The sequence below is a fragment of the Silurus meridionalis genome, chromosome 22 (genome assembly GCF_014805685.1).
Source record: "Silurus meridionalis isolate SWU-2019-XX chromosome 22, ASM1480568v1, whole genome shotgun sequence".
NCBI classification, from domain to species: Eukaryota; Metazoa; Chordata; class Actinopteri; order Siluriformes; family Siluridae; genus Silurus; species Silurus meridionalis.
In genome coordinates, this window is record NC_060905.1 from 19833548 (window position 1) to 19893547 (window position 60000).

At 36.3% G+C, this 60000-nt stretch overlaps 4 protein-coding genes across 5 annotated transcripts; 3 read left to right on the plus strand and 1 right to left on the minus strand.

Annotated features, from left to right (window-relative positions):
* Positions 1–17966: 17966 nt before the first annotated feature.
* On the minus strand, positions 17967–20737 carry evx1 (even-skipped homeobox 1). 2 transcript variants are annotated; one of them, XM_046835184.1, is made up of 3 exons: positions 20275–20737; positions 19305–19534; positions 17967–19146 (listed from the first exon to the last, which is right to left on the minus strand). In XM_046835184.1, the coding sequence occupies exons 1-3, from the start codon at positions 20621–20623 to the stop codon at positions 18661–18663; spliced, it is 1065 nt and encodes a 354-aa protein (XP_046691140.1). In that variant the 5' UTR covers positions 20624–20737; the 3' UTR covers positions 17967–18660. The 2 variants fall into 2 exon arrangements, with proteins under 2 accessions (XP_046691140.1, XP_046691141.1); XM_046835185.1 differs by lacking the exon at positions 20275–20737 and adding an exon at positions 19797–19809.
* A 6365-nt stretch (positions 20738–27102) lies between these two features.
* On the plus strand, positions 27103–28453 carry hoxa13a (homeobox A13a). Its single transcript, XM_046835053.1, has 2 exons — positions 27103–27971; positions 28123–28453. Exons 1-2 carry the CDS (start codon positions 27320–27322, stop codon positions 28365–28367), a joined length of 897 nt encoding a protein of 298 aa, XP_046691009.1. The 5' UTR covers positions 27103–27319; the 3' UTR covers positions 28368–28453.
* Positions 28454–35690: 7237 nt separating this feature from the next.
* Positions 35691–57897, plus strand: hoxa9a (homeobox A9a). The gene is made up of 3 exons (XM_046835246.1): positions 35691–36315; positions 36448–36574; positions 57659–57897. The coding sequence occupies exons 1-3, from the start codon at positions 35826–35828 to the stop codon at positions 57768–57770; spliced, it is 729 nt and encodes a 242-aa protein (XP_046691202.1). The 5' UTR covers positions 35691–35825; the 3' UTR covers positions 57771–57897.
* Positions 47889–53716, plus strand: hoxa4a (homeobox A4a). Its single transcript, XM_046835245.1, has 2 exons — positions 47889–52506; positions 52874–53716. Exons 1-2 carry the CDS (start codon positions 52104–52106, stop codon positions 53197–53199), a joined length of 729 nt encoding a protein of 242 aa, XP_046691201.1. The 5' UTR covers positions 47889–52103; the 3' UTR covers positions 53200–53716.
* Positions 57898–60000: the final 2103 nt, after the last annotated feature.

Below are 60000 nucleotides of genomic sequence, written 5' to 3' on the forward strand. Positions count from 1 at the left end.
CACACACTATATAAAACACACTACAAAACACAGACACTATACAAAACACAGACACTATACAAAACACACTCTACAAAACACACACTATACAAAATACACTCTCTACAAAACACACACTATACAAAACACTCTACAAAACACAGACACTATACAAAACACTACAAAACACAGACACTATACAAAACACAGACACTATACAACACACACTACAAAACACAGACACTATACAAAACACACTCTCTACAAAACACAGACACTATACAAAACACACTCTACAAAACACAGACACTATACAAAACACACTCTATAAAACACACACACTATACAAAATACACTCTCTACAAAACACAGACACTATATAAAACACACTACAAAACACAGACACTATACAAAACACAGACACTATACAACACACACTACAAAACACAGACACTCTACAAAACACAGACACTATACAAAACACACTACAAAACACAGACACTATACAAAACACACTCTCTACAAAACACACACACTATACAAAACACACTACAAAACACAGACACTATACAAAATACACTCTCTACAAAACACACACTATACAAAATACACTCTCTACAAAACACATACACTATACAAAACACACTACAAAACACGACACTATACAAAACACAGACACTATACAACACACACTACAAAACACAGACACTATACAAAACACACTCTCTACAAAACACACACACTATACAAAACACACTCTACAAAACACACACACTATACAAAACACACTACAAAACACAGACACTATACAAAACACAGACACTATACAAAACACACACTATACAACACACTATACAACACACACTATACAAAACACACTCTACAAAACACACACACTATACAAAACACACTACAAAACACAGACACTATACAAAACACAGACACTATACAAAACACAGACACTATACAACACACTATACAAAACACACACACTACAAAACACAGACACTATACAAAACACACTACAAAACACAGACACTATATACAAAACACACTACAAAACACAGACACTATACAAAACACACTTCTACAAAACACACACACTATACAAAACACACTCTACAAAACACACACACACTATACAAAACACACACTATACAAAACACACTTCTACAAAACACAGACACTATACAAAACACACTCTCTACAAAACACAGACACTATACAAAACACACTACAAAACACAGACACTATACAAAACACACTATACAAACACACTACAAAACACAGACACTATACAAAACACAGACGCTATACAAAACACACTATACAAAACACAGACACTATACAAAACACACTACAAAACACAGACACTATACAAAACACACACTATACAACACACTACAAAACACAGACACTATACAAAACACACTCTCTACAAAACACAGACACTATAAAACACACTACAAAACACAGACACTATACAAAACACACTCTACAAAACACAGACACTATACAAAACACACTACAAAACACAGACACTATACAAAACACACTCTACAAAACACAGACACTATACAAAACACACTACAAAACACAGACACTATACAAAACACACTATACAAAACACTATATAAAACACACTCTACAAAACACACACACTATACAAAACACACTACAAAACACAGACACTATACAAAACACACTCTACAAAACACAGACACTACAAAACACAGACACTATACAAAACACACTCTCTACAAAACACACACACACTATACAAAACACACTCTACAAAACACACACACTATACAAAACACTACAAAACACAGGACACTATACAAAACACACTTCTACAAAACACAGACACTATACAAAACACATACACTATACAAAACACACTATACAAAACACAGACACACTATACAAAACACACTCTACAAAACACAGACACTATACAAAACACTATACAAAACACACTTCTACAAAACACACTACAAAACATAGACACTATATAAAACACACTACAAAACACAGACACACTATACAAAACACAGACACTCTACAAAACACAGACACTATACAAAATACACTCTACAAAACACACAGACACTATACAAAACACACACTCTACAAAACACACTACAAAACACACACTATATACAAAACACAGACACTACAAAACATAGACACTATACAAAACACACTCTACAAAACACACACACACACACACTATACAAAACACTATACAAAACACAGACACTATAAAACACACTATAAAACACACTACAAAACACAGACACTATAAAACACACTACAAAACACAGACACTATATAAAACACACTATAAAACACAGACACTATATAAAACACACACTATAAAACACACACTATACAAAACACACACTACAAAACATAGACACTATACAAAATACACTCTCTACAAAACACAGACACTATATAAAACACACTATACAAAACACAGACACTATACAAAACACAGACACTATACAAAACACACTTACAAAACACAGACACTATACAAAACACACTCTCTACAAAACACACACACTATACAAAACACACTACAAAACACAGACACTATACAAAACACACACTATACAACACACACTATACAAAACACACAAAACACACACTATACAAAACACACTTCTACAAAACACAGACACACTATACAAAACACACTACAAAACACAGACACTATACAAAACACTCTACAAAACACACAGACACTATACAAAACACACTACAAAACACAGACACTATAAAACACAGACACACTATACAAGACAAAAACACACTATACAAAACAGACACTATACAAAACACACTACAAAACACAGACACTATACAAAACACACTCTACAAAACACACACACTATACAAAACACACTACAAAACACACACACTATATAAAACACACTATAAAACACAGACACTATACAAAACACACTACAAAACACACACACTATACAAAACACAGACACTATAAAACACACTCTATAAAACACACACACTATATACAAAACACACTTCTACAAAACACACACACTATACAAAACACACTATACAACACACTACAAAACACACACACTATACAAAACACACACTACAAAACACGGACACTATACAAAATACACTCTACAAAACACTCTCTACAAAACACACACACTATACAAAACACACTACAAAACACACACTATACAAAACACACTCTCTACAAAACACAGACACTATACAAAACACACTCTCTACAAAACACACACTATACAAAATACACTCTCTACAAAACACACTATACAAAACACACTCTCTACAAAACACATACACTATACAAAACACACTATAAAACACACACACACTATACAAAACACGGACACTATACAACACACACTACAAAACACGGACACTATACAAAACACACTCTCTACAAAACACACACACTATACAAAACACACTACAAAACACAGACACTATACAAAACACACTCTCTACAAAACACACACACTATACAAAACACACTCTCTACAAAACACACACACTATACAAAACACACACTACAAAACACGGACACTATACAAAACACGGACACTATACAAAACACGACACTATACAAAACACAGACACTATACAACACACTACAAAACACAGACACTATACAAAACACAGACACTATACAAAACACTCTCTACAAAACACAGACACTATACAAAACACACTCTCTACAAAACACAGACACTATACAACACACACTACAAAACACAGACACTATACAACACACACTCTCTACAAAACACAGACACTATACAAAACACACACTATACAAAACACACTCTCTACAAAACACACACACTATAAAACACACTACAAAACACAGACACTATACAAAACACACTCTACAAAACACACACACTATACAAAACACACTACAAAACACAGACACTATACAAAACACACTACAAAACACACACTATACAAAACACTCTCTACAAAACACACACACTATACAAAATACACTCTCTACAAAACACACACACTATACAAAACACACTCTACAAAACACATACACTATACAAAACACACTACAAAACACAGGACACTATACAAAACACAGACACTATACAACACACACTACAAAACACAGGACACTATACAAAACACACTCTCTACAAAACACACACTATAAAACACACTCTCTACAAAACACACACACACTATATAAAACACACTCTACAAAACACACACACTATATAAAACACACTCTACAAAACACACACTATACAAAATACACTCTACAAAACACATACACTATACAAAACACAGACACTATACAAAACACACTCTCTACAAAACACACACACTATACAAAATACACTCTCTACAAAACACACACTATACAAAACACACTCTACAAAACACATACACTATACAAAACACACTACAAAACACAGACACTATACAAAACACAGACACTATACAACACACACACTACAAAACACAGACACTATATACAAAACACACTTCTACAAAACACACACACTATACAAAACACACTATACAAAACACAGACACTATACAAAACACGGACACTATACAAAACACTACAAAACACAGACACTATACAAAACACTATACAAAACACACTTCTACAAAACACACACACTATACAAAACACACTATAAAACACACACACTATATAAAACACACTCTATAAAACACACACACTATATAAAACACACTACAAAACACAGACACTATACAAAACACACTCTCTACAAAACACACTATACAAAACACACACTATACAAAACACACTCTATAAAACACACACTATACAAAACACACTTCTACAAAACACACACACACTATACAAAACACACACTACAAAACACAGACACTATACAAAACACACTCTCTACAAAACACACACTATACAAAACACACTACAAAACACAGACACTATACAAAACACACTCTCTACAAAACACACACACTATACAAAACACACTCTACAAAACACACACACTATACAAAACACACTCTCTACAAAACACACACACTATACAAAACACACTCTCTACAAAACACACACACTATACAAAACACACTACAAAACACACACTACAAAACACAGACACTATACAACACACACACTACAAAACACAGACACTATACAAAACACACTTCTACAAAACACAGACACTATACAAAACACACTCTCTACAAAACACACACACTATACAAAACACTCTCTACAAAACACACACACTATACAAAACACACTCTCTACAAAACACACACTATACAAAACACACTACAAAACACACACACTATACAAAACACACTCTACAAAACACACACACTATACAAAACACACTACAAAACACAGACACTATACAAAACACACTTCTACAAAACACAGGACACTATACAACACACTACAAAACACACTATACAAAACACTATACAAAACACTATACAAAATATACTCTACAAAACACGGACACTATACAAAACACACTATACAAAACACATACACTATACAAAACACACTATAAAACACACACTATACAAAACACTATACAAAACACACTATAAAACACAGACACTATATACAAAACACTATACAAAACACACTTCTACAAAACACACACTATATACAAAACACACTTCTACAAAACACACACACTATACAAAACACATACACTATACAAAACACACTATAAAACACACTCTATAAAACACACACACTATACAAAACACAGACACTATACAACACACACACTACAAAACACAGACACTATACAAACACACTCTCTACAAAACACACACTATAAAACACAGACACTATACAAAACACACTACAAAACACAGACACTATACAAAACACACTCTACAAAACACAGACACTATACAAAACACACTCTACAAAACACAGACACTATACAAAACACTCTCTACAAAACACAGACACTATACAAAACACACTACAAAACACACACTATACAAAACACACTCTACAAAACACAGACACTATACAAAACACACTATACAAAACACACAGACACTATACAAAACACACTACAAAACACAGACACTATACAAAACACACTACAAAACACAGACACTATACAACACACTACAAAACACAGACACTATACAAAACACACTCTCTACAAAACACACTCTATACAAAACACTACAAAACACACTCACTACAAAACACACTCTACAAAACACGGACACTATACAAAACACACTACAAAACACGGACACTATACAAACACACTCTCTACAAAACACACACTATACAAAACACTCTCTACAAAACACACACTATACAAAACACACTCTCTACAAAACACACACACACTATACAAAACACACTCTATACAAAACACTACAAAACACACTCTATAAAACACACTCTACAAAACAGACACTATACAAACACACTCTCTACAAAACACACACACTATACAAAACACACTCACTACAAAACACACACACTATACAAAACACACTATACAAAACACAGACACTATATAAAACACACACTACAAAACACAGACACTATACAAAACACAGACACTATACAAAACACGGACACTATACAACACACTACAAAACACACACACTATAAAACACACACACACTATACAAAACACTACAAAACACAGACACTATTCAAAACACACTACAAAACACAGACACTATACAAAACACACTCTATACAAAACACACACACTATACAAAACACACTCTCTACAAAACACACACACTATACAAAACACACACACTATACAAAACACACTCTACAAAACACAGACACTATACAAAACACACTTCTACAAAACACAGACACTATACAAAACACACTACAAAACACAGACACTATACAAAACACACTCTCTACAAAACACACACACTATATACAAAACACAGACACTATACAAAACACAGACACTATACAAAACACACACACTATACAAAACACAGACACTATACAAAACACACACTACAAAACACACACTATACAAAACACTCTCTACAAAACACGGACACTATACAACACACACTACAAAACACAGACACTATACAAAACACACTCTACAAAACACAGACACTATACAAAACACACTCTCTACAAAACACACACACTATATAAAACACACTACAAAACACAGACACTATACAAAATATACTCTACAAAACACACACTATACAAAACACACTCTACAAAACACACACACTATACAAAACACACTACAAAACACAGACACTATACAAAACACTCTCTACAAAACACACACACTATACAAAACACACTACAAAACAGAGACACTATACAAAATACACTCTCTACAAAACACAGACACTATATAAAACACACTACAAAACACACACACTATACAAAACACACTACAAAACACAGACACTATACAAAACACACTCTCTACAAAACACACACACTATACAAAACACACTACAAAACAGAGACACTATACAAAACACACTATAAAACACACACTATACAAAACACACTCTCTACAAAACACACACACTATACAAAACACACTCTACAAAACACACACACTATACAAAACACACTTCTACAAAACACAGACACTATACAAAACACACTACAAAACACAGACACTATACAAAACACAGACACTATACAAAACACACTACAAAACACAGACACTATACAAAATACACTCTCTACAAAACACACACACTATACAAAACACACTACAAAACACAGACACTATACAAAACACAGACACTATACAAAACACACTACAAAACACAGACACTATACAAAATACACTCTCTACAAAACACACACTATACAAAACACACTACAAAACACACTCTCTACAAAACACATACACTATACAAAACACACACTATAAAACACAGACACTATACAAAACACACACACTATACAACACACTCTCTACAAAACACAGACACTATACAAAACACACTCTCTACAAAACACACACACACTATACAAAACACACTACAAAACACAGACACTATACAAAACACTACAAAACACGGACACTATACAAAACACACTCTCTACAAAACACACACTATACAAAATACACTCTACAAAACACAGACACTATACAAAACACTCTCTACAAAACACACACACTATACAAAACACTCTACAAAACACACACACTATACAAAACACTACAAAACACGGACACTATACAAAACACTCTCTACAAAACACACACACTATACAAAACACACTACAAAACACACACACTATACAAAAACACACTCTATACAAAACACGGACACTATACAAAACACACTCTCTACAAAACACACACTATACAAAACACACTACAAAACACGGACACTATACAAAACACACTCTCTAAAACACACACACTATACAAAACACACTCTACAAAACACACACTATACAAAACACACTACAAAACACGGACACTATACAAAACACACACTCTACAAAACACACACACTATACAAAACACACTATACAAAAACACACTCTATACAAAACACACACTATACAACACACTACAAAACACGGACACTATACAAAACACACTCTCTACAAAACACACACTATACAAAACACACTACAAAACACGGACACTATACAAAACACACTCTCTAAAACACACACACTATACAAAACACACTCTACAAAACACACACTATACAAAACACACTACAAAACACGGACACTATACAAAATACACTCTCTACAAAACACAGACACTATACAAAACACACTCTCTACAAAACACACACTACAAAACACACTACAAAACACGGACACTATACAAAACACACTCTCTACAAAACACACACTATACAAAACACACTACAAAACACAGGACACTATACAAAATACACTCTCTACAAAACAGACACTATACAAAACACACACACTATACACACACACTACAAAACACGACACTATACAAAACACTCTCTACAAAACACACACACTATACAAAACACACTCTCTAAAACACACACACACTATACAAAACACACTACAAAACACGGACACTATACAAAACACACTCTCTACAAAACACACTACAAAACACGGACACTATACAAAACACTCTCTACAAAACACACACACTATACAAAACACACTACAAAACACGGACACTATACAAAATACACTCTCTACAAAACACACACACTATACAAAACACACTACAAAACACGGACACTATACAAAATACACTCTCTACAAAACACGGACACTATACAAAACACACTCTCTAAAACACACACACTATACAAAACACACACACTATACAAAACACACTACAAAACACGGACACTATACAAAATACACTCTCTACAAAACACACACTATACAAAACACACTCTCTACAAAACACGGACACTATACAAAACACACTCTATAAAACACACACTATACAAAACACACAAAAACACACACTGTACAAAACACAAAAACACACTCTATACAAAACACTCTCTACAAAACACACACACTATACAAAACACTCTCTACAAAACACACACACTATACAAAACACACTCTACAAAACACACACTATACAACACACTCTCTACAAAACACACACTATACAAAACACACTCTCTACAAAACACACACACTATACAAAGCAAACTCTATAAAACACACACTATACAAAACACACACTATACAACACACTCTACAAAACACACTATAAAAACAAACACACTAAAATCCACACTCTACAAAACACACTCTATACAAAACACACTGTCTATAAAACACACACTATACAAAACAAACACACTAAAAACACACTCACTATACAAAACACACTCTTTACTAAGCACACACAATGTACAAAACACACTTACAAAACACACTCTACAAAACACACACACTATACAAAACACACTAAAAACACACTCTACAAAACACACTCACTATACATAACACACGCTACAAAACACACACTATACAAAACACAAAAACACACAAAAACACACTCTATACAAAACACAAAAACACACTCTATACAAAACACACACTACAAAACACACACTATACAAAACACACACTATACAAAACACAAAAACACACTCTCTACAAATCACACTCACTACACATAACACACGCTACAAAACACACACTATACAAAACACACACTATACAAAACACACAAAAACACACTCTCTACAAAACACACTCACTATACAAAACACACACTATACAAAACACACACTATACAAAACACACAAAAACACACTCTCTACAAATCACACTCACTACACATAACACACGCTACAAAACACACACTATACAAAACACACACTATACAAAACACAATGCGACTGCTCTATAACAGAACACACACTCGGCTCCACACAGCTCTTTCACTTTTCTAAGTGCAGAATTGTGAACCTGTGTGTGTGTGTGTGTGTGTGTGTGTGTGTGTGTGTGTGTGTGAGACACACATTAACACTCATTTACAGCATATCGACCCAAAACATTCATATTTCTATTTAATCTGATTTACTGCACTGAAGATTTCTGCTGAAAAATGAAATAAAATGAAATAGTCCTGTGTTCATTCTGCTTGTTGTTTGACTCTGTATTCTAATTGGACTCTTTTGATTCTGTTTTTTGTCAAGGTTTCTTCCTCATACCATCTCAGGGAGTCTTTTCCCTGCCACTGCTTTCTCTGGCTCACTCATTAGGTATAAACTTATAAGGACTCATTTGTTAGAGGGTCCACAAACAGTCAAAGATGAACTAAAATAGTGTGGGAGATTCTGTAAATATTCGGTCGTTTTTGATTGTTTTTCGGTGCTTTGAAAATATTTCGATGCATTTTCGTGTCTATCTTTGTGTGATGTTCTGTAAGTCATGGTTTTAAAATGTTATGAGGAATCAAAACCTCTTAAAGATATAAAGGCATCGTCACTTACATGCAGTTTACTGTTCAATGTGTTAATATTCTGTATTCTCTGTATTTTTAGCAGGTACTGCCGTAATGTTTACTGGGTGAATGGTTTAGCATCTTTGTTTTTCTCCTGCAGTGAGAGTCTATCCCATCACACTTTCTCAGACTGGAGATAAGTTGCTGGACAAGTGTGTTTTATCCACACAGGCAAATCTTCACCTATAATCATGATGTAAATGCAGGTAGTGTTCTGATTGGAGTTCTGATTCTTTCATTTTTTTGTCCTCAGAAACACAATTTCTTGTGACCTCATGAAAGTTTTCCTTTGACCTGACAAATCTATAAATGTCCAGATGAAGCACAGCTTTTCACACTTCTCATCCGGACACTTCGTTTCTCCAAACGTTTCACTGAAACACTTCTCACCATCTTCACTAGTTGGAGATTTTTTGTTCATCCCAGAGCAGTTCAATAGGATTCAGGTGTGGTGAATGGGCAAGCGGCTCTATTATGGACGACTGTTTACTCTGGGACGTTCGGACGTACGCTTCGGCTCATCGTCAGTGTGGAATGGGAGTCATGTTGGTTCAGGATTTGTTTCACTTCCCTGCTCCAAAACAACCAAACTATTAAGCTTTCATCTCCATGTGTGAGTGTGGGATTGAGGGAGTCTCATCACATCTTCTCTCCTGTTCTTGTCTTACACAAGTCCTTCTGGTAGAGACAGAAATTTCCCACTCACACTCGAATTCTTGTGTGTTTTTGTCTTGTACCCAAACAACAGGAACATGAATGTGTCTCAAACACTCTTTTCATAGACTCTATAAAACAAGTATTACAAGAACTCTTTGAAGGATCTGCAGTAGGTCCGATGCTTACTGTATATAACGGCGATTCTTCACTCTGAGACCAGAGCTTTATATATTATCCACAAAATCAATGAAACCATGGTGATGCCCCATCATTCTCTGTAGATCAGAGGGAAACGTCTCCTGGGTTCGATTTCACACTGATGTAGAGTTTGTAATCGTATTGTATCAATGGCCGAACCTGTTTATCTCAAACTATTACGTTATTATATTTACACAATTGTCACAATTACATGGGTCTGGACACAACACACACATGGGTTAGGAGTTAACATCCCAATTACATTTCTTTCACACACACACACACACACACACACACACACACACACACACACACAGCAATGTAACCAATACACACTCCTTGTGTACTGCTGCATCCTGAGAATCCATCCTCTGTGTTTCTCTATCGATTCTGTCAAACCTCAAATAGAGGAGAAGTCAGAGTATGTCCATTCTTCTATTCTCTTTCTCACTCGTTTGATCTTTTTCTCTCACACACACACACACACACACACACACACACACACACACACACACACACACACCATATCTCTCTTTCATTAGCTTCCTCTCATTTTTCACTTCACTCAGGATCAATATTGATTATTATCTTTGAGGGACAGGGATGAGGAGAAGCTGCGCATCACATCACGAGATTTTACTCCACATCATTTCTGAGTCGAAGTTATGATGCTTGAACAAGGGAATAAAAATAAAAGAAATATGGGAAAGGGGAAGTAGGGAAATGGACAGCGATGGAGAAAAAGATAGTATTGATTAGTCTTTATGAAGTGGGAAAAGGTGTGTGTGTGTGTGTGTGTGTGTGTGTGTGTGTGTGTGTGTGCGCAATTCGGGCCAATCGAGTGATTAGTGTAGAATTCCATGATGTTCAGATGGGAGAAAGGTTTCAGTGACATCTCCGTGTGACAGACAGACGACTGCGCTGCATCATACTGGACCTGACGGCTACATGATTACTATTGACGGTGCGATGATGGAAGTGAATAAAAGTGATTATGATGAGTTAAGACCATCTCTTACCTAGACACCTAGTGTGTGTGTGTGTGTGTGTGTGTGTGTGTGTGTGTGTGTGTGTGCTTGGAGCAGTGATAGATGAGTGGAGCAGTGATAGAGGATGGAGGATGAGTAGAGCAGTGATAGAGGATGGAGGATGAGTAGAGCAGTGATAGAGGATAGAGGATGAGTGGAGCAGTGATAGAGGATGGAGGATGAGTAGAGCAGTGATAGAGGATGGAGGATGAGTAGAGCAGTGATAGAGGATGGAGGATGAGTGGACCAGTGATAGAGGATGGAGGATGAGTAGAGCAGTGATAGAGGATGGAGGATGAGTAGCAGTGATAGAGGATGGAGGATGAGTGGAGCAGTGATAGAGGATGAGGATGAGTAGAGCAGTGATAGAGGATGGAGGATGAGTAGAGCAGTGATAGAGGATGGAGGATGAGTAGAGCAGTGATAGAGGATAGAGGATGAGTGGAGCAGTGATAGAGGATGGAGGATGAGTAGAGCAGTGATAGAGGATGGAGGATGAGTGAGCAGTGATAGAGGATGGAGGATGAGTGGACCAGTGATAGAGGATGGAGGATGAGTGGACCAGTGATAGAGGATGGAGGATGAGTAGAGCAGTGATAGAGGATGGAGGATGAGTAGAGCAGTGATAGAGGATAGAGGATGAGTGGAGCAGTGATAGAGGATGGAGGATGAGTGGACCAGTGATAGAGGATGGAGGATGAGTAGCAGTGATAGAGGATGGAGGATGAGTAGCAGTGATAGAGGATGGAGGATGAGTGAGCAGTGATAGAGGATGGAGGATGAGTGGAGCAGTGATAGAGGATGGAGGATGAGTGGAGCAGTGATAGAGGATGGAGGATGAGTGGACCAGTGATAGAGGATGGAGGATGAGTGGAGCAGTGGATAGAGGATGGAGGATGAGTGGAGCAGTGATAGAGGATGGAGGATGAGTGGAGCAGTGATAGAGGATGGAGGATGAGTGGACCAGTGATAGAGGATGGAGGATGAGTGGCAGTGATAGAGGATGAGGATGAGTGGAGCAGTGATAGAGGATGGAGGATGAGTGGAGCAGTGATAGATGAGTGGAGCAGTGGATAGAGGATGGAGGATGAGTGAGCAGTGATAGAGGATGGAGGATGAGTGGAGCAGTGATAGAGGATGGAGGATGAGTAGAGCAGTGATAGAGGATGGAGGATGAGTGGAGCAGTGATAGAGGATGGAGGATGAGTGGAGCAGTGATAGAGGATGGAGGATGAGTGGACCAGTGATAGAGGATGGAGGATGAGTAGAGCAGTGATAGAGGATGGAGGATGAGTGGAGCAGTGGATATGTTTCCAAATATCGTGGAACATGAGCAGATCATTTCTTTCTCCATTCCTAGCCCTTTAAAAACAGTCAAATAGCTCTGATGGATTCCTTCTTTTTTCAGCTTAAACACAACCTGCTTTTCTCCCATGAACATCTCTCTCTCTCTCTCTCTCTCTCTCTCTCTCTCTCTGATGTCCATACTTCCAAAAAAAAAAATCCTAGCCTTTATATTCCAGGAGATGTCACTGTAGATGATTTCTGTTGATCATTCCAGAGGTATAAAAATATAAACAAATTCTTGGTATCCAGTTGTTCCTGATGTTCTCGCTTTACGGGTAAACGATTCAATCCCAAATAAAGCTCACGACACACATTAACTTAGCAAAGAGGAGGAGAGAGGTCAGGGATTATGTGAAGTTTTGAAGCTGAAGTTATCTGCTTAAAGAGCATTAGTGCAAAGATAGAGACAGTCAGACAGAGTGAGACAGAGAGAGACAGAGAGAGACGGAGAGAAACCAGAGGTCACATGATTGTAGAAGAACTCGTAAAAGTTCCATTAACCCGCCTGAAGTAAAGAGCCTGTTTAGCTTAGCAGTAGACAATCACCACAAACAGAACATCACCATAAAACCTTCTGTTACTCTTTGTTACTTTATCTTCTCCTTTCTTCTATCAACAGATGGACAGAGACTTAAAGCACATACAAAAGTAGACCTGCGTGCGGCAGGCATAGCCACAAATCAGAGTGTGTGTGTGTGTGTGTGTGTGTGTGTGTGTGTGTGTGTGTGTGTGTGTGTGGGGGAGACAGAGATACTGCTTACCTTTTGACTTGCCTAGGTCAGAAACCAGGGAAAAGTACAAACACAGAAGAACCTTTAAAGTCTCCTATTAATGCTGGAAAGCCAGATACACCGTCTCGACACTTAACGCTCTACAACAGAAGGTTTGCGGTTCGTTGGCGCTTTTATTTATTGATTTTTTATATCCAGTGCAGAGGAATTATCCTGTGTAATAATAAATATCTTTAAACGTACCTTATGGCTCTGATTGTCGAGGGAATTTGAAACTTAGCGGCTCAAATGTTTGACTGATTGGAAGGTGGACCAGGTCGCCACAGCTGGGCCCTTAAGCAAGGCCCCTGAACCCTCGCCTTCTCAGGTTTATAAATGAGATCAGTTGGAAGTGCTCTGGATTAGAGGGTCTACCAAATGCTGTATGGTGTTTGTTTGTTAGTTTGCACTTGTACTGAATCGAAATAAAATTCCTATTAGATCATGGTTTCCTTGTGTTTCTATAAGGCATGAACGCCAGTTGTTGAATCGTCCACCCACCTTAAAGTACCACTGTCCACCTTGGTCTACTTGGAAAGTATTAAAATCGCCCTTAAAATGATTTCAATGAGTCAATACAACTTTGGACTTTGGACAGAGGGGACAGGCTTCGAGAAATTCTATTACGTGTGACATCCACCCATGAGATACCCAAAAAATGGTTGCCAGGTTTTTTTTTTTTTTTACTGGCACTGGGACCATTTTTACAAACAGCTTGTGAAAGAGCAGATCGACTGTTGATTCAAATCTCCACCAGTTCCAGCTTGAACCTGAACCTGAAATTTTGTGTAGCCTTGAGTTTCTGCTGGTGAAATGAGGGAGCCGAGAAGCACTTTTTGGTGCCATGGTGCATATGCGGTGTCGCTATGCATCTCATCAGCAAATATGCGGATGAAAACAGGAGCACACGTCCTGCAAAGCGAATACTCTCCTCATGGATATAACGGGTACGAGGCAGCGTTGATGTAGCACTGAATGCCTGCTTTGGATAGCCAGTTCATATTGAATGGGATGATGCATCATTGCTGAAGGCGGGCTGAGAACTGGGGGAGGGAATTGATTTGGTGCTGAAGCAGAAATAAGATGAGCAATACAAAGAACTTGGGATGTTCTAGCAGCATTGCTTTTACCTTTAAGCATAGCATAGATCCTGTCTTTAAGTCTAGGGAATAATCGGCATGACTCACCGAGAAAAGCAAACATCTGCTTAACACATCTTTTATTACGCAAAGATTCTTCTCATAAATACTGAGGTCATGTTTGGACATGTGTTTTCAGCTTCCCAGGGTTTTTGTATCTTTTGGTGGATTTTTATCTATGAGTAGATCAGATTGATTGCTCAATCAGCTATGAGTAGGCATCAGGCAGAAGGGTGGTCTTTTTTGGAACACCTGTACACCTGATCATTCATCCAGGTATTCAATCAATTACTAAGTTATTATTAAGTGGTTAAGAGCTTCAGTTATTGTTCACATTAAACACCAGAATGAGGGGAAAGTGGGATCTCTGTGACATTAGCCATGGCATGGTTGTGGTTGGTAGATGGACTGGTTTGTGTTTTTAAACATCAAATCAAACAAGCATCCTGAATAAGTCTGGGAAAGAGAAAATATTGATATGATTTTAACAGTGGACTGTTTTTTACGTCCTCCATGTTAAAAAAAAATCATCTACTATTCAGTTTGCTTGGTATGGATGCACCAATGGGATTCATTCAGATTTTGGGGCATTGCACAGACACCCTCACCTACAGCAGAATTAATTATGGCACTTATACACTAAGTAGGTGAGTGTTAGGGGCCTTGTTTAAGGGCCCAGCAATGGACTTCCTGATCGTCTTAAACCCTTTAACGTCTTAACCCCTGAGCTCCAATACTCAAGTTAGGAATGAACAGGCATTTGCAGTGTTCACTAGTAAACAAAATGATTTAGAAAACGTTTCAGTTTTTAATTGAACTTTTACTCTTGTATTAACACATTGTTTGTTTCTTGTATAAGCGATATGTCAATGTCTGTCACTTGTCATTTTATTACTGATCCATTTATAGAATTTATCTTTAGACAGATAATCTGTTGCTTGAGTAGTGACTTGTACTGTGTGTGTTCTTGCTGCCATTACAAAAACTGAATGATCTGGTGAATTGACAAATAGTTCGATATCTCTGCACTGATCAACATGGAGCACACTGTATATTATAATGTATATACTGTAAGAAACCCCCAAAACCCTGTTGTTGGACCTTGTTGTTGTCTCCAGTGCACAGTAAATAATGCTAAAAGAAGTTGTAGAAGAATGATTGGATTGGTTGAGCATTTATTTCCCATTCACGTGTCGTGGCCTCGCTATCAATTAAAACCACCAAAACGGGCCTTTTAAAGCGGACAGGCGGAAATGCCCTAAAGGACACGCCGCCTGGTTCTCCTCCATCACTCTCACTCCAGATAAGAGAGTGTGTAGTTTAATGCACAGCTCAGGTTATCGAAAATATTCCCCCGGGATGTGTTCTGTGTCCACTTACACGCGCTGAACAAAGCCATCAGTCACACGCTCCCGTCTCTGGCACGCGCACTGGGACGCGTCTGCGCGTCGGGACCCAAATCTGATTTACTGGGAAGAGTGTGCAAAATAAACGAAGCTAGAACTCAAAGTGTAGAATCCCTGCAGATCTATCTATCTATCTATCTATCTATCTATCTATCTATCTATCTATCTATCTATCTATCTATCTATCTATCTATCTATCTATCTATCTATCTAAATATAATATAAAAACCACTGCTCCATGTTTTGACTTAATAAATATTTTATAATATAATATTGGTTTAAACCACTGAATTCAAATTTAATATCAAAATTTAATTTTATTATTTCAATCATATTAATAATCACTTATTTAGAAAAAACAACTTTTTATTTTAAAATATTGACTGTTTTCATATTGTAATAATTATTAGTTTGGATTCATTCAGTACAATCGAACATCTATTTCAAAAGAGTTTTTATTACGAATGTTATACACGACAACCAAAACATTTCCAAAAAAAGCTGAATTCTGCATGCCCATATCTCCAGGTCAGGATCTATCTGATAATAATATAATTATTATTAATAATAAAATCGGGTATTTTTGGTCCTGTATGTTAAGTTACATCTTCTGTTCATTTCTGCGACTCCTTTAAACATTCAACATCTGACTTCTCGATTTACTTTGTCATTAAATAAAGATGAAAATATTTCTTCTATATGAATACACCTCTCATAAATTGCTATTATCATCTACCCGATTCCACACTTCCCAAACAAAACAAAACAAAAACAACAAAGAAAGAAAAAAAAGAAAAGGAAAAGAATACACAATTTGGGTGGATTGAATCATGTAATAAAATAAAAGTATAAATTATAGCATTGTGTCCTTCAGTCTTTCCAGTTTTAAAGCACCGGAAATGACTTTATTTTCCATTTTCATTTAAGTGCAACTGCTTGGTGCTTTCTCTAACACATTCTACTGTAATCAACATGTCCTCCATGTCTACTGTAATAATGTCCTCCATGTCCTTCATGACGCAAAGACCAGCTTCATGTTTTGCATAGCAGGTTGTTGGAGGCATTTTGGACATTGTTATAAAACGTGGTCAAAACAGAGAAAAAAATGTCCAGGACAATGCTCGCGTGTCAGGTTATCTGGGGACCTGCTCCGGGGACTTGTTGAGGAAAGCCGGGGAGAACATAAGGAACGCGTCGTCTCTGGTCGAAGGCGCGCACGCGACTTCTGCGTTCGTCGGCGACCTCTGCGCGCTCCCGCTGGATTGACACCCGAGGCACGTGCACGCGTTCCCAAGGACGTGACCCGCGCTTGCGTACAGAGACGGGTGTCGGAACGCGCAGAGCAGCTCGGGACGCGGATAAGTATGAGAGAGGAGTCTGAAAGTGTCCAGTGAACGCAGAGGGCTCGCAAACGCAGGCGCTCCAGACGCGCTGACCGGACCCGCGGCCACGCCAGTTAGGGGAGAGTAGTAGGCCACGGGGAGATGGGAGGAAAACGAGTAGGGCAGGTTGCCCGCGTGGCCCACCATGTAGCTGTAGAAAGCGGGGTCGGCTGGGTGAGGCCACGTCATAGCCAGCCGCTGCCTCTTGTCCTTCATGCGCCGGTTCTGGAACCAGACCTGAAATCAGAAGTCTATTAATTCTTGATACCACTTTTTTTGAAATCCAGATGTGAAGGATTCTTTTGGAAAATGTAAACACCATAGTTAAAGCGAATGAATAATCACGTGACACCCCATTCATAATAATCCGAATAATATTGAATGCGCATCAATACCTTGATGGTGGTTTCTGGTAAATTCAAGGCGGCCGCCAGTTCACATCTGCGGGGTCGGGACACGTAATTTTCCCTGTAAAACTCCTTCTCAAGCCGAGCGATCTGCTCCCTGGTGAAAGCCGTGCGGTAGCGTCGCATCTGATCCGAGCCGTACGCGATGCCCCCTGGGCACGTGCTCACTTTCCCACCGTCCACTGTGCTTTCTGTACTGGGACTCGGAGACCCCCGACCTGGACAAATCAGGGATGTGCAATCAGTTATCGACAGACTTTTGTTATAGATATATATAAGATTATATTAATAACACACACACACACACACACACACACACACACACACACACACACAAATGCATTATTATTATGACATTTATTTTGATATTATTATCCCGAATTATTTGATATAATCCGCATTATTTTTTATTCTTTTTTACTGTGGTGACTGTGGGAGGAAAATATGTCACGCATCATGAATATGTGACCAGATACTCACTAGCCACTTTATTAGGAACACCTGTACATCTGCTCATTCGTGCAATAATTTAGCCAATCATGTGGATCTGGATGGTGGTCCATAATTTGAGTTGACCACATGATCCTTTCAGCCTGGAACTGAAGCTGTCGTGTATTAAAAAAATCATCTCTTGGTCTGATGAATCTGGTTTTCTTCTGTGACATAGAGATGACATGGCCATGATTTGATCATAGACTTGTTCAAACTGGTGAGATCATCAGCAGTGTGCGTCCCAGTCACTAGGTCTTTAATCCAGAAGCACGAGCATCTTGTGACATCAGTATCTCGGAGACTTGCTGCTGTTTTTTAAAGAATGAATTCATGCACATGATTGGTATGTTCCTGTAAGTTCTCCTAATGTGGCACGTGAGGGTGTGTATCTGTGTGCATGTAGGTAGTTTGCTAACTGAAGGGAATCACCTTCTAAAATGTTCTCGAGAAAGAAACACTTCTTTACCTTGAGCATTGTGGTGGTAATCCGTACGGTCAGGGGTGCAGCTCACATCCGTCACATCCGTCACATCCGTCCCGTCATAAAAATCCGACTCGTCGGAGCTGCTTGCTTCTTTCCTGGGGAGATCTGAGAGATCTTGGTTCTGCGCACGCGTCTTACTTGCGAGTCTCATTCCCTTCATAGTGCCGCTTTGCGCTTCCTCCATCGATCGGTCTCGTGAACACGGGAAACAGTCCTGGATATTACCGTTTCTTGGAGCTGCCTTCTCCTCTTGGTCTTCAGGAACGTCGGGGAAATTCGAGGCCAGTGCGCCACCTTCGGTCCTCATCGGCACGTCCTTTCTGCTCTCCATAACTCTCAGTGCACGGAATCACTTGGTCGTGTTGAGCACTCAGAAAGAGAAGCAGTGAGACCTAGCAGTGAGAAGTGCTGTCTAGAGCGCAGCGCGAGCACTGGGCCGGATCACGCGAGCCCTCCCCTCTCCTGTGCAAAATGTCATTCTTAATAGGACAAAAACGTCATAACGGAAAGCTCGATGACGTCACACGTGGATTTGACACGAATAAACCGTGCAGCAGAACGAAATAAAATAAAGACAGGGATCAGAAGGTAAACACTATACAGGGTAAAGACCAGCGCGTGCTATACTCATCCCATCCCAATTTTCTTGCAGATGTGTTTCTTTTGAAAAAAGAGTTTAGGAATATATATTAAAAAATAATAATGTTATTATATCAAACATTTGAAATGAATTTCCAGAGTAATTTGCTTTATAACAAACAATGTGGGCCTCTAACCAATTATAGCATTATTCAGAAGAACAGTGAACAGAGCAAACATTACAAACCATCTTTCCAAAACTTCTTCTTCTTCTTCTTTACCATGGATTTATCTTTATACTTCAAATCGGTTAATCAAACTTTTATTAGAATCAATTCTTACAGTTTAACAAAGTCAGCATTTCTATCTTCACAAATGTATCAGTGCAAATGAACCTAATTCAGATTCTTAATACCCCAATTAATAATTGCATCATTATTATTGCAGAACTGTGCTGGTTATTAGAATCAAGATACATGTGTTTTATTGTCATTGGTACAGGAAGCAGTTTGTTACACGATACATTGAAATTCAGCAACCTCAGCAGTCCATTGGACATATGGGGAAAAAAAGATATTCAAAATATACAAAGTTATGATTATAGTGCAAGAAACAGAAAACAAACAACAACAAAAAAAAAACCCCAAAAACATAAAAATGTACAAAGTTTTGATTATAGTGCAAGAAACAGAAAACAAACAACAACAACAAAAACAAACAAACAAAAAACATAAAAATGTACAAAGTTATGATTAAAGTGCAAATGTCAGAAACCGAAAACAAAAACAAAAAACAAAAGACATAAAATGTACACATCATTTTTTCCTGCACATAATGCATAATGTTGAAGTCCGAACATTCACGTTTATTTTGCTAAATTTCAGACCAAGTCACATATTTGCAGAATAATAATAATGCGTCTGTTCTTTTCTTTGAGCTTTGTGTTCTGGAGAACCTCAGGAGATGGAGTATTTGGGGAAGGTTATTGCAAAAGGCAAGGCTGAGAGCACTTCATGCTTTCAGGGAGGAACCTTCTTTCCGTTCTTCTCTGATTTGGCTTTGATCTACTCTTAAGCCTGGTGTCTCCTGCTGAAGCACGGACGATGCATCACTACAACTACCTTGACCCTGGGGTTTTTTCAGTGATACTGGAGTCATGTAGTTCAGAGTTCTGCTTTCCAGAGCTAAAGCCGTAATCAAGACACAATTAATAATAATTAAATAACGGTATCATCGATTTCGCGTTTTTTTTTTTTTTTCTTTTACCAACAGAGTCCAAAACTCGTAGTGTGACCATGGTGACGCTAAACTCCACTTTTAGACAAAGCTGTCCTTGCGCGCCCTCAGCTGTTCAAACGAAGAATGACAACGTACAAATGTTAAGTCAAATGTAAGGTTATTCAACTCTGCATTCTCTTTCTCTCTCTTTCTCTCACACACACACACACACACACACACACACACACACACACACACACACACACACACACACACACACACGTACTTGAATTAAGATAACGACGGTATCATAATTAATCGTGGTTATACTTAATAGAAAGCTTGAAAACGCCCACTTGCGTAAATTCTAGTAATAAATCACCGTGTCGACCCCTCTTTTAACTTTGTAATCGCCCCGATGTTTTTTTTTTTTTGGGTGTGAATTCACTTTACTCTTCCACGCCTTTATAAATACAGACACAATGTGAAAAATTGTGATCTAATTTATAAAAACGTTTTCATACACATACAATTACACACGCGTCTTGTGCGCATCTGGCAACCTGATCAACACGTATTAATTATTTACATATAATACTAATCATTAAATCGATATCAAACACACATTTATTGTTCACAAATTAATGAAATGTTCATAGGATTATGAAGGCATTTGTATATTTTTTTTCCATACTCGAGGAATTCATTTCAAGTAGGAAATAATGACGAGAAATATGAAGAAATCATATACTCTAAAAAATATATTTTAAAAATATTCTGCAATTTGTTGTTACAATGTTGGCGATTATGTGCATGAAAAAGTATGTGTAAAAATATTTTAATGTGCATTTATAATTAAATGTATTTACATTTTTCAAAAAAGCTACATCTAAAATAACTGTTAGATTACAGAATCGGATACTCGTTCAGAATAAATGTTGCTGCTGTTTTACAATGACGCGATTTAAATCACAGAAAATAATTGTTTTATTCGAATTAATCGTTTCTTTATCCAGTTTATATGGATGTTGGTTAATGTCTAAAAATATCTTTAGTTGATGTGATTATTATATATTTATTATATAGCTGATGTTTATTTACGTCTGAAAGAAAAACATCTTTATGAACTATCAATGAATCATTATTTTTTTTATCTACCAATTAGAAGCTCGCAAAACTGCCATACATTTTATTTCTTGTGTTTGTGCACCGATGACGCGATTGTTTATTGTATATTCGATATTTAATTTAAACTCCAATATTTGCATCTAAAACAATACTTATGCAAATGTCATTAACGTTCTAATACTTCATTACAGGTCATCAGGGAACACAGTGTAAGACGGTATCATAAATCAAACTATATTTATTTGCTTGTTTTTTTATTTGTTTATTCACACGAATAAACAATTACTGTGCTCAACGTTTTTTTAAACGTATATTGTATAACCTGGTTTTACACCACATAATTACAGGCTCTGCTATAATCTGCTCTGGTTTATAGCTGTAATTGGAACAGGATGGTGGAGCAAATCCAGTCACGTTCACAAAACTGTTAAGTTTCGTGCCATCTCTGTTCAACTCAAAATAATCTAGAGAGCTTAAATGGTGCTGTAGTAGAGGGATATACTGTGGCAATATTACATTTGAGGTCCATTTATAATAATAATCCATTTTAAGTTCTGATTTTATTTCCATTAATAAGTCTATGTTGGAATCTACAAGGGGTTTGTGCTTCATCCACGGTGTGATTTCACCTCAGGCCCACTGTTTCCAAGATCCACCACAACCGTAAATAGAATTAAAAGGTTGTGTGTCTATGTGTGTGTGTGTGTGTGTGTGTGTGTGTGTGTGTCTGTGTGATTTCCCATCATGCCATGTTTACTTAAATAAAAAGTCCAATTTCCAAAAACACTTTAAATACACATTTTATTGTGAACGCAAGAACTCTAACATTTTCATTCTGACGAAATATTTTCAATCTTTCTGACACTTTTGGCTTTTCATAGTTCTCGGTCCGTAAGCTTTTCATGAAATTCCGGAGTTTTTTTTTGTTTGTTTGTTTTTCACCAAACCAGAGATTTTACCATCATTCACAAATACAATTTCGGTATTAGAAATTCTGATAATTTCGAGAGTCGAAATGATCTGATCTAACACTTATATGGTAAAGCAGGTCAGGTAGTGAAGATGCAGTCCGGTTCTGTAGGGAACAGAGGAATAACGGATAACGGTGTGGGTCATTCCGCTGCACATGCGCAATAACGTCACTTCGAGAAAATCATGTCCGCGGTTCTAACAATAATAATAAAAAAAAAGCAAACTATTTAATATAAATGATCTTTACATTAAAACAAAATGATGAAAACACATATTATAATGTATGTTAAATTAAAATGTAAATAATGTTGAATACTCTGGTCTTAAATCACTCAAATTTGCATCCTTAAAAACACACAAAGTGTTTAGAGTGTTTGAGTACTGAGCGCTTTTTACATGAAGTTGATTATTATTTCAATTCCAAAGTGGTTTTATAGGAATCAAATAACCACAACCACATCTGGAGTTGTGCTGGAGGCAAGATGCAGCACTCAGACACATTATTCATGCTGATATTTGAACGGGTTAAACGGACAAGGGACAGTGATGTTTGGGTTAGAATACACATCTGGAGTGAGTGATTGAATTGAATTGAACAGCTGGACTTTGGGGAGTGAGACCGGCGGTCTAAAGAACGAGTGTAGGTGATCAACGTAACTAAGATTTTTCTGAACATAATAATAATAATAATAATAATAATAATAATAATAATAATAATAATACTCTCAGTAACGTGTGAAATATAATAATAATTTCTCAGTAACGTGTGAAATGTTTACACAGCGGTTTTGCGCTCTCTCTCTCTCTCTCTCTCTCTCTCTCTCGCTCTCTCTCTCTCTCTCTCTCTCGCTCTCTCTCACTCTCTCTCTCTCGCTCTCTCTCACTCTCTCTAGCAAAATAGTCGTGTTATGAGAATGTATAAAACTGCTGTAGTTTAAAACAGAACTACTGAATTTGGTCAGAAAGAAACGGGTTTTGTTCCATAAACATTTATATTATTATATAATATGTAGATCTTAGGTCATTAAGTTTCTACTAATAATATAACGTTTTATTTTACAGATATATGAATGACACGGTTGTTAACTGTTGAATGTAAATTGACTTAAAAAGGCTCTCTTACACAGACCTGCAATTTTAGTTAAGAAACAAAAATGTCCATTAGTTTCTGTCGAACCCATGGCTATTTCTTTTCTTGAAGTAACATTGTCCATTGATAATCTACCACTTGTGTTAACATCAGGCACTTATTAAAATTGGAATAAAAAAACCCTCTTCTTCCTATACCTACAGTTTGTATGAACATGCATCAGACAAACATCAGATTACATTAGATATTACTGCTACTACATACTACTACTACATCAGGCCTACTACTACTACTACTACTAGTAATCAGCTGTAGACCAGTGAATCTTCTGAAACTCCAAAACACTGAGTTAGTGTTATTCCAAATTTGGATGGAAGTGCTGTACACAAAAACAGGTTCATTTTTTCCATCCGCCATTTTGTTCCGAACGCTTTTAGTTTCTCCATAATGTAAACATGATGCACCACATCTCCCATTACAACTTTTCAAGACATTTTCGAATAATTGCACGGAAACATCTGATTGCACCCCGTGTTCTGAAAGGCCTTAAAAACACATGGCTCGATGCTGTAAACCTTTAACACTTTTTTGTCCTCGGTACTTGTTCATTTTTAATTTTTAAGTAATCTGAAAAAAATAGACCTTTAATTAAATGCTATATTGGGTTGCATGTCGCTGTACTCTTCGGTCTATAATTATTATTATTATTACATAAACATATGGTGTCAAAAAACAAAAACAAACAAAAAAGAAACAAATAAGAGTACCAAACATTATTATCGCTATGGCTTCCTAAAAAAAATAAAGAAAAAAATAATAATAATAAAGACCACATAACGGCGTTTAATTCCATTTACAAAGGATGGATTTGGAATATAATTATTATCAAAAGTCTGCTACAATGGATCAGGACCAACACAATGATGGAACTGTAATAAATGAATATTTGGTGCCACCCAAATGAGGACGGGTTTCCCTTTGAGTCTGGTTTCTTTCATGGTTTATACTATCTGAGGTTAGTTTTTCCTTCTCACATGAAGATTAATTATTTTAATTTAATTAAATTGATTAATTTATTTTTTTCTACTCCTACACATGGTGCTGCAAACAGAGAGCAAGTAAACAAAAAATTAAATAAATTCAAAAACATTAGTCAGTAAATAATAGTACAATGTTACTACTTTTTTGTGAACACTGAGAAGGTCTTTCAAAGTCTGAATGGACCAATCGGCTGACATTTAACTTGACCTTGGCCACACACACACACACACACACACACACACACACACACACACACACACACAGAGAAAGAGAGAGATAGATAAAGAAAGAGAAAGAGAAAGAGAGAGAGAGAGACTTGTCTGTCTTAACATCTCGTAAACTTAACGGAAGCCGCCTGGACTTTAATCGCGTTAGCAAACATCTCCCATGTGAACATTTCTTCTTATTGCTGATAGTCTTTGTGATGTTGGTTGTCTCGTCATAATATGAACTCACTATGAGGTATCAGGATTCAGGAAACAGCATGGTAAAATGGGTCGAGCACGTTTCTCTAACACACGATTACTAAAACTTGACTTGGAGTGTTTTCTTTGTCTTTTTTTGGGTAAAAAAAAGTCTTCATAACTATTGAGAGATCTACAGAAAATGTAAAATATGAGATGAATAAAGATGTAGACCTCAGACAATGAAAAATTTGGGAAATTGAATAATTTGGATAATTATGTCCATAAATTCATGGTGGATTAACAGTTATCTCGTGTTTGCATGTTTTTGTTGTTGTTTGTGTTGGAACACCTCTCCATTTCCTTGAATGCTAACGTTCGCAGCACATTTTCTTTCTTTCAAATGCGTGTTGCTTAAAACGTCCTCCTAGACACGTCACATGGACACATGAGCCAATGGCAACCCGATATTGGGAGGCCCGTGGGGCGCGTCTGAGACTCTTGGCTCCTGCAAAATTGCTTCATCCGCTGGTGTTCATTTCCAGAAGTCTTTCCAGGGAAGGAGCCACACGTTTTCCCCGATGCCCGACTGGCTATGACAACGTCACTGGTCCTGCGTCCACGATGGACCGACCCGGTCATGTTTTTGTATGACAACACGAGCGCACTGGAGGACGCAAGCAAAAACATGGAGGCATTTGCTGGAGGTAATCTGGCCCCGAGCTCGTGCAGAAATCTTTTGGCTCCCAGCGTTGCTTACACGTCATGCGAAGTGACTACAGGAGATGGAGAGGCTGGGAAACAATGTAGCACGACCTCACAGGGATCTGGCGGCGCGTCACTGCCTTATGGGTATTTTGGCAGCGGTGGATATTACTCATGCCAAGTGTCTCATCCACATTGGGCTGGCAGTGTGGTTAAATCGTCTGCCCATTCACCAGCGTCTGCTACCTCTCAATACGGGGATAAATATATGGATATGTCAGCTCCTTCGGCTGAAGATTATGTTTCTTCTAGAGCCAGGGAGTTCGCATTCTATCCGAACTATGGATCAAGTCTGTACCAGCCTGTTGCTGGGTACCTGGATGTACCCGTAGTGCAGGCTGTGAGTGGGCATTCGGAGCACAGGACCGAGTCTTCTGTTTTGGGGGACCCGTGGGGGATCAGCGCTAGCGGCTGGAACGCACAAGCATGTGGTGAGAAGGAGCAGCCGTTTACAGGACACGCGTGGAAATCCTCAATCCCAGGTGAACCATTTAGGAGAAATCTGTTGAATAAAAAAATAAACGAAATATTATCATAATAGCTTTTGTATGACATTATGTATTGATGGCGTAACAGGTGAAAGGTCTCGGTTTCTTCTCATTTGAAATGAAATGTTTTGTATTTATATTCCAGACTCAGTTCCTCACAGGGAAGCAGACTCGAGTTCGTTCCGGCGCGGCAGAAAGAAACGCGTCCCCTATTCAAAGGTGCAACTCAAAGAGCTCGAGCGCGAATATCTGGCTAACAAGTTCATTACCAAGGACAAGAGAAGGAGGATATCCGTAATGACCAACCTTTCTGAACGGCAGGTGACCATCTGGTTTCAGAACCGGCGCGTAAAAGAGAAGAAAACTGTCAACAAATTCATTAAAAACTAAACTCCAGGCTGTGGCGCGCTTCAGCAAACAATACAAAGAAAACAATATGTACACCATGTCTAATAAAATGTCCTGTAATGACTGAAGGGTCGTCAGATGAAGACTGGTTCTATGCAAAATTCCAACACACCAAGGTTTTTTTTATTCTTTTTGTTGCATTTTTTTTTTGCAATTTGATATACTGTTTCTCTGTTTGTACATGTACACGTTTTATAATTTTGTCTGTATAAAACAACAACAACAACAACAATAATAATAATAATAATAATAATAATAATAATAATAATAATAACAATAATAATAATAATAATAATAATAATAATAATAATAATAATAATAATTAATCCTTCTTTATTTATCTACCAAAACACTGACTCATATGCGCCCATGTCTAAGCGAATAAACACTTTCCACACCACTCCAGTAAACCACCGACACGATCAACAAATAAACCGTTTTGTTCAAATTATCACTACAATTCAGCCAGAAATCAGAAATCTTTAGGGAATGTATTTACGGCTTTGTGATTCCTCTGCGCGGTTTTTTTTGTTAACTTCACTGTGTATGTGTCAAAAAAAAGCAATTCAATTTACATAAATCATTATACACAACTTTATTTTCCATTTTGTTCTGCGTTTTATTTTGGACGAAATCAAAACATCATGCTGGTCTGCGAACTCATATGCGGAGCTGCAGTGACCCCTACTGGACAGTTTGTATTGCTTCAGGCTATTAATTGTGATTCATTTAAATCCTAAAACAAGAGGAACAAATAAACAGGACTGAGTTCCTGAACATTTTACATGATGTAGTGTGAATTTTAAGCATGACAGCAGATTTTTTTTTAACATTTATTACTACTTTAAAGTAAATAGTCTTTAATACATAGCAATAGTAATAATAATAGTATTCTATTCTATTCTATTCTATTCTATTCTATTCTATTCTATTCTATTCTTTTATTACTTTTACAGGAATACCTGAAACAGCTGGTTACTGCAAATTCACAAAAAAATTCGTCATCCATCTGATTTATTGTGATTGCTACAGTTTTTTTTTTTTTTTTTTTACTGTACAACGATTTTATTAATCTCCTTCCTTTACTTGCTCCTAAAAGCTCCTTGTTTTGTGTTTTTTTCTGTTAATTAAACGTTTAAGATGAAAACGATTATTGCGTATTTTAGGGAAAAACTAATCGTCACAAACAAACTAACACACATTTTAGACTCTAGCAATTAATGATTCAAATGACAAATATATCTATATTTTTTAAAGAAATATTCTTTCTTTCTTTCTTTCTTTCTTTCTTTCTTTCTTTCTTTCTTTCTTTCTTTCTTTCTTTCTTTTCGATGTCACAACAACTATATTATTTTTATTAACCGTCCAATGTACAAATGGTATATTGTGTGAGTGATTTGTACAGGTTTGAACCAAAAAGAGCCCTGACCAAATAAGAGTAAAAGAGTCAGAGTAAAAACGCGTTTCTTGCGCCCTCTAACGAGCAAAAAAAAAAAAAAAATAAAATATATATATATATATATATATATATATATATATATATATATATATATATATATATTTGCTAAGGTTCATTAAAAAATATATAAAACAATTATAATATATGTTATAATGTACACATTTTCAATAATAACGCTTTTTAACAAAAATCTAATTCATTAAGTTGGTATGAGCTTTTTCACTTAATAGCTACATCTCTTATATTTTATTCAGTCTATAATAATTAAAAAAAAAACACACAGTAGAAATCTAGACGAAAACATGTAACTATTGCACTAACTATTTCATATTCACTAAAGTCCATAAATATTTTGGCTTTGACAAAGTTATGGTTAGTTTGGAGGTCTGAATGACAGGTGTTTCTCATTGCTTTGAGTTTCAGATGCTATATTTAGGGTAAGATGGTTGGAGAAAAGCAAAATCAAAACATCAAATCAACTCCTTACAGGTAACACATACCATGGACCTGCAATACCACACTGTGATATAATTGATTCAGATGCATTTAATATCCAGTAATAAAAAAAAAATCCAAGGATCTCAGGAGACAGATGCACTTTATTCAGTCTCCTCAGGATTTAGAGATGCTGTTGTACCATAACAAAAATTAAAGAGTTATAGTGCTATGACTGCTCCTTAGAGATGTGGACACCTAAGAACTTGAAGCCAACACTATTAATGGAGATTGGAAGAGTGTATACTGTTTTTCTTTTTTTCTACAGTGTCCACAGAAATCTCTTTATGATCATGGTCAGGAGAATTATCTTTAGGAATATGTTAAATAAAACATGGATTGCTTAGGTCAGGTCTCATTTACAGAGTTTGGCGCATGTTCTTATGCAGTGTTACTTACATTTATCTCATTTGGAGATTAGGTCTAAAGGTCTGGGATTTGGACTCACAGGCTTCGAAAACAGTTTTCCCCCAGAGGGAGAAGCGAAGAACCCACTTCACACACACACACACACACACACACACACACACACACACACACACACACACACACACAGTCAGATATACACATGTATGTTCAAAACTGTTACTAACCAAATACATTCTCATGAAACTTAAATAAGCAGATGTACAGCTCTCTAGTAGGAGTTTTGGCCAGCCTATACAAAGTGTGTGACTTTAGCAGCCAGGTTTATCAAATGTTGACTAACAAAAAGTGATCCGATTTTTTAGAAGCGCTGCGATTAAGGCGATTATTTCAAAACTGACCCCTTGTCTGTACAGATTTTTCTCTGCTCAGGTAAAGGGGAAAATGTAGGCTTTTTAATGATGCTGTTTTTATATTTGTATTTATATATACCTATATATATACATTCAGTGGTTGTTGATTTGAAAGAGGCAGATTTAGAGGACAGATTAGTATGGAGACTGATAACTGTGGCGACCCCTAATGGGAGCAGCCAAAAAAATAATAATAGTTGCATGTACAAGGTGCTGCTTTATTTGTGGTTACAAACATTTCATCTCACTCCATTCAGTATCTGTACTTATTTAACCTTGCACACTTTCATCTTGTTCAACAGATATAAGATTCCATAACAGATACTGAGGTAGAAACGTAGTTAATACAATGTATAGAGGTGTGAGGAACACACCCAGTGATAAAGATGTGCTACTGATTAAATACAACGTTGCTGCCAGGTCAGAAAACAGAAGGAACCGTTTAATGAAAGACCAATAAATCCCCATTCAGCAATTACAGTGCAGTAGAGTAAAGAGCATGTACGAGCGAATCAATGCTTTTGTAAACTTCTGTAAAAAATGTATGTACAGTTTTATAAGCACAGAAGGTTTATAGGCTAAGATTTTCTTACAGCAAAATGATTATACAAACTAAAAACACCATCATTTGTCAGTCAATTTGGCTGATTCAGTCATTTTAAAGACGTTATAAAATTATAATGTACATTTCCGTTTATATTTGTAAATGTTCAGCACATAGCATTCTTTAGAGCTACAGCAGTGCTTATTAATATTACCTACAAATGACTGCTCATTCTACTGATTAGTTTCGTGCACACTGGGCATCAAGTCAGTGGATATTTTAAAGATAAAAACCAATGTGCTGTAAATGCTGTACAAACATTTTTTGTAGTTGCATATTTATAAATAACAAAAGCAATTTGACCCATAGTACACTTTCATGTGATCTTAAATGTAAGAATATCAGTAATGTCATCTATAAATATGCTCATTCATACAATTCACTGTTGTATTTGGACACACCAACACAGGCCATGCTTATTATACTTCTGTTAAACTGTTGACAAAAGCCACGTAGGCAGTTGTATCAAGGACATTAATGATAATACATTAACTCAGTTTTTCATTTCAACTACAAGAAAGAAAAATGCTTTGAGGTGATACAATGATGTGTTTTTTTTATCCTGTGGAGGTGCTCGGTGTGATTTCTTTCGCCTGTTTTGAATTTATTTTGCTAAAAGTTTTTGACCAACGTTCATGAAATTGGGAAGAAAACAATACCTGAAAAAATGAACACTATCCTGCTCAGGTTTTCGGCTTGTTTTCACAGAATTTGACTCATGTTGAGATTTAAACAAAAAAACACTGTTGTGGTGGACTAGTTTTGGAGTATGGAGTTTGGAGCATGGTCCATGAGGAATGTGTATAAAAGGCGGAGCCAAATCAGTTGAATTTTACTGTGAGTGCTCACAAGCTTGAGACAAAGAAGAAATATCTATATATACTTTTTCCAAACAGGATGTAAGAGTGTAACTCAGGAACGTATTCAGGAGCATTCTGCATCTACCCAACCAAATTTCACCAATAATTATTGTCAGTGATTGGATCTGAAAAAAAAAGTTGTTTTCCAGAAAAAAACTCCAAATAAATAGAGATTGGATATGCATCAACGTGCTTTGGCAGATTCCCAATGCTCTAGCCAAGTCACAAATAAACCAAGCTGAGATCTTCCCGTTTATATCTGTTGATGTAGGTATCTAAAGACACAATAATGATGTTTCATCTGTAGAGCAATCTTTCTTAACCACGAAGCCCCTCCCACAAGAAGAAGCTATAAGTCGAGAGGCATGGCAGACAGCAGTATCTGATAGGTCAGTAGTGATAGACGGTGTTAGAAATCACGTGTCACGTCACGTGTTGATCTAGAAACGGTTAGACACACCGAATAGGTGACCGCACTGGCAACCAAAACACGTGTATGAATGCTTTATGCATGTAGGTGAAGTGCTTCTTATAATAGTCAGAACCCTCAAAACGGAAATGATTTCGTTTTACAGCAGTGAATACACACACCACACAAACTGCATTTCTATTGTGGCTTATGTTAGAATTCGTTGTCAATTTTTTTTTTATTCTAATGGAAATTGTATATATGATTTTACCTTGTTTGCTGCACTTCTGAGAAAACTGAATGCCCAAAGCATTTGGTTCGTTTATGAGATAAAATAAACCCCTCAGAACTCGAGCCCGAGGATGTAAACGCCTTTGGAGCATTGCAGCCAGTTTATTCCGCTTTTGTGACATTTTATTGCTTGCTGTTCTGTGCGGCTCGTCACTTTGGTGAGAGTCAAGCCACAGTGCAGGACTGATACTTCCGGACTAAACACTACACAATACCAGATTTGGATTAAAGTTTAGAAATGTATTGTACCGCACTGGTGAGTTGTTTTGATGTAAATAGATTTTTACTAGTAGGTTTTACTTTTGCCTATAAATAGAAAGTACTCTTATTCACAGTTTTCTGAAATTAGACTGTGGAGTGGTTTAGGTAGTTTCATGTTGTTGGGGTTGCATTTCCATCTCTGCAACAGGAAGCTGTCTTAATTGCTACAGTTCAATTCGGCAGAAAATGTTTTTGTGTGCATTTTGGTTGAATGAACTCATCATGCCTTTATTACTTTACTGATTGTAGAATGCAAAGCGAAGTTTAGATGTTTGAACATGGAACAGACAAGGCCTCCAGTAGAGGTCTATACGTGGCACAGAACTTTTTAATAGGGTTCTCCCACTTTCGTTTAAAAGGTATGAAATGCAGCTGGAGACAAAACGCTTGGATGTGGTTTATGGCAGCATTCCGACGCACAGCATCTTATTATCTGCCTTATAAATACGTAAATAACGATTGAGGTTAAAACAAAATGTCCACTCGTGTTAACAGACTTTTACAGCCCCGGTACCATGTCTTCTCCTTTTCCTTTCACAGTGAAGGTGGCTTCATTTCCTGCTGTAAAAAACTCTCTACGGCATGGTTTTCTTTTTCACCAGCCATGTGTGTTTGATTTTGAAATACTGTGGTTTAACACAGTTGGACGGTGTGGCGCGTGAGAAACGACTAGAGTTTTGTGTAATTTTTTCTAGGAGAATAAATACATAAATAAATAACCCAATTCAATTTATTTGCCTAAACAAAAACAAAATCCTGCTTAATAATAACGTGTGTAGACTGGCCTGTTTGTACTTGAGCACAATCGGACAATAACATTTATAATAATAATAATTACTATTATTCTTATTATCATTATTAATGTTGTTGTTGTTGATGATGAGGATGACGTTGTTCTGAATAAATATACATCCGTTTGTTTGTACATTTACATTGTAATAAATGCAGTCGCTCCCTAAAGCGTTTTGTTTTAGTTTACAGTTTACATTTTTTTTTACAATTCAAATATAAATCCCACTATAAATGACCTGGTCCGATAAGATGTATATATTTTAGAAAGGAACATGGTTCATTGAGAGAATTGAGAGAACATGGTTAATCTGATTTAATCAGAGCTCTAATAAACGTTTCTTTGTTGAACTCCGCCCTAAAAACAGAGTCGATTTTTTTTCAATTAGTCCACAATTTGCATTTGTTTGGAATTCTATTTGTAATGGATTCTAACCTGAATCTCATTATTTATATTCTGTAAAGTATATTTGTTTATATTCACAAAAGAAGCACTGTTATTTCTGTTGCCCCAAAATGAATAAATTGGACTTTAGAATTAAGAGTGAACATAGAATTATTGTTGTTGTTATTTTTATTTTATTTTTTTTTATTTATTTATTTTTTGCAATAATTTTGTTTGTTGGACACAGTCTTTCTGCAGTCGGTTATGTTCATGTTTTTGTGTTTGTAAATTTTACGATGCATTACTGTTGCGTCTGTCTTGTTTCTTTATATTAATATAACTGTATTATTATTATTATTATTATTATTATTATTATTATTATTATTATGTTACTGAATTGACCAGGAGCATTGAGTCAGCTAATATTGTAAATGAGGAGGTCTGGCGTTCAGCCGTAGTTCTAGTTCATCCAAAAGGTCTTCAGTGGGGTTGCTCTTTGCAGGACACTCGAGTTCTTCCACGCCAACCTTCACACCAACAACCATGATTTCATGGAGCTCGCTTTGTGAAAAGGAGGCTCGTACAGTTCTTGGGGAAATTGTAATATTCTTTCCAACGCTTCTGACTTTATGGTGATATTATGAGGAACAATTACATGTGTGTTTGATAATCAGGGGAACACAAACTTTTGGTTCTATTATACATATATCACGGTTCTTAAAAATATTCTTTAACGGAAAATGTGGAATTATTTTGTCAATAATTTAAATACGAAATACATTAATATTATATATATATATTATAAAATTAAATTAAAATTTGGAAAATGCAATGTTATTTATTTTTTAATTTTATTTATTTCCAATTCTAATACAACGAATATTACACACACATTTTGTATCTATTTGCACGACGAGCTTCGATTGATTTATTGATGCGCGTACCTCTCCCCACTATCACGTGCCCACGTAACCCAATCAAATGGCAGCCTGCCTTCCACTTGTTATTCGACAAAGGGGGATCTCGCCTTTAATGATTGCGTGTAATATTTTTTGTGAGATTGGTGGTGGATACCAGTTGGTTTGTTAGTGGGAATATAATCACCGCCATGTCCACATCAGGAGCTCTGGCAGGATACTATTCTTTCCTCGCGCCGGAGATCGAGGAATCCCATTTCTCCTCAAGCTCGGGGCTTCTTCAGCAGCCGAGGGTCTCATCTTTACCACCCGAGCGCGCAACCGGTATATTTCCTTCAAAACAGCCTGGATACGCAAATACAGGATGGGGCCACATCTCAGAGCAGAGGTTCAGTGGGGTAAAATCCGGGTATCTCTCTCAGACAGAGGCTCAGCCCGCGCAGAATGGAGACCCAACACAGTCGTGGCTCGTGGACACGGTTATGCCTCTAACTGAACTGGCGACGGTGCATCACCAATACCCCACCAAACTGGAGGTGCTCGGAACTAGTTACGGTGGGGTTTTCTCTAGTCCTCGTGCTGTTTCTGAGCAACCAATAAACGGTGCGTGTAACACGGACGCTTTTTCAATCCGGACAGATGAAGGAGACAAGAATGAGGAGAAGAAGGGAATCGATCCAAGTAAGATCAAGTGGTTATTATGTTCATTTACAAGGACGTTGGCGCGTAGACTTTATTTGATGTAGTAGTGTGTTGTAGGTCTTCTATTAGAGTCTCTTACCCTTGCTTCCTCTACTCTTCCCCCCACCCCAGACAACCCCGTGTCCAACTGGCTTCGCGCGAGCTCAACACGCAAAAAGCGCTGCCCGTACAGTAAACACCAAATCCTGGAACTGGAGAAAGAGTTCCTGTTTAATACGTACCTCACGCGCGAACGCAGGTACGAGGTCGCGCGGCTACTGAACCTCACTGAAAGACAGGTTAAAATCTGGTTCCAAAATCGCAGGATGAAGGTGAAGAAGCTGAAAAAAGACTGCACGAAAGACAATTAAAACGTTTGCACAAAACCCAATTCGATTTTTACGCAAAATTGAACAAGTGGTGTTTACATTCTATCTTCCTAATGTATATTTACGCCGTAGCTGTAAAGACATTCGAGTTATTTTTCTTTAGATTTTTAGTCTAATCGACCAAACTACTGGAAACCTCGAATTTGATTGTTATGTAGTGCTATATAATTTTTTTTTTATATTATGGGATTAGGGAAATTATAAGCGCTTTAGAGTTTATACTACAATGTTGTTAAGAACCTTAGTTTAGTGTCTTCAGTACCAAAATTTTAATAATAATAATAATAATAATAATAATAATAATATTTTCTAATTTTTTTTTATCAGTTTTGAGCCTTTAAAAAATAGGACTAATTTTTTTTTTTTATTATTATTATTTCTTTTGTAAATAAAGACAATGGAAAAGCTAAATCGCTTAGATATTCAGTACCAATGTAGTCAGCAAAAATACCTCACGGTCTTATGACTGTCTAGAATATTGTGTTGCTTATTTAAAACATGTGATTTGTATTTTATTTATTGAATAATAAAACTTTTCTTAAACAGGCGCTGACTACATATTAATTATTAGTATTATTATCATTATCAACAATGTCGGGTGTGTTACATTTTACAGTTTCCCCTCTGAGCAGGGGTATTTGAATTATATATTAGATCCTCACACATGTTCACACTTGCTGAGGAATTGTGTTTTCGGCTGTTTAGTTGAAGACGATTTAGCATACAGGACTATAGAAATAGTTTTGGCAGAAAAAAAAGTATTTCGCCATAAAAGACAATTACTGCAATAAATGTTTATTGGCTGCACATCGTGGATGCTTGTAGATTGTCTAAGCTAATACTCTCTACACAAACTAATGTTTATAATATGGAATTTTGCTTACACTACAATAATATATGTAAGTATTTTTTGGTATTTACTAAAGACTGCATGAGGTGCTTAGGGAACACAGATGGACGCAGGCTTCAAAGGTCTTATGAAGGACACTAGACTATTAACTGCATTCCGACTTTAATGGTTTTATGGCAGTCGAGGCACAATTAGGACGTTTTCAGAGTCCCAGTACCAATTTAGACTCTTTCTATCACCATTTCCCTTCTTCTGTGTGGCGGCACAAAGGCACCGGATATCATTTAGTTTTATTGGCTAAAACTGGCTGTTTGGTGTAAAACGTTGCTGAGAGGCTGCACAATATCAAGATGTACACGAGACAGCGTTTGGGGCTTTGTAATTGTTTACAGTCATGCAGAATTAAGCCACGCCCATCTGCAAATACTAGCTTGGTTCTTAACTGGACATTGTGGTTGGACAGAACGATATTTAACTAATCAAATGGTGGTGGATTAGTGGTTTAGATGTATGCATTATGATCTGACTTTAAAATCCCACCACCAAGCAGCCACTCCTGGGCCTTTGAGCAAGAAGACCCTTAACCCTAAACAGCCCAATTGTATAACAAGTTAATAAGGGCGTCTGCAAAAATGACGGGAATAGAAATATAATCTTATAAGCAGTCGTTAACAGCCCAGACAAAGTTAACTAAATAATGGTATAGATTTTAACAACACAAAGGTCTCGATATAATATGTGGCTAGTTTTTAAAACATTAAGAAATTCAATAATTAATTGCATCAATAATTAACATTCAGCATCTGTGGTTGCCGTGACCCTTGTAACATTTAGCAAATACAAAAATATAACAATACATATAAATATTCATTTTTCTTGAAATTCTCACTGTTTATAGACCGAGCGTTGGGTTTCATTCTGCACCACGAAATCAACACATGTACAAAAGCGAGTCAAAAAAGAGTACACCCTTGAAAATAAAAAGTGTATTGGATTGTAAATGTTAGTAATGTATAGTTTTCATTTTTTGCATATAATCATTTGCTTTTAATGCTGCAGTATTGTCCTCATAATGTATTTCAACTAGAAACGAATTGCTACAATGTCATGTTTGTAACGCATTTTGCACCTCCGTTTGTGTGTGTGTGTGTGTGTGTGTGTTTGTGTTGTAGAAAAGCTTGATTTTAAATATTTTCTAGCATGATTTATAGCAAAAAACGTGTAAAAACAGCCATTTTAAAATGCTGCTGATTGAGGTATGAATGTGTCTGGAGTTCCACTGAAAAACCAGAAAAACACAAATCCTCGTTCACTGGTTATTCAGAATGTCACGGAGTGGCCATGTGACTCCAGCAGCCCAATCCCTGTGGGGGTCTGTCGGCGTGGGCTGCAGCTATAAAGGAATCGTATATCACCATGCCTCGTAAAATCGACCTCAAAGATCCAGGAATTTCTGGCTCTGAATTTCACGTGGAATAAAAATCGAATTTATATAGTTAATATAATGAATTACCGTGGAATGGACATTTGGCTATTATACGGGCAGATTCGCGGAAGGACGCGTGGATCTGTCGCACTCAGATGGCAATGGTATCAAGTGTATCCTCAGAGAAGAACATCAGGTATGACTCCTGCTTTGCTGGAAAAGCTTAACTGACAGAAAGATCTCGTACCCTCAGGTCATGTTCTGTAGAGAACTGGAGCAATTATAGAGCTGATGTTTGTGCAATATTTTTTTTTACTTTGAAGCGTAATTGCTATCAATTATTATGTTCATATTTTGCAGAATTGTTGCATCATTTGTTTGCATTTAACCATCACGACCAAAAAAAAAAAAAAAAAACCCAATGATTTGAGGTTCGTGTGTGTGTTACATTCTTATCTATTTTTATCATTGTATAATCTATTATCATTATAATATAATATAGAATTGATCTAAAACAATGTTCTGAATAGTTATTATCGTTTCCACAAGCTAAAAAAATCCAAAATTATTATTTGTATTATTTAATTTTTTTTTTTACTTTTATTTTTATTTTTTGTGTTTTTTTAATTCTTCTGTTTTATACAGAAAACGGTTTAATTTAAAAACATTAAACATTCACTTACTTATATAATAATATAACTAGTGTATTATATTTGCTTGCCAATGTTTTTACTTCTAACCTTAACACATTCCTTAATTCTAGATCATGCGGGTCGTAAAAGTGATTCAATGTTATAGGTTTTTGTTTTTTGAGCTGTTACAGACAACGACCTTCTGGTGTCGCTGTGACACACAAAAAAAAAAACCCCGTACTACGTCCTTTACAAGTTGAAACACGTTTGTTTTACCTTTTGAATGACGTTTTTGAAGTCAAACGATTAAATGTAGTTTATTACAGTAACAAATGTATTCAGAAATATCTAAAAACACCGCCTAGTCCCCCTAAGCTACTGTATAATGAGTTTATAGCAGTATTGAGAGTCCACTTGGTGTTGCTGAACATATGACCATCCGATCAGAAGCTACTAAGCTACTAATTTCTACAATTTCTACAAACAACAAGGACACTGCAAGTAGTCATGCATTTAAAGATATATTTTTTATTTGCTTTTGTTGCTCTTTGTTAAAAAAATAGGCATGGCTCACTGAACATTCAATATAATACTCAGAATGAGCTAGCCTGAGATTTGCCTGTGTGAAATCTAAGAGGAAGGAGGTGCAAAGCCTGGAGTCAGGGGGGTTTGCCATGGTAACAACCATGTGATCCAAAGAACCGCTTTGTGAGACTGTGAGACCGTTTCCGACATAGAGGGTCATTGTCATGATTTAACAGGTGAAACAAAAAACACAAGTAAATAAATTAAGAGATTTACAACCAATAAAACCATTCAGTTTGTTGTCCTCAATGGAGGTCCGAGACTGTTTTTAATAAAACTCAATTTAGTGCTTTGGAAGTTTTAGCGATGTAAATGTATTTTAAGCGCATTGTTTAATGGATTTTTATTTTCAATGACAAGTAGCAACACATTCATTCTGGAACATAGATGCAATCATAGAATATATATTATAATTAGTTTTCATCATTATTTTTGACATCAGGTAGAAGCAGAATCAGAGTCAGAAAGAGCTTTATTGCAATGAGAAACATCTCCAGCTGCACAAAGTGGCCTCCAAATGAAGAGAACACTATCTAGAGGCAAGCCTGGACGAAGTGGGAAGAACCTCAGGAGCATGTCTAACTCGACTGATAAAAAGAGAGAGAGAGAGAGAGAGAGAGAGAGAGAGAGAGAGAGAAGAGGGGTGACAGGAAGAAAAGGATATGGATTATTATGTCTCCTTATTGTATGTCTCCTTATTACAGGGGTAATGTGCTCATATTTTTTAGATCTAGTGAGGACTCTTGCTGCTGCATTCTGAACTAACTGAAGCTTATTGATGCACTTACTCCAACACCCAGACAGTAAAGCGTTACAGTAGTCTAATCTAGAAGTAACAAAAGCATGAACTAGTTTTTCTGCATCCTGTAACGACATCATATTTCTAATTTTAGCAATATTTCTAAGGTGAAAGAAGGCGATTCTGGTGATATTATTCACGTGAGACTCAAAGGAAAGACTCGGGTCAATAATCACACCAAGGTCTTTGACAGCCGTACACGCTGAAACAGAAACACCATCCAGAGATGCTACGTAATCGGAAAGTTTACTTCTAGCTGCATGTGGTCCTAGTAAAAGTACTTCCGTCTTATCTGAGTTGAGCAGAAGAAAGATATCAAACATCTACTGTCTAATGTCCTTTACACACTTCTCAACATTGTTAAGCTGATCTCTCTCATCTGGCTTTGCTGAAATATACAGCTGTGTGTCATCAGCATAGCAATGGAAGCGAATCCCATGTTTATGTATGATTTAATCCAGAGGCAGCAGATATAAAGAGAAAAGCAGTGAGCCTAAGACAGATCCCTGCGGAACACCAAATTTTACCTCAGACAGTGTGAAGAACTAATCATTTACATCAACAAACTGATCAGTCAAATAAGACCTGAGCCAAGAGAGAGCTGTTCCCTTTATTCCAACAACGTTCTTAAGTCTAGCAAGCAGTATAGTGTGATCAATGGTGTCAAAAGCTGCACTAAGGTCGAGCAAAACAAGTAAGGAGACAAAACCCTGATCAGAGGCCAATAACAGGTCATTTACCACCTTAACTAGCGCCGTCTCTGTGCTATGATGAAATCTTGACTGAGTAGATGTGAGCAGAACTGCTGTGCTACAACATTTGTAGAATCTTGGAGATAAAGGGGAGGTTTGATATCGGTCTGTAGTTGGACAGCTGACATGGGTGAAGGTCAGGTTTCCTAATTAGGGGGTGGATAACTGCAGTTTGAAGGATTTAGGTACAAAACCAGTGCTAATGGAAGAGTTAATTATTTTTAAAACAGGTTTGATTACCTCTGGAATGATCTGTTTGAAGAAACTTGTAGGCAAGGGATTGAGAATGCAGGTTGATGATTTTGATGAGAAAATTAATTAAATTAATGTCAATCTTTTGAACAGAAGTAAAACTTTGTAATTGATTGTCTGCTATAATGACACTGCTGTCTACAGGGTTATTTATAAAATAATTTGGATTTATATTAACCGTCTGGATTTCTTGCCTGATGTTTTCAATTTTATTATTAAAAAAGTTGATGAAATCATTACTACCTATTGATGGTGTGCATGTTAGCGCAGTGCTTTTATTCCCTGTTCATTTTGCTACCGTGCTGAATAAAAATCTAGGATTATGCTTGTTATTTTCTATGAGGGTGGAGAAATATGCTGATCTGGCAGCGCTAAGAGATTTCCTATAATTTAGGAGGCTCTCCTTCCATGCTATTTGAAATACTGTTAATTTTGTTTGACACCATTTACGTTCGAATTTCCGAGTGTTCTGTTTTAAGGTGCGCGTATGATCATTATACCACTGTGCTAATTTTTTCTCCCTGATCATTTTGGTCTTAAGTGAAGCTACATCATCTAGAGTGTAAAAAAAGGAATACAAAAGTGTTATTGCACATTTTTTTATGAAGTAAGATAAATAAAGAGTAATATTGCACAGAAGGTACAGAAGTGGTATTGCACATATCTTTATTTTTATTGAACAATGGGAATAGAATTTAAGTGTTCATTATTTAGATTGCCTGGGGGAAGAAACTTTTGTTGTGCCTGGCTGTCCTGGTAGTTGGTGTTTATCGAAGTACTGAGTAGAACTGTGTGAGAAGCTCCTGTGGCAGATTGAATTTCCTCAGCGGCAAAGGAAGTACATCCTCTGTTGGGCTTTTTTAACAATGGAGTCAATGTTATTGTCCCAATCAATACTCAGTAGTGCCCAGGAACCTGAATGCTGCCACAGTGCTGTCTTCTGAAATACACACTCATCTTCACTGATTGAAGCGTGTTGAGCTCCAGGTTGTTATGACTGCACCAGGCAGCCAGCTACTCAACCTCAATCTATATGCAGATTCATCACAGTCTTTGATGAGGATGATGTGGTGTCATCTGCAAACTTCAGGAGCTTGACAGAGAGGTCTTTATAGATGCAGTCATTGGTGTACAGGGAGAAGAGCAGTAGGGTGGGAGCAGTGGAGGGCACCAGTGCTGATAGTATGGCTGTTTGACATGTATTTCCCCAGTCTCACTAGCTGTTAGAAAGCTGGTGATCCACTGACAGGTAGAGCTAAGAACCGAGAGTTGGGTTAGTTTGATCTAAAAGAGTGTTTTGAAGGCCGAACTTAAGTCCACAAACAGATCCACGCATAAGTCCACGATTTGTCCAGATGTTGCAGGATCACATGTTCACCGCATCATCCACAGACCTGTTTCTCGCTAAGCAAACTGCATGGGGTCCAGCAAAGGTCCGGTGATGTCCTTCAGATAAGCCAACACCAGTCTCTCAAAGACTCAATGACCACAAATGTTAGGGCAACAGGTTTGCAGTCATTAAATCCAGTGATTTTTGTTTTTTTAGCATTGGGGATGATGTTGGAACGTTTAAAGCAGGCAAGCACTTCACACAGTTCCAATTGGACATTACCTACATCATTAAAATATTTATGGAAGATGTTATTTTTTTCTTTTGTTTTAACATCTCTCCTCTCATCCAAAAAACAAACTCATTCATCTTCAGTTTGCCTGACACTTCTGGAACTTCAAATGGGTTCTAAAGTCAGATGAAACCAAAATCTAGCATTTTAACAATAAAATCGATTGATTTGTTGCTTACAAAATTCAGAGATTTGTTTTTCATGTGGATATATTGTTAGGATACATGGCAGCTTGGACTCTATTAAACAACAACAGATTTTAAAGGAACACCTGACTGCCTATGCCAGAAAGATTAAATTGTGCAGTGGCAGGATCTTTCAGGAGAACAATGATCAAACACATCAGAATGAACACAAAAATGGTTTACAATTTTTTTTAAATCAAGTTTCACGTTATAATGAGCTTAAGAGGTGAGAACACCGGTTCTGACTTTTGGACAGTTCGGACAATTTTTCATAGCCTCAAATTTAGCAAAGGTACCAATATATAATATACAATATTTGTGTATAGGTCACTATACAAAACTAATTACAATGCAGCTCCCTAGTGGTAGAGAACCAGAACTGCAACTCTGGGGATGGTTGGCACATATGGCATGGAATCATTTCCATTTTTTTTTGTTCCTTATCACTACAATATTCATCAACATGCTTTATGTGGAAAAAAGTCCCATAACATCCATTTGTTGTTTTTAGGGAGGCTGAACTATAAAAGAAAAGTGTTAGCTGTCACACACTGTTGGATTATCTTATTAACGCAAATACTTTTTTTCTGTTCATCAAAGCTTCGCTCTTTTTGTGTCCAGTACAGACACAAATTCTCTTTTCCTTAATGAACGAGAAGTTAAAATGCATTAGCTTGACAAAGAAACTTTTACAGTTTGAATATAGAGTATATAAAAAAAATCAATCCTAGACTGCAGGATGTTCTACAGTATAGACACATCTGCTTAATTACTACTTTTTACAACAAAAACATGTTTTATGAAATCAGATATTAAGATGATGTAGTCCAAGTGTAGTCCATGTACAGGTCTAGATGAGCGTACCAGCCCTGACTATGAAAAAGTAGTGGATGCTTCCCATTACTTCTGAATAATGAAGACTAAATAGTTATTTTTACACTGAGCTCTCACACTAACTTTTTATTTGTGTTAATGTAAATTATGTTGGGCCAAATTTCATACACACACACACAATGTTCACAAAGTTCACAATGTGAAATGCTAATCGCCAGAGAAAGGTCTTTAGCTCATAATAAGTATAATAAGGTTGCACAGCAACAGCAATTATTTTCTACCTCCATGTCATTAACCTTAGCGTGACCTTGGCACAGCTTTGACTCGGCGATTTCTTCTTCTGATCGAAGGGTGGCGCACGATTACAATTTTAAACCCATCACCATTGTGGAACTGAATTGTTATTGCAGAAGATTTTCTTTTGGTGCAGATACCAATGGGGTTAATATGCATATAGTTATCTGGGAGTGTTAATTTTTTATATTTAAAAAGAATTCGGTTATTTTTTGCTTTTTTTAACACAGTTTTTTCCCAAATTGGAAAATCCCAAGGACAGTTAACACTCACTTCCAGACACTTTATCCGAAACCTTACTTGAATTATGGCGACATATTTGCATGGCGAGTATGTGCCTGCCCTGAGACTAAACACACACAATTCATTTCTAACAATTTATGACTATAATTACTGCCCCCCTGTGTTGAGTTAAAATTTATAGTAAAGATCTAAAGAAACCCTATCTCATACTGTAAATGGCACTTGACGGGTTTTTCCATTCGAATTTGTTGGAGAAATTTTAGTTTTTCAATAAAATGGGTCACTATATGAAATATCATATATCATATTTTTCACTGGGAAGTAGTGTCTGAGTTGCTACTACGATGATAAGTATTGTTTTTTTTTCATCTCATACTATAACAATGTCTTTCAGAAATATCCGATTTGAAAGATATACAAATCCAAAATTTGGAATTACGCTATTAAAATACAGAAATACTCACTTAAGTTCAACAGGTTGGAACTTTCCATTTTTTGGTTCCATTCTTTCTTAGTAGCTCATTTGATTTTTCCATCAGCAACAATAAAAATATTTTGAAACATGTTTCATGGCACTGCTCCAAGAAATGAATAATAGGGCATTTAGTTCCTTCAGTTATCCAGGCCGCATGAACTCACTGCCCATAAAAGAGTCACGTGATGGCCATTAAAGTGGGTTTATGGTTTTGGGGAGTTGACAGTATATAGCATTTAACAGCACTGACTCGGTTTCTTGTACCTCTTCATGTAGAGGGTAGAGAAGGAAATTCAGTGCTGCTTGGAAGTAAGTGGAAACTCGCCAAATGGATTCGTTTTGCAGGAAATAGTGGTGAGTTTTTATCTACTGTGTTAATGGTTTGAACGGTTAGTTACATCTTGTGCGCGTCCATAATCCATAACTTTTTCAATAAGTTCTATACCATACGCGTTCAGAAAACAGCGTGTAATTTATTAACGCTCATAACATGTCCATAAGACAATTACAAGGATTAAAAATGTGTGCAAAAAATACAGTCTTCTATCTTCTATAAGTTTACATTCATTTAAAAGAGAAACGTCATACTCAATATAGACTTCAGGCAGAGCTAAAAGTGAGAAGTTTCTTGAAATTATCTCTGAGATTTTTTTGGAGAGCGAAATATAATTTTAGTTTTATAAGATTCTTTGCCAGAAGCAAACCCTCCCCGTACTTTGCACTGATCATGTTCACTGTTTTTGGGCTTTGTGTTACATGAAATTCAAATGGATAAAAAATATCTAAGTATGATCTGATCCGCTGTTTAGCGGTTCCTGTTTGGGTGGTTGGCCATATTTTTTGGATGGAATTTTAAATTACACTTGATATCTCTATATAAGAATTCAGTCTGAAACAATACTTGTAGCCCATTGAGAAATTTAACTATACACGCTTTTTTTTTTAAAACAAAAAACGGTTTTATGTCCTAAAAGTGTTGATCAAGGAAGTTCTCAATGAGCGTTCCAAATGTAGAAATGTGCAACTCCTATTAATTACGAAAGGGTCTCATTTAAGTATCTCATCTACTTTTCCCTGGAACGAGGGGTGGGGATTTTAGCGATGAGGGGACGAGCAGGGACAATATGGCACAGACAGAAGAGAAATTGGAGGGGAAAATGTCTTCTCACCCGTTTTTGGTTCATCATGAGGTCACCAGTGGCAGGAAGATGAATGTACACAGGCCCTGAACGACCAGCAGAGCTCCAAGTTCAGTGTCATTCTCATTGTGCGATCGAGAGCTCAATAAAGACCAAACAGATTCATAAAACGTATGTTTATAAAATGCAACAAACAAACGAAAATGTAAATTTTAAAAATCAACATAGAATCCGAACATAAGGGTTTTACTGGAAATATTATTATTCTAAAAGCATGCAAACGCACCTTTAAGCTTGAGAACAAAAAAAGGCGAAATAATGAACAAATTCCAGTTTATAATTAAGGACAATTTATTAATTTTTTTTTTTCGTGATGTGCTTTGTGCTTGAGATGCACAGGGTTATATTAATATTCAATAAACTGCGATAATATTTATTTCATTAATACAATTATTTGCATTTTTCTGCCTCACTGAACTCAAGCAGCACTTAGATAACAATACAATAGATAGATAGATAGATAGATAGATAGATAGATAGATAGATAGATAGATAGATAGATAGATAGATAGATAGATAGATATCTTTACATATATTATACATTTTCTCATGTATATATATTTAATATATATACAATATTACTTACTTAATATATATACAGTGAATAAATATAAAGGCAACATTAGTAAAGAGAGGTGTCAAGTAAATAGATAAAGTAAATGGTTATAAGTTTATGGCAGTGAAAAATGTGCAGACACTGTTATAAAGGTACCACAAGTAAAAGGTTATAAGGCTTTGGCATTGAAGAATGTGCAAGCTGAATAAACCAATACACTATATATATATATATATATATATATATATATATATATATATATATATATATATATATATATGAAGGTAAAATATTAGACAAAATATACAGTAAGTTTTATATATATATATACATAAATAAAATAGTAGTGCAAATGGATAAAAAATACAGTATGTAATATGTACATTGTGTGTATATTGTACAGAAGTTATATACAGTGTGTATACAGTGATCTAACGGTGTAGTGTAGAGTTCAGTAGTGTGATGGTGGATGGAAAAAAGCTGTCCCTAAACCTGCTGGGTTCTGGTGCGGATGTTCCTGTATCTCCTTCTTGATGGAATGAGGTTAAACAGTTTGTAACTGGGAGTTAATGATGTTGTGAGCTCTACACAGATATCTGCTGTGGTGAAGGTGTTCAATGGCAGGTGGTTGGTTGCCAGTGATGCGTTGGGCTGTTTGGACCAGCCTTTAGAATCCCTTAAAAAAATAATTATTTGTAATGAATCTTTCATTGAACTGATTTCCCATCCTGCTTTATGTATTATATTACTGTAGTTAGCTGTAAAATAGTAATACCAATATGGCGTCTTTTGCTGCTTGATAACGGAGCGACTTGCTTGTGTCAGATTTGTAAATCAGCTCAGTTCATTTGACCACATAATTAAACTCCTGTAACTGCTATAATATGTGCGTTTTGCACGCAGGATACACACTTGGTTGTTTTTTGTGTGAATGCCACATTATACAGATTCGATTATAGAATTCAGCTACAATCGCTAGTAGTGTAAAAAATAAAATAAAATAAAAAAGATTTTAAAAAAGATTAAAAAAAACACTTTCTCAGAATTTAAATTAATTAACCACGAAAAAGTAAAGAAGATAAATTTCGTTTTAATCACGTTTTAGTAAACAATATAACCATAATATTAGACCATTCTCTGATAATAAAAAAATAATACTTGAAAGTAAATCGTTTGTAAACCTTAACTGTTTTTTTTTTATTCATTTAAAGAGCAAGGTTTATTCAGTCAATAAATGCATTCGGCTTTTCGATTGCAGAGATATAAAACGAGCTTTTAATTGATAATTCAAGGACCGAGCACAGTGACACAGAAAAGCGCGAGGACAGTGTAGTTATGCGACCGTTTTCTGCCCTGCATCTGTTTTTATCCTGCTGGAGATGCGATCAGCAGAACATCTCTGTTGTATTTGCTTCTTTATTGAACGCAAACCCTGTTTTTTGTTTCATCTATCCACGGACAGACGTGTTTTTTGTGTGTCATTGAGTGAGTGAACTGCGTTTCTTTGTGTGAACGAGAGCAGAGAAAGGTGAAAGCTGGTTTGGATCTGAGGTCAAAAGTTCATTGCAGAAAACATCGCCTTCCCCAAATAATCACGAAGTTTGAGGAGTCTCCTTCCTCTGCCATCATTTTTCAAGTGTCGGGGTTTATTGAATTGTGCATGATGAGCAAACAACAAACAGTTGTGCATTTTAATGAACTGTATCCAAAAAAATAAGAATACGCATATTAGGTCAGATTAAAATTGAATGAATGTGTTGATCACTATTAATGATCACAATTTAAAACCACCAATCAGCTTTCGTGAAGGCTGCAGTATTCAACCCAATTCGTGAGATTTTATTTATTTGATTTGTTTCTTACTGGTGCACGAGAACCTTTTAGAAAAGACGATCTATAATACCAGTATACCTCTCTATAATTCTAATCATAAACATATTACCAACATACCAAAATATTGTTTAAAATCACATGACAATAGTGAAAATTTACGTATTTATTAACCGGCAAAAAACAACATAAATGCTTATGTTTTTTTGTCTTTCGGAAATAAAATAATGATTCATTCTGATATATTTTTTACAATATCGAATAATTCAAAATGATTTCATATGGAGATTAATAACACTGTCAATCCCGAATGTGTTTTTAATAATCACAAACATTTGATTTGAAAATCATGTGAACACTGTCGCCGTACAACAGATTCACAAACAACGGAATATTAAACCTCATTATTTTAAATAATAAAAAACTACAAAATTTAAAGTATACCTAGAATATCTTATACTAGCTGCATGTATAAACTTATTCATTTGCCAAACTCATTAGCGACCAGGTATTGATTTAGATCACTCAGTAAAATACAGCATGAACGTCCACCCGCTCTGCTGTCAAATAACCGGAAGCGCTGGCTGATGAGTGAAATTGATTTGTTCAATATTGTTTGATTAAAAGGTCTATATCTTTTGTTTTAGAAAATTTAGAACATAAAGAAGAAGTTTGCATTCGGCCGCATTTGCATGAGAACGCATTTTGAAACATTGCAATTACATTTCGATTACGACTTAAAAAAAAAACTCTACAGTTAATCATTGCATACTATATTTAAGAATTACATTGTCAAAAAAATGTGTTGGGGAGATTCTACAGAATACACCAATCCTGTCTCTTTTTTAAAAAACCCAGACAATGGACATTTGCACGCGCCCAAACAGGATGCGAGTTACTGTCCAGTACTGACCACAGCGAGTTAAATATCATATGGAGAAGACTTTTAATTAGTCTGATTGCTCGTGCTGTAAAAGAAATCAACGCACAATAACAGACAAAACAGTAAAACAATCAAGTCATCATTCTGCAGGAGAAAAGTTGTTTTATTTCAAATAAACAATACAGTGTTTATCTAGAATATTGTTAGCTTGATTTTGAATATGGAGGTGTAGATGAGGGATATATTTACAGATAAACACGGAGATAAATATCTCCATCTGGACAGATTGGCAGATCCCAGGGCTCTGACCTCGAGCAGGGAGAGCGTTTACATTTTTATATGTCCAGATTTTAACCTTGTATAAAACATTTCAGATCATTAGAAAGCAATAATAAATAGAATGTATAGAATGAAGAAAACCAAACAAACGAATAAATGAAGGAAACTTGTAAACAGTTCACTCAGTACAGCATAACCAGAGAAATATTTATAGAATAGCATAATATAAAGAAGCCAAATCTGAAAATGTACATACTCAACGATTAGTAATGTAATAAAGATCTCGTGTATTTAATTTGAATACTGTAAACCATTGTTTTGGTCAACACAAAACAGCATTTCACTTTCTTTGTTCGATTGAATGCATATTTTATATTCATTTCCCCCATCTTCATTATGCGATAAAAAAACTTTTTTTTTTTGAATCCTGATATTAAATATCTCCTGCAGTAGTTCCATTTGGAGAAGTAATTCCGACCTCGGGGTTGAAAGCTGGGTCACTGCGTCTAACTAATATGAAAATGGCTTTTATTTCAGAGATCACGCCGTGTTATTTAACAAAGACTGTCAGTGAGAAAGATTAATCAGACACAAAATGGAAATTGGGTCATGGAGGGGTCAGGCCAGAAGTTGGTGGTGATTAGCTCCACATTTCGGAGTGCTGCACACGGTGGGGTCCAGTGATCTTCCAAGAATCCACGCAGGTGGAACAGTTACGCAGACTTTAATAGGGTTCAACTTTATGCATTCTGTATAATTTTATTTAAAGACAATCAACAGATGAAAAAACATACTGAAAAGCTACAATAAAACAATCATCATGAAATCCATTGTAATTAACAAACAACAGCAAACAGATGTTGGGAATGCCTGGCACCAATATTGGTGCCATTGCTTGTGCTTATTCATCTTCTCGACGTTCTATTACTTAACATTCATCACGTGATTGTGGGTTTTTTTTTGAAAAACGTCAAAAAATGACCTCAATACAGTCCAAGCAAAGCAAAAGTATCAGTTATTTTAAAGAAATGACGACGAAATATAATTCTGCATCTTTAAACGATGAGCTCAAAATGTAAACCGGAAGAAAGTGTTCATAAGTCTGTAATTAAGGGTCGAAATGGTGTTTGTTATGGAGGATGGAGGATGATATATGAATACACCATGTTTCTCTGTTGAGTTCAAAATCAACCTTTAGAGGTCTTGTTTATTCAAAGGACCGTTAGACCCCCGGATGCACTCTAGTGCAGGTGTTTGCTGGTGTAAATACCTTCATATTTATTCAGTATTGTTCCATTAGTTTTATTCACAGATTACAGTTGATCAGATTTTTATTTTATTTTTTAATTTGAATTAATTTAGAACAAATAATGTTTTAACCCTATTATCAATTCCTCATTGGAGAAACTAGAAATAACCAAAGCATCCTCTTTTATGAGTTATTTGTTTTTGGGATATTTATGAACACAATTCTTGAATTTCTAGAAGAAAAAAAAAGGTCCGTCCGTCAAATTGGCGTTGTGCTCAGTCTTAGCTTGCTATTGGTGCTTGTTTACCCGGCACCCACGGAACACTATGATTGGTCATTTATATCACGTGACTAGACAAGTTCGTACATTTGACAGAGAGAGTAGGTTTTTTTTTAACGAGATCAGGAAAAAGACAGTGCGATTAAAAATAGAATTGTTGCCCTTCCCAAATTAATGACCATGAGTTCCTACTTGATCAATTCGAACTACATCGAACCCTCTTTCCCGCCCTGCGAAGAATATGAAGACAACAGCTACATCTCCGTCTCATCCGACTACTACGAGCAACCGAAAGAACCAGGATTCTCCCACCACGAAGGGGCAACATACCAGCGCTCCAGCTACCAAGACCCGACCTATGATTATGGAAACGTTGCAACTAACAGCATCGTCGATTTCAATGATCGGCTTCCAATCCAACCAAGGTCTGTTCAACAAAACCATGAATCCCACCTGAGCACCGAGGACTGCACAACGACGGCGAGTTCCATACTCGCCCCTGAAGCTCATCCCGACCCCCAGAAGGGAAAGGTGCCGGTAGTGTATCCGTGGATGAAAAAAGTTCACGTTAACTCGAGTAAGTACAAGCCGGGGTCAATAAAACAGCAGTAATTAATTTGAAGTTGCTCGTCGGAACACATTAATTGCAACACCTAAGTAGCATGTTTGACCCTTAACGGGGAGATTTACTGCTCCGGACGCTCGTAAATTTAATCTCTTATTGTTTCTACCCTGCAAAGACCCCCCGTGGTTTATACGTGGTATTTTGTTAATAATTATCCCACCTTTAGGTCCTCAAATTCGACACATCTGGCTTACTTATAAGTACATTATAAAAATAAAAAAACACGTGATCAAATCCAGCCACAAAAACACACATCTATACAAAGATGTTCATATAAGAAGACCTCGTGTACACCCTTGTTGTTTGTTTGTTTGTTTAGTGACCGCTAACTACGCTGGAGGAGTGCCTAAGAGGTCTCGCACCGCCTACACACGCCAGCAAGCTCTCGAGCTCGAGAAGGAGTTTCACTTCAACCGGTACCTGACCCGCCGACGGCGCGTGGAGATAGCACACACCATGTGTCTGTCTGAGCGACAGGTCAAAATCTGGTTCCAGAACCGACGCATGAAGTGGAAGAAGGACCACAAACTGCCCAACACGAAGATCCGTTCTAGCAGCTCATCTTCCTCCAGCCATCAAGTGAAAACAGACGCGGACCAGCAACAGCAGACATTACTGCCCACTCCATGTTCGTTAAGTCTTTAGTGGTGGGCGACAGAATCCAGAGCAGTATTCGGACTAACATCAGTGTTACTTTCTATTTAATATTGAAGGAGAGGGGGGGTGTTGAAATTTGCCTCCCCCCATTCACATTGATACATTTGACACCTCTGTTTACAGATGTTTTGAACTGGAGAATCCACCCATCTAACGGGTAGACCCCTTTGATTTTTTTCTTTTCTAGAATAATGAATGAGCTTAAGCAATGGATGTTAGATCATGTCCGCCATTATAAACAGGGAAGTCTAAATCTTTCATTTGGACCAAGAGTTCTCCTCGTGGAGATGGCGCGTGCAGAAAAGAAAGCACACAAAAACATAGGAATAATCTCATTCTAAAAACACAATGCGTCCAAGTAGTGTTTGTTAGTCGTGTGTGTGTGTCTTTGTGTGTGTATTGTGTTTGTCATCCAAGCTGTGAATAATCGTGTAGTGGATTCTAATGCAATGCTGTAGCATTTAAAGTGACTGTATTATGAAATGAATAAATGCGTTTATTGTCAGTCATTCGTATATTTATTCTAGACAGACTCCATAATCCAATGCGGTTAAAACGCGTCGTTTATAAACTTTACTACAGTAACAATTTCACATTCAAGAGCTGATTTTATTTTTTACTATTTACTGTGATTGGCTTTCTAATAGAACTAACACAATTCATTTCTGATTTCCGCTATTTTCCCAAAAAACAAATCCCAAATTTATTTTAATTTGGTGCGATATTTAACTCCTGTAGTGATGTACACAAAATCTTGTTATAAATATAATGCACTCTGCCGCAGGTTCATTTATTCAGTGCCGGCAAATTTGCATAAAATATAATGAAAAATAATGCCGCAATATAAAGCAATTATGATCATGAGAGTTATACAACATCTGGAGCCAGTGTCTCTAAAAAGAAATGATAAGAAGTCTTTTTTAATGTTTTAGTAATCTTACTTCTATACGTAGCATTATTAATCTTTTTTTTAGTAACTGTTTTTGCATAAATTAAATGTAAAAAAAATATTAAGGGCTTAAAGAAAGAATGGTTTGTAATATCTGACAGTATACAGTAGATCAGATTGAACAAAATATATTGCATATAGTTTTGAAAAAGATTTTCGTCACCTCAGAAATCTCACCAAGACGTGTTTTTTTATTACTTATAAAAAAACGTAATGTTTTCACTTAATTGATGTGTTTTGAGTGCGTTTATTGAGGGTTATATATGCGATCAAATGCTGGAAGTAGGAAATCAAAATGAAGCTGTATGAATTATTAACTTTTTGAAAGATTAACACGAAAATAATCACACTAGGTTATAAAACAAAAAGTTAAGAAATTAAAACAATTTCAGAAACAGCACGCAAAATCAACCAGTTCTAAAAATCGATGTTCTAACACCTTCTATACACTTTCTATTTAGAATGAATAGTTAACATGTTCAGAACAAATGGTTTTTTGTTTTACTATTAATATCAAGTTGTTGTTTTATAAGGAAATTATTTTCAAGCCCACCCAATCTTCCCCTCTCCGTCCATCCACTATTATAATTCATTTATAATCACTCATGAAAATGTTTATTGTAACAACGGACCTCCAAAAGCACCTTTTCATCGCGGCAAAAAAAAACAAAAAAAAAAGAATGACCCGGTTTCAGGCGGTACCTGCCAAACAGTTTTGAGTTCACGGAAAGGACACAGGGTAGCGGTCCAATCATCGATGTGCAACATTGTTCACGACCCCTGACCTATGGCCTTTCTTTCTCTCAGGGGCCCTTCTTGCAGTTTTTTATTTGGACGCGTGGGGCAGTAGTGAAACTTGAATATAATCTTAGAATAAATTAATGCAGTATAAAACAACAAACAACAAAAACAAACTAAATAAAGCTCAATTTGCTTGCATAAAATTTTGTTTATGGTACATGGAAGAGAAAATATTACATATACGTCAATAAAGCAAGGTCATATTTAATGAAAGAGTCAGTAACCCATATAGAAGTCGTCCAGAGAAGCGAAGACATCCCAGGTGTGTAGATCTGCTAATCCTCTGGGATTGTTTCATTATGGAACATTATGAACATTATGTACATTATGGAAAATTCTCAATGCCAAATACATTTGCAAATTGGAGTCAAAAATGTAAAAAATAATATCGTCAATCTTTAGTTTTGGTGCTATAAAATGAGACGAGGCACAACCACATTTTCAAAGTAGGTTTAATCGGCTTCAAAAACCTGCAGATTATGTTAACTATCCATATCATTCGCTCATATCGTGTTCACATAACTCATACGGACATTTACACATGGTGTTTTCCTGCCTTGATGTTGTGTGATTCAGTTTCCAATGTTTATCTACTGAAAGAAACATTTCCACCCCCAGAAGCTTCTAATGTGTGTGAACTATTGGCAGAATTTTGTGCAATCAGACAATAAGAGAAAATTGTTTTTGCATATTTTTCTTTAAATACTGTCTGATTGTCACAGATACAGTATAAAATCCACAGAGCTGCAGCTGCAAACGCTCAGAACGGGTTATGCCTTCTGACCTGACGAGGCCTGGACTCCGCAAGACCTCTTAATGTGTGCTGTGGTATCTAGCACGGATACATTAGCACCACCTCAAACTACTGTAAACTTTAAAGTGGTGCCATCATGCATTGGACTTGTTTTGGCATGATATCTGGGCGATTTGGAGACTGTTTTCCTGCTAAAAGAGCAACTGGAATTCTTTCTCCAACTGGAATGTTTAGGTTAGTGTTTCATGTTAAAGTAACATTCACATGAGGACCCAAGATTTTCTAGCAGAACATTACTCAGAGACAGTTCATCTTCTTGCCATATCCTGGTGCCATCTCTTCCCCAGGTAAGCCACACTCACATACCCAGATGTTCACATGGTGGAAAACACCAATGATCAGACAAGGCCATTTACTCCATGGTCCAGATTTGATGCTCTTGTGTTCATTGTAGGAGCTTTGTGTTGTTTAAGAGGGTCAGCCGTTTTTCCACAGTGTTTTTTTTTTAAACACATGCATGTTCCTTTTGTTTCTAGGCAAACAGATTTTTCTTGTTTGTAACAGAAAAACTTGTATGAAGGACAACAGGAGAGAGGATGTTAGTAGACTGCCTCGCCCCCACAATCACACATTGAGGTGGAAGCTTAATGGTTTGTGGTTGTTTTGGAGTAGGAATTGTTGGAGACTTATTCCTCAAAGGTGAAAGGAATCCTGACTCAACATGGCAACCATTCCAAACTTCAACACCATGCAATTCATGGTGGAACCGACTTCAAAAACATGTCATCTGGAGTGATATTTATCATGGAACCGCCTGCCCAGTCACCACATCTAAATCCTACTGAACTGCTCTGGGATGAACTGGATCGCAAGAAAGGAATCGCCAAGTAGCGAAGAACATCTTTGGCAAGTGTATCGCAATTTTGTTTAATCTCCACCTCGCACTTTGAGATTTTGAGACCATCGATTTTTTTTAGCAAACGTGGATCTACTGATTATTCCCAAGATTAATCGAGTAATCAGAGAAGAAGTAGTTTTCTTTATTAAAGAGCAATACAAGTCTCTGAAAAAAAAGGAAAAAAAGGTCATTTGTTTCCTTCTTAGGAAAATTTGCATTTTTATTGCTGAAATTGCATACAAAAATATCTGTGAAAAACTAAACCTGTTTAGTGCATTTAAATGACATCTTACATCTAAATACAAAAATATAAATATAAATGCATTTCAGATTACTCTGAAGAAAACAGTAAATGCACTTTTGTTTTATTTATGTTTTTGTTTAAAATAATAGTCTTTTTCTTTGACTCAGGTCAAACTATGGCATCCAGTGGAAGCCATAGTTTAATGCCATGCAGTTCTATTGATTGTAGCTCATTTTTAATGTATAAAGCTTTCTGGCACTACAGAGGGGGTGACCCATCGGAATTGCGATAAATAAAGTCGGAATTGCGAGAAATGAAGTCAGAATTGCCGAGAAAAAAGGCATAATTGCAAGAAAAGAATAACTAGGCAAACTTTTTATTGAATGTGGCGGAAACAGGCTTCTATATAAATCTTCTCTTCACCTTTCACAGTTTTTTTCCCGTTCTAACATTTTTCATTCTGCAGCATCTTCTGTGTTCCCTGTCCAGAGCACTCCAGAGTTCAGTGGGTGGTGCGTCAGTAATAACGGTCCGTGGGAAAGGCAGTGCTCCATGTGTAGTTGAATGGACTAAATGAAGCATGTTATTTCGACTCAATTAATTTTTGTAATCGAATTTCTAATCAAGTTACTCAAGAAATCGTTACACCCCTAATTAAAAAACCATGCCAGGGGTATAACAAAGAAAGGCTACTCACATTAGACCAGAAATATGATTTGTTTTGTGCATGCATAAAACGTTAAAGCACTAGCGCTAGAGAAAATGGCTAGCGTTATAGATTCTTTATCATTTTATCTCCAGCTTCAAGAATTTCTCTCAAAAGGAGAAAACCCTGACAATTCCACATATGAAGGATGGGAGGAATGAAGACATGCTGAAATATTTACCACAGCTAAGTAGATCATATCTTTAGAAAATTACATATTAAATGTAAAACACACACACATTTTGATTTGTGCCAGTTTAATCAATATGATAAAAAGTGTTATTGCATTAATTTAATTTATTCTATTTTATTTTTGATACAATATTATAAATATTACTTTAGGCATCTAAACTGTTCAAATGTTAATTATAACAAATAATAATAATAATAATAATAATAATAATAATAATAATAATAATAATAACTGCGTTAAATATATATATATATATATATATATATATATATATATATATATATATATATATATATATATATATATATATATAGTTAACGCAGTTATTATTACTAATTTGTTTCACTGATTTTCCCGGTCTCTCACAAATAGACCAAAAAACTTATAGGGAATTGTTGATAACGTTTATGTTGAAATAATGAAATTATTATGAAATTGTATTATTATTAAAAATAGAATGATTAATTATAAAATGAGTTAAAATGTTAATAGAGTACAGTAATGTATAAATAAAATAGCATTTTTCCTTATAGATAATCACAACAGCATTTTGTTTATGATTTGCACACAACTTTATTTCAAGATTTATTTTTTATTTTTTATCATTTTATATACTAACTGTAATTAAGAATAGCGCTTATTTCACACAGCCACATTTAAGTCTTTGTTTGGGAATGGATTTGTGAAGTTACTGCTTAACTCAAAAAGAATGTTGTTTTTTTCTCCCTTAAGAATACTACTCAGAAAAATTCTTTGTTTGCAATGCACATTATCCAGAAAAAACATTGACGTTATGGAAAATTTGTCCCCCAGTAAAACAAAACACAGCATGAAAACATTAATGTATACCTGGAGTACTTTTCTAATGAGAAAATACTTTCTAACAAAAGAATAAACACATATTCAGTTGATAGTTTTGGTAGTTTTACTACAAAAGAAAAACTGGGTCACAGGGTAACAGCAGGTTTTCAGCCTCATCGTCAAATGGAAGATGATGTTTGTTACTTGCAAACACACTTTAAACCCTTAGATTTCATCAGGACAAAGAAATCATGCAAACACAAATTACTATAAAAGCATTTTATTAGAAAATAAAGTGTTGTGAAATTAGAAAAACGTCCAAATGTTTTTCATTGGGGGACATTTTTCCATTGTGATCATATAATACCACCACTATCACTACTTCCACCAGTTAAGGAGTTAAGTTGAGATGTGGTTGGAAAGGACTCAAGATTTTGCAATAAAACAAACACATTTCCATGCTTATTGCTAAATTAGGGACACGACGTGTCCATATTTAGGTTTTTAAAATCATTTTAAATAATTAAAATGCTTAGGACTTTGATATAAAGACACAGATGAAAATCTGAGTAAATTTGAATGTATAAAATTTGACTTACTTAAATAAAAAATGTCCCAGGGCGCAATGAAGACAGGGAATTGGGTGAGTCTTTATGTCGGATTGAGTTGATTAATGATCTTCAAGTCTACCACATCCGCTAGACTAGCCATGCTATGGGTTAAACAATGAAACTGAACACCAAAAAGTGCCACATCACAGATCTCTCGTGAGACAGATGATCGATTTTTATTATGATATTATGAACCTACCAACAATGTCATTTTGAACTGAAGTTTTGTAGGTATGAATGAGATTTTCTTATAGATATAAATAGCTGAGTTTTATATGGTAAAAGTGGTCTAATATCGGTAGAGATTAACCGCGGTGTTATTGTTACTCCTTTTAACACTCCACGTTAATCTATATTTCCCGGATGACTAGTCTATTAATAGTTATATCCATTTTCAAAAGAAAGCACCTAATTTGCTTCTTTAGCAAGAAGTAGTGGTGGTGGTGATGGTGGTGGATGGTGGTGGTGGATGGGTGGGGAATCAATGAACATAAAAAAAGGTGGAAGCACTTAGCTCCCGACAATGGAAAGAAAGCCCAGTGTTGAATGATTTCCTCGTGCCAGGGATTTCCTCATGCAAAAAAAAGGCTCCTTCCCCTCCTCTCAAGGGTTTCACATACATTTATCTAAAACAGGGGGTCCCTAATCTTTTTTTTTCTACCAACAGCTAAAAATCAAACTTAATAAAAAACGTTCTCGCAGCCATTTTTGAATTTGTTTTGGTTCATAATGAGGACAAATATAATGTTCTTTCAAAACAGCAGAAATCATTCACACGCGCAATATTGAATTCCAATGTGTTTAAACGTTCAAAATAAAACAACTGAAAGTC

Bases quoted from the DNA above. Each gene is read 5' to 3' on its own strand.
- evx1 (XM_046835184.1), bottom strand. From the start codon at position 20,623: ATGGAGAGCAGAAAGGACGTGCCGATGAGGACCGAAGGTGGCGCACTG. The intron at 19,535-20,274 runs GTAAAGAAGTGT...TGATTTGTCCAG, and splicing joins TTACCACCACAATGCTCAAG to GTCGGGGGTCTCCGAGTCCC. The intron at 19,147-19,304 runs GTATTGATGCGC...TTCTGATTTCAG, and splicing joins TACCAGAAACCACCATCAAG to GTCTGGTTCCAGAACCGGCG.
- hoxa13a (XM_046835053.1), top strand. From the start codon at position 27,320: ATGACAACGTCACTGGTCCTGCGTCCACGATGGACCGACCCGGTCATG. The intron at 27,972-28,122 runs GTGAACCATTTA...TTTATATTCCAG, and splicing joins GTGGAAATCCTCAATCCCAG to ACTCAGTTCCTCACAGGGAA.
- hoxa9a (XM_046835246.1), top strand. From the start codon at position 35,826: ATGTCCACATCAGGAGCTCTGGCAGGATACTATTCTTTCCTCGCGCCG. The intron at 36,316-36,447 runs GTAAGATCAAGT...CCCCCACCCCAG, and splicing joins GAAGAAGGGAATCGATCCAA to ACAACCCCGTGTCCAACTGG. The intron at 36,575-57,658 runs GTACGAGGTCGC...TTTTATCTCCAG, and splicing joins TACCTCACGCGCGAACGCAG to CTTCAAGAATTTCTCTCAAA.
- hoxa4a (XM_046835245.1), top strand. From the start codon at position 52,104: ATGACCATGAGTTCCTACTTGATCAATTCGAACTACATCGAACCCTCT. The intron at 52,507-52,873 runs GTAAGTACAAGC...TTGTTTGTTTAG, and splicing joins AAAAGTTCACGTTAACTCGA to TGACCGCTAACTACGCTGGA.